The sequence below is a fragment of the Punica granatum genome, chromosome 2 (genome assembly GCF_007655135.1).
Source record: "Punica granatum isolate Tunisia-2019 chromosome 2, ASM765513v2, whole genome shotgun sequence".
In the NCBI taxonomy this organism is placed as follows: domain Eukaryota; kingdom Viridiplantae; phylum Streptophyta; class Magnoliopsida; order Myrtales; family Lythraceae; genus Punica; species Punica granatum.
In genome coordinates this window covers 7,373,476-7,445,564 of record NC_045128.1, presented here as the reverse complement: position 1 = coordinate 7,445,564, position 72,089 = coordinate 7,373,476, and the positions used below count along the sequence as shown (strand labels likewise).

General features: G+C 35.2%; 4 protein-coding genes across 8 annotated transcripts; 1 reads left to right on the top strand and 3 right to left on the bottom strand.

The window, feature by feature from the left end:
• Positions 1-7,737: 7,737 nt before the first annotated feature.
• LOC116194308 (GDSL esterase/lipase At5g45670-like) lies at positions 7,738-11,198 on the bottom strand. Its single transcript, XM_031523091.1, has 6 exons — positions 10,865-11,198; positions 10,360-10,549; positions 9,959-10,083; positions 8,861-9,106; positions 8,456-8,690; positions 7,738-8,173 (listed from the first exon to the last, which is right to left on the bottom strand). The coding sequence occupies exons 1-6, from the start codon at positions 11,009-11,011 to the stop codon at positions 7,953-7,955; spliced, it is 1,164 nt and encodes a 387-aa protein (XP_031378951.1). The 5' UTR covers positions 11,012-11,198; the 3' UTR covers positions 7,738-7,952.
• A 10,667-nt stretch (positions 11,199-21,865) lies between these two features.
• LOC116195927 (villin-4-like) lies at positions 21,866-31,048 on the top strand. Of its 4 annotated transcripts, none has more exons than XR_004154734.1 (25): positions 21,866-22,136; positions 23,524-23,646; positions 23,740-23,839; positions 24,364-24,432; positions 24,784-25,020; positions 25,149-25,326; positions 25,767-25,899; positions 26,015-26,177; positions 26,298-26,445; positions 26,530-26,630; positions 26,853-27,008; positions 27,092-27,160; positions 27,262-27,330; positions 27,427-27,564; positions 27,666-27,794; positions 27,927-28,074; positions 28,184-28,194; positions 28,289-28,429; positions 28,557-28,682; positions 28,989-29,054; positions 29,196-29,526; positions 29,700-29,911; positions 30,011-30,208; positions 30,344-30,433; positions 30,582-31,048. XR_004154734.1 is itself a non-coding variant. In XM_031525357.1 (24 exons), the coding sequence occupies exons 2-23, from the start codon at positions 23,591-23,593 to the stop codon at positions 30,122-30,124; spliced, it is 2,895 nt and encodes a 964-aa protein (XP_031381217.1). In that variant the 5' UTR covers positions 21,866-22,136; positions 23,524-23,590; the 3' UTR covers positions 30,582-31,048. The 4 variants fall into 4 exon arrangements, 1 of the variants encoding a protein (XP_031381217.1); XR_004154735.1 differs by having other exon boundaries at positions 30,344-30,455; XR_004154733.1 differs by lacking the exon at positions 30,344-30,433.
• A 379-nt stretch (positions 31,049-31,427) lies between these two features.
• LOC116195928 lies at positions 31,428-34,020 on the bottom strand. Of its 2 annotated transcripts, XM_031525359.1 has the most exons (4): positions 33,469-34,020; positions 32,836-33,119; positions 32,363-32,390; positions 31,428-32,111 (listed from the first exon to the last, which is right to left on the bottom strand). In XM_031525359.1, exons 2-4 carry the CDS (start codon positions 32,850-32,852, stop codon positions 31,644-31,646), a joined length of 513 nt encoding a protein of 170 aa, XP_031381219.1. In that variant the 5' UTR covers positions 32,853-33,119; positions 33,469-34,020; the 3' UTR covers positions 31,428-31,643. The 2 variants fall into 2 exon arrangements, with proteins under 2 accessions (XP_031381219.1, XP_031381218.1); XM_031525358.1 differs by lacking the exon at positions 32,363-32,390.
• A 13,517-nt stretch (positions 34,021-47,537) lies between these two features.
• On the bottom strand, positions 47,538-56,156 carry LOC116195393 (plasma membrane ATPase 4-like). The gene is made up of 16 exons (XM_031524556.1): positions 56,100-56,156; positions 52,369-52,488; positions 51,827-52,063; positions 50,954-51,715; positions 50,629-50,751; positions 50,445-50,549; positions 50,193-50,337; positions 49,934-50,098; positions 49,465-49,703; positions 49,337-49,369; positions 49,123-49,204; positions 48,854-49,014; positions 48,595-48,768; positions 48,323-48,505; positions 48,060-48,241; positions 47,538-47,925 (listed from the first exon to the last, which is right to left on the bottom strand). The coding sequence occupies exons 1-16, from the start codon at positions 56,154-56,156 to the stop codon at positions 47,829-47,831; spliced, it is 2,865 nt and encodes a 954-aa protein (XP_031380416.1). The 3' UTR covers positions 47,538-47,828.
• Between the last annotated feature and the right edge of the window lie 15,933 nt (positions 56,157-72,089).

The window sequence follows — 72,089 nt, the reverse complement described above, 5'->3', positions numbered from 1 at the left end:
GAAAATAATTTCACCAAAAAAAATATAAAGAATGATAAACAAATATTTATCTTCTTAAGAAAGTAACATGCTTGGCATGTTGAATTAATACTGAATATTAAGTGATAATATATAAATATATAACTATAAATTAGAAAATTGTCACTTGTAAATTATAATATAGAATTTAGAGAGAGAAGATTGGTGAGAATGGAGAGGATTGTGTGAGGATCTTCTCGATTGGATCACGTAATGGGACTGAGAACTACGAATGCTCGAGCTTGTAATCTTCGATTCATTGATCTAATGGAATCTTTCTGCTTTGTCAGTGAATGTTTCCCTTGGTTTACAAGGTTTTACCACGTATATCTAGTGTTTTTTCTTCCCTCTTTTTGGTCTAAATTTCTCGATATCAACATTCTTCACAACATAATTGGTGACGGTTCCAAAATGAAGCTTTTTTTAAAACAATATTATACTATATCTCACCCATACTTCGTGCAGGATTACTTAAATATTAGTTTATTTTATGTACATTTTAAAAATTAACTAATGCATTATTTGATATTTCTCATAGAAAATACAGTCCATATCTATATAAAATTATATAAGCTAAAACAACTCATAGAGTGAGCCACATAAGATGTAGATGGCTTAGGCTTGAGTGACTTTTGAAATTTCAGTCAATCATAATACAACAAATGGCATGTTATAATCTCGCCACTTCACTCATGGAACTCCAAAAGTCTCTTCATTTATAGAAGTTGAAGAGTCTTTTGTATATATGTTTATATATTTATAAAAAAAACTCGCCGCTTGTAAAACAATAACAATATAAAACATATTTTATCCTATGGACCGAGGATCTCCTATTATTAGGAAGTACGAAAATGTATATCCAATATTCTGTAAATTCCAGATAAACAAAGAAACTTAACTAAAATCGCAAATCAAAAAAATTAAAATAAAACTAACATCCTCATGGACAAGGTTAGTCACAAATAAATTTTTGTGTTACCTGTATGCCCCTTCCAATAATGGTTGCTTCTTTTTTATATGGCTAAAAACTCTAGCCAGCAGATATAAGCGGTCCTTTTATCTAGTTAATAATAATTGAAAACATGAATGGATTTTTGTAGAATATTAAACAGTATTTTTGTGATATATAAATGGTGAGAGAGAGAGAGAGAGAGAGAGAGAGAGAGAGAGAGAGAGAGAGAGAGAGGAGGTGAGAGAAGTTAATTGTGGAGTAGTGAAATAGGTTTCTAAAAAAAAATTATCAAAATAGAGTGTAGCTCCAGTGGCGCATGACCTAGAAGTCGTAAGTTCGATACCTAGTGGAACTACGTCATGCCCCTTTATTAGTTATTAAGGATTTCACTTTCATTATACTAGGCGTTGGATCTCTTTTATAACTGAAAAAAAATACAATTACTAATTTATCCTTCTTCTAATTTAAATATTTTAAATTTATAATTTTTATTTTTATACTGAGCATTTTTTGGAAAAGGAAAACTACCCCAACCTCCGTGTCCCTTTTGTAATATGTAAATATAAATATAGATGATATATACATATATAACTATGGAATTAAATAAGCTCTTTGGAAGTTCTTACAAAGTCAACAAGAGGTGTACTTCTTCGTTTTGGGTCCATCCAAGTCTAATATATATAACGGAGGTGGACCGAATCGTATTGTGTAGTTTTTGTGATTTGAGACAAGGAAATAGAATTAGATCAGCCCAGACCAGAGGTATTTTTTTGGGGAATACATTATAATATGATGTCGAATGCCACGTTATAGAAATATCATTGTTAATTACTCATCATCATGTAAAATATTATAAAATATCTTTTTCTGATTATAAAAGATGTTGATAGTCCTAACCGGGAAAATAAAATAAGAAATAGAGGGGCATCCGAAATTTTGCCAAATCGAACTCAAAAACTATTGATCTCGTACCAAGAGTAGAGTGGTGTCACTGCAAACTGTTTTCGGCCAAAATTTAATGGATTCAAAGTTGACTAATTAACTGGAATAAATCAATGGGGAGACGCTGCCGTGAAGATTATCTTATTGTTAATTTAATTATCTAACTCCAAGAATATCACCTGTAATTCCATGGAAAACCCATCTAGTTTCATATATTAAAAACTCCAGCCAAACTAAGTAATATATATGAAGGAAGCACTAAAAAAGGTGACATATATAAAAAAAAATATGTACAATCAGGAGATAAATTGTTGGAATAGAGAGATTTATACCAACAAATTTATGAACAATTAGTATACATATATGCTTTCCTAATGGGTTTTAGTGAGAAGTATACATTGATATCTATTGGGACAGATTTTTCGAGACTATACCAACAGTCAAAATCTTTTGGAAAATATTTTTATAAACAAGATTTTTCCCAACATTTATTCACTGAAGGTAAAAAAGCCTTGAAAATCTATTCAAACGGGCATCAATATATATTTGTCATTAATAAAAGTCTCATTAGTAAAAGTCCTTCCAATATATTTTGGCTGTTAATATAACTTGAAATTCTAACCTAACATACATCAATATATAATTCTCTATATAAGCCATTAGTAGAGTATACATGTATACTGATGATTCATAGATATATTGGCATAGATCTCTCTCTTTCAGTAGTCTATTTTTCGGTGATATAGATTTCCACCGGTATATGTCATTCCTTTTTCATTGGTATATGGCTTTTTTTAAGTGAAAGTTGGGAGGATCCTAGGAAATGATTTTCATATATAGTAGAGCCTCAACTGGCCAACATTATTACCCAAAAAGTCAGTCCGACCCAACCATTCACGGCCCTATCGCAGCCCTCGTCAATACCGGGCTAGTGCAATGCAATAGTACTACACGGTCCTCCCTTTCCTTCTCACATTTGCTTTTTCTTGGATCTACGGGTCATTCCTTATTGTTAATAAGAAGATAGACAGGGTAATATGGACTTGATATACCTTCATTTACAGCATCTTTGCCTAAGTAATCTAACCAGCAATAGTAGCCCCTCTGGCCTCAATGTAGTTTTTTTCTTTTTCTTTTTCTTTCTGCCCGCAGGTCTCGAATGAGGGTTCTCCACCATAAAATTGACAACAGATAATTCTCTACCGAACCACAAAAAGAACTCTCAAGATGAGGGACTTATTTATATTAAAATTGAATTACGAGGGGCTTAATTTAACAAATTTCAGAGCTGTGTCTCTAATTTGTTACTTTTTTGAATTTTACGGAAGAGTATTCTAACACCACTAGTTTCTTTTACATTGGCCACAAAATTCCCCTGGTTCATTAAGTGCAACGGGACCAACTCCTTCCACGATAATAATGAAAAGGTGATCTTTAGTTTTAAATGACATACCTTACAGTGAAAGTCCTCTAAGTTTACCTTTTTGTCGAAAGAGTTTTATAAGTTTCAATTTAGCTAAATCAATCCAAAAACATTTTGACCGTTGCACACTTTTAATCCAAACCATTACTGAGTGTTAACGGGTGATGATGTCAACATTAATGGCGTGAAATTTTCTTTTAACTGCAATTGAAATTGTGCGGACCCGAATTTCGTCTCGTCGGGACCCGCCTGCATCGCACTGCTTAAGAGTATCCACCTTCCCGTGGGGGCGCGTGACGGACACGCGTGAGAAAGAGTCGCCACTACCTGTTTACGACCCGATGGTCGATGGCCGGTGAGTTTTCCGGGTCTAGGGGTAAGGATACACCTAGTATGTTAAGGCTTATGGTCTTGCAGAATCCGAAGTTCCGAATTCGGGAGTTCTGTTACATGCGGGCCTATATCCCGCACGCCTTACTCTAGTTTGTCTAGGGTTTGCCCTTTTTATTCATTTACCGCTTGATTTAAGTTTTGCTCATCTTGCACATTTTGACACCGTAAATTCGTAAAACGATTGGCTCAGTTTAAGAGACCTAAAGAAAAGCGAATCCTCAAGTCAGGGGATCTGTCCACTGTCCTTACACCTCGGCTAACTAGATCGTGATGGCTGGTTCACCGTGTGGACCGGGCCTGTCACTCGTGTGGTCCCGCTCGTCTAGGGGACTCGTAAACCGACTCAATCGATTCCGAATCTCAGACTCCACGCTTGCCGACCAGGATCATTTCATAAATAAATACCTCACAATGTACTCTCAATTATTAAATAAAAATTAAAATAAATGGATCTCGATCGACTCACGTTCGGCCAATATTTTGCTCATGCTCACCGTGTGTTTTAAACGACCGAAACCGAAATTAAAAGTGACGCGAGCTTGTAAGAGCTGGAGATCGGGTCTGACCGACCCAACCGATTTCAAAAAGACAGGATGGTCCTCAATATAGCCGTGGGACCGGTCAAGCTCCCGGGTGATTGTCTAACCTCATTTCACGTGTCCTAACCCGATTCATCATCCGCATGGATACTAAATGAGTCGAGACAGTGACTCAAGACAAGACCTTATATCGCACTCGGGTTACGCGCACTCAGGAGAAAAGAAATAAAATAAAATAAAAAAGAAGGCAGCCTGTAGGAGAAGAAGTGGAAAGAAAATAAAAGAAAATGTTTGGTCAACTGGGAAGCAAGAGGAATAAAAAAATAAAAATTGAAAGCCAACTGCACCTGAAAAAAAAAATGGAGCGGACCCCTCTGTCAAATAATTTTTTTCTGTTTTTCTTTTACATTATTTTTTTAATTTACTCGTGCGGGCGTTTATCGATCGAAATTCAATTTTTCAAATTCGGTCAGCATCTCGAAATGAAATTGAGAAATTTAGAAATTGAGAAATTGAGAAACTCCAAAACTAATTGGTTCTATGACAATTTCAAATTGCATCGATGGAGGTCGAATCTCGATAAAAATCGACATCAAACCTCTAACACGCATCGATCATAATTGCTTGATTATTTTCGAAATTTAATCTTTAAAATCAAATGTCCGAAAAATATTTCAGGCTCCCTGTTGTGTTCAGAAAAAATTCGAGACTCGATATTATACAGAGAAATATTTTCTGGCCCCGAATATTGTCTTGAATTTTGAAAATGAAAATCAATGCACATAAGACCTGAAATTCTCGTATTTTCAATCGGATATCAGTAAAGTGATCCGGAAGCACCATCGAGTTCAGAAAAATTCAGGGATCAATGTTGTGCAGGAAAATATTTTTCGGTGAAAATTGAAGTTGATGCACGTGAAATCCGAAAACGTCCCGTAGAGTATTTTTCTGAAAAATGTAAAATTGGCATTAAATTAGGAAGATCTCTCATTTTCAAAAGTCGTGAATGCTCGAGCAATTGACAGAAATGATAATTTTGTCCCTCCTCCCGATGATCATGGTAGGTTGTCGGCTTTGAATTTTTTATTGCACTATGATCCTCTGTGCCTTGTTCCTGGGATGTGTGTTTGGCCCATGTTGGCCCGACTGTGAATAGTAGCCCAAGCTCTTTTGTGCCTTCTTCTGTCATTCTGGTCTGGTCATGGTCAAGGTTATTGTTGTTGTCCCCTACGGGACCTAGTGGAACAGATTGGGGTACTGACAAAAATGCTTATGTGAAATATATAAAAATTAATGGAAGTCCGATAAGTCCACATCATCACCCGTGACTGAGGGTTAACTGGGATGATCGAGATGTAAGTTAACTACATGAAATATTTATTAACATGACCAATTTTTTAAGGTTAAAATTAAAAGGAATAAATAAGGATTTATCAATAACCCAAATGCCCCTAATTCCCAAATTTTCAATTCTCTACCACTGCACCTCTGTTGAACTCTGAGCAGTCCTTTGTCACCACCGTCGCCACTTGACCTGTGACGAAACAAAACGATTTCTATCGTTGTTCTCGAGGCGTAGATGTCACACATGACCCTAGCATGGCCAAACCTAATCGGTGAGAGATCTGACCCTAGTCATCATCGGTTAACATCCATAAAAGTATATAACATATTAAATGTTTAAGACATATTTAACCAAATTGAAACTTATAGGATTCAATTTAAAAATTTTTGCAAACTTCTTGGACTTTTGTTGGTTTTTATATATTCCACGTACGTGTTTTAATTACAACTAGAAAAGAGTTTGACAACATTAATATCCACGTCATCACCTGTTAACACTTAATAACGGTTTGAAATAAAAATGTACGAACTAGATGTTTGAGGACTAATTTAGGCAAAATGAAATTTATAGAACTCGATCAACAAAAATGATAAACTTGTAGGACCTCCGCTGTAATTCTCTTTATTAGATAACCATGAACAATATATATATATATATATATATATATATATATATACTCGGACACACCAATTCTAATTTGTTCCACTTATAAGCCATGCTATACGGGGTGCCTTTCTAGTATATCTTAAATCACCTTGAGATTATAATGCCAAGTTGTTATCAAATTAGAATGAATTTTAACCCATAATTTTCAGATTAGTGTATAATTTTTTTTTACCATAAACAGTATACAGACTAAGAAAATTATATTTTCATTCTACGTTGATGTCTATATGTTAATTGCAACATATGTATATATGTAATGGAATTCCTCATATGTTCCTACTGCTAAAAGTATTTATGTTATCAAGCCTATTGAAAAATAAAACAATTTACTCCCTTTAAGAATCCGTACATCTTATCTTTCCCCTTTCTTTCACAGATACGATTAGTCATCATAATCAACTTAAAACGTTATCATCAAATCAAAACTGAAAAGAAAATTCAATTAGCTATCCAAAATTTGCCAAAATGGTAACTATTTCCAATAATTCTTTTATTTTCTACATATGTTTCACATAATCAAAATATTTTTTTTATTCTCTACGATAATATTAAAATATTTTTTGTCATTTATATATAATTCCTAATAAATATTTTTCAACTTTCATATCATGTTGAGAAAAGCTCCAAAGCAAGTGCCTTCACTTTCATTGCTTGTTCTTTCTCCCACCAAAATGGTAAAAGGATTGTTACTTTTGCCTTTATTGTACATTGCGTTATTTTGGGTATAACATGTTTGAAAGAAACTTTTTTTTATTAATTGATAAAATAATGATTTTTGAAGGAACGTGAAGAGCTAAGCGTTGAAACACTCAAATTTCAAAAGAGAATAAATGGTGGAACGTAGTAAAGTGCAGACTCAAGCTATGAGAAAAAAAAAAGAACAAATAGCGAAACTGTTGAAGCCATTATATATTTATAGACAGTAATGTGTAAAGTACTCCTTATGGAAATAAAAAATTTTTAAAAAGGGGTAAAATGAACTTTACGCATAGGAACAGAATCTAGGACAAAGATATGAAATAAAGTGAATGAATGAGCATATAAGTTTTGAAATCAGGCCTTTTTGATTCCATATCGACGTAACACTGCACCGATAACCTTCCTTTCTATAATTTTACTTCAACATCTTTGCAATGCATCCCAAATCCCGAGCAAATTTTCAAAAGAATAGGGGCATTCCCTGCTCAAGCAGTCGCTACAATTGCGATTAAAAGAGGAATCTCAACCAATTCAGTTCACCGAACTAATTAGGCAGACTCAGGCTTGGGAACGGCCGACCTAGGATGAATCAAGCAGGGATGGTCCATGTCCTTTTTAAGTACGTAGAGATGTCAATATCCTTTAGAAACTCGAAAAGATCCTACTGTTGCATTTCTTGCAAGGGTACGGAGAAAAGGGCCTGAAGAGTGTGCTTGCTTTGAACAAGTTGCGAGACATATTTATCAACCGACTCGGAGACTTTTGCAAAATCAAACCTCAATATATAGAAACTTCAATGTATAGAATGCGAATTGATCCACATTTCATGGCACATTGAAGTATCCATCCATATATATTATAGCTGTCTATCCATAGAGGATAGCTCCAGCAGACAACACGAACCGGCCTATTCTTGTCCCCAAATGACTTTATTCTTCCCGCTTATTCTAACGTTTGATAGAGCCCCAAAAACAATTATTTTAGCTGTGTGAGATCGTAAATGTCATAAGGAGAAGCATCGATAGATAACTCCTTTCTGTATGCTCTTCCAGCAACGATGACATTCACCACATCTGTTGTATGGAATCCATCATAGAATGCGTACTCTGTTCTGTTAGCGCAAGGAATGCTCCCCGGCACGCAAGTGCCCTCTCCTGGTACCATCCGGCAGCAGGGGTCCGTGCTATCCAGATGGTCTGCGAAATCAAACAGCAGAACAAATGATCACTCTGTTAGTGATTTATGTAATCAGCCAATTGTTTTCAAGTTAATTAGTAAATAAGTTGGTTCCAGCATGATAATTGATGACTTGGAATGAATGTGAAATCTCGAAGTAACAGCGACCAAGTGATCTAAAAGCTTCCAGATAATATTTCAAATTCCATGTACTATTACAATCACGGAATGAAGAGTATTGACTAGAATGTTCCTTAAAAAGTCATCCCAGCTTGGTTGGGGTTACAAGAATTGCCGCATACCTGCTGTAGCATTGATCGTAATCGAGATTCCAGAGGTATTTATGTAAGTGAACTTAGCTCCAGTCAATTGGCTGTTCAAGTTATCAATGAGCGGCAGAAGTTTTTTGTTAAGCAGCCCAGCCGCAGCTTCCACCGCAGTAGAGTTGGCTCCAAATCTTGCAATCATTTCTGGGACTTCCCCTATCAACCCAATACCGAATATGGCCACCTTCCTTGCTCCATAGGAATATAGAGTCTGATACATTCAGCGGAGACCAATCCATATCATTTAGCAATGAAAAGTAATAGATATACACGGAAAAAGAAATCATCATTTACATAAGAAAAGAAACGAAAGGGGCTGATTTGATCTCGTTTGCCAAGACTATTGCCTTACTAATGAATCACATCCTTCAGTTTGTTCACCTCGAGTTGCTTGGAGAACTGCTTCGCAAGCACATCTGCAAACTGCCGAGGACTGTACACCTTGCTAGAGTTATAATAACTGGGCATAAAATAGTTATTTATATAATCATCATTTCCCGTTATGATCGTGTATATGCATTTCCCGAGGTACTCTTTGGCTGCAGATTCATCCTTGAGGACCCGAACGATTTTTGACACCGTGGTTAAGTGGTTCTCTAGCTGCTCATTCATGCTTATTATATCACCCTGTTAATAAAAGTTTCAAAGAAGAAATATCAGTACCAATGATATTGCTTTATCAACTGAACTAGGCAAATCTTGCCCAGCAATTTATCCAATCCCGAGGAAAAACTTTTCTCAGCCTCCTCAGAGCCATTGAATCAATATAAGGGCCTTCTAAGTGATGATTTGATGGTTCTGAGGGGGTTAAGATGAATGGCTCGTCTTGGATGATTTCCTAAAATACCAATTTTAATGGGGAAGTGTTTTTGTAAGGTTTGCTTCTTTTTTTTTTTTTTCGCTGACTAAGAATGTAAGGTTTGCTTCTTGGCTATGTGGCTATGCGGCTTGTGGCATTTTGTTTTCTGTTGTTCCTTTAACTTTGCTTGGGCTTGGGGGGAATATTTGGGCTTGTGAAGGCTTCTTGCTGAGAAGTCTGTGTTTTGTTTGGGCTGAAGTTTGACATCTATTATTGATAAAAGAATTAAAATTGAAAAAATAATCAAAAAATCAAAATTAATTAAGCGAGTGTAGAGCAATATTGCACGCATTCATCTGGCAACCATGATATTCCCTATTCAAATACTCATTGTGCAACTACCCGAGCCTATTTATCAGCTATTAAAATTTCTATTTAATAGTAATAGGTTCATGAGCTTCTCTTGTAATCGGAAAAAAAAATTAAGAAAAAGGCAAATAGAAAAAGTAAATAACACTATAGTAGCAATTAATAATGGCATGATAATGATAGTAATAATCCATAAGTATCTATAAACTCATCGACAACTGCAGTAAACAATGTTCTGTGTGTGTGTGTGTGTATATTTGTACCGTAAGAGCGAAAAATGTTAGGCTTGAGCTGTGTCATATATACTATACCAGATGTGTTCCAGTTTCATTGAGAATCCCCGACGCAGCCGATGCATAATCCACTCCTTTCAGTACGTCTTTCCCGGTTAAATTTGCAAAAGGTGGAATGAAGTCCTCAAAACCCAAAAGTTGAGCTGCACATATCCGTAAATTTTGTTCATCTGTCGATCGGCCATTATTTTAAGAAATTCCGAAACAGATTTGAATGTGCAACTCTTTAATTTAATGGATTTCACACCGATTCATCAAATCCAAGCCAACTAAGTTAGCTAATCGTGATGTCGTAAGCATGTTTAGCCAAGATGAAATCATTAATCATATGTGAAGAACCATCAAGAAAAATTGTATAGTAATCGACTAGATTCGTTGTACCCCATATATGAATATAAGCTAATTGCGATAAAAGAGACCTATAATATCAACAATAAGGCGATCATTGGTGAACCGTCCGGTGGGACCTTCAGGGAAGTCCACCCCATAAGGAGGGTAGTTCGATTTTGCTAGGGTAAGGCGATAGTTGTTGTTGCCATTATCAGCAAGTGAGTCTCCGAAGATGAAGTAGCAAGGGACTTGTGGTTCTTCTTCTCTAACATCAAAAATCTGAAGATTTTGCATCAAGAATAGAACGGAGATTAGAGGCATTAATTCTCAGTATATGGTCTAAAGTAAGTAATTGAAGACTGAATCTTAACGAGAGAAATTTATCTCAGTGGAAACTCGTCAATGCGAACATAATTAAAAGAAAATTATAATAGGCAATAAGAATGTCGGTGTAAGTGTAATTCTTTCGAGCCGAGCCGAGTCCTGTGAAGCTCGCAAGCTCCACATGACTGGGAAAACTTGATCCGATATCTTGGACTGAGCTCGATGAACATTTCCACTTCAAGCACGTGGACCGTGAACCAGAGAGATCACCTTTAGAGGGTTATAATCGGAGAGCAATCCTTGGAGCTGAACAAACAAAATGCCACATGAAAGCAAGCCAACCAGACAATAAACACTCCATTGCAGGGCTCGGACAATAATATCGAACGGTGAAGCTGTCTCTGTCGGCAAAGGCATGGCAGGGCAGACCCAAGACTGCTCAGAAGGCAAGAAAAACAATAGCGGGAGACGTCGCTCGTAAGGATGGGAAGGTTTTGACGCCGACACAGGTTGATGAGGCTTGACAAGCTAGATAAAGTAAGGGAAACAAATAGAGCTCACAAGCAGAGAGCATACACGGAGGAGTAATTTATCGCTCGTAAGTCTAGGAAGGGCTTTGAATGGTTGATAAGTGAGATATGCAAAGATAAAAGTAGGTACGTGAATAATTGAATGCGCCCTAATTAAATAAAAATGAAAGTCGAGTCCGATTCTCAATAGTGAGACGTCCCATACGTACCTTTTTTAATTTTTTATTTATATATCTCTATTTTAGTTATTAGAATTTATATTTCATTTTACTTGACTCATGACCTCCTTTGTAATCGAAAAAGAAAATTCAGGTTACGTAAATTACAACTTATGAGAACCATGGGTCTAGGCCCCGTTTCTCTACCGAAAAACTTGTAATAATCATGCATTATTGCACAAACTATGACTATTTTGAAAATGAAACGGCTTTAGCACTTGCACATTAAACGCGTTAGATTTTATGAAAGAAGGAAAGGTGTTCGTGTTTCGGTTGGCAGGGATGGAAGGACACTGATAAAGAACTGACATGAACAGACGTAATTTATGGGATATCCAGGACATGGTCGGACGAAATAAAATTAAACCAAAAAAAAAGTTTTACTCACCAAAAAATAAAAAACAAAAAGAAAACATTTTCTTTTTATTTTTTATAATAAAAAAGTCCATAACTGATAAACCTAATAAAGAAATAAAAAATTTAATAAAGAGACATAGTCTCACCTGGAAATTCGAATCTGAAACATTATCGACAAAAAATACGTCACTGCACTATATCTCTTTCTTAAAAAAAGAAAAATTTTCTTATATAACCTGTGTTTAAATCTAACATATTTTGTCCGTAATAAACTGTAATGAATTGAATTTGTGTACGGCTTTGGGTGAAAATTTAATGGATTCATTTGTAGTCGTCTGAGTGGTCTGATAATCGATTTGCACGACCCATCAGCTACGCTGTACCTGGTGTAATAATTGACTTTACGTCTTCTTTTATTTGGCAAGTCGCTTTCCAAATGTTTGAGCAAAAAAAAAAAAATTCTCATATGTTAGGGGGGTTAACAACCTCAAATAGTGAAATCACTTTATGAGATATAAAAATCCAATCATGGGCAATAATAGTTTTTTTTCTTTTTCGATGCAATAATAGTTTTTTCCTAAGCGTCAACGGGAAGATTTAAGATACAATCCCTTTTTTTCTGGTCACAAGAAAGTTTCATGATTATAATATAATAAAATAGAAATTTTGAAAGCTACTAAATTGGAATGAAAAATCTCGTTATTAGGATTAAACTTGCAATCTCTTGATTAACAATGAAAGACGCGAGTTACTATATTATACCCTTTTTTTCTCATGATACAATCACTGTTAAAATAATTGTATCATACAATTGCAATTTGTATCAAAGTAAGTTACTTCTCAAATCAATCTGCCTTTGTTTTGGGGAGGAAGATTTCTGATAATGGGACTTCTTGCTCAAGAATTAGTGAAGAAATTATCAGGGGAAATATATATCTTGTCGGTGTTCTGTTAATGTTGATTTGATGAAAGGTTTTGATTCCTTGATTTGGGATTTTATGACTGTACTCGTGGCAACGGGTTTTCCTGCAAGATTTGTGGGGTGAATAAAAAGGATATGCGCATCACTTCTTCCTACTTTTCGATCTAAATTAGTGGGTCACTTGTTGGATATTTTCATAGAGCAAAGGACAGGGAAACCCCTGAGTAAAATATCTTTTGGCTGTTATGAGTAAAGCACAAAATCTTAAATTATATCTTGCTTATATGGACTTGAACTCAACTTTTAATTTAAAAAGTCAAGCTGATAAGTTGTGAGATCCAATCTCATATAGATCACTCTATTTTTTTTATGCTTTCGATGTGGGATTAACTTTTCCCAATTAATTTTTATATTCCCAACACCCGCCTTCACGTGGCACCGTGTGGTCTTTCTTATGATTTGCCTACACGGGCTACGTGAACCTTAACTATCGGCCCTCAAGAACTTACCATCGAACCGGTCTCTCATCTCTTCCAGACTCGGGCCTTAACTGCCTCAAGATGGGCTACTTCTTCCACACTCAGGCGAGGGGGATCAATTACTATGAGCCGGGCTTCTACTTTCGGTCTCAGACTTCACTGGAGTGGTGTGGGCTCTTGTGCATATGCGCTCTCAGGATCATTACCATGGGCTTTGATACCATCTTAAATTTTCATTTGGGCTTACATGGATTTGGACTCAACTTTCAACTTAAAAACTCGAGCTGATAAGTGGCGGTACTCAAGCCATATATTAACCCATGGATTTTCCTTTTCTTTTTCGATGTGGGATTTATCCCATTTTACTCCTCAACACAAATTATCCAAAAAAACAGTAAAGTTACTTCAATTGTAACAAATTACTTGAATTTTAACTAAGTTACTGACAAACTGAAGTAAATCACATAGATTTCCAAACAAATTTTATTGATTTCGTAGTAAAATGCACAAATTTCAAGTTTATTTTACAATTATGACTTTAAGCGATATACTATTTCTTAATTAGATTTTTACTAATTTAATTGCTTGTATAACACAGCCCGTTTTAGTGATGAACCATAGAATTTCCCGAGCATCAACGACTCAAAGGAAGTAGTGTGTTGACGGGGTTTAATTGCCAAATTTTTAAAGTTTTGGGAGCACATTGCAACTCACCCTAAATCCCATGGTGGAAATGCAAACTCGCTGGGCTTCGATGACATCACGCAGGCCCCTTTTTTCCCAAAATAGGCCCAAACTGGCCCAGCCCGATTAAAGGTATGAATATATCCCTAACATGCCTGCTTAATTTCTCCCAACTTGTCTAGGTTAGGTCCAGCCCACTCAACCTAGACAATTTTACTACATCCTCCACTGCGCGAAACTGCATATGGACCCATTATCGAGCAGCGGCAGCCACCCGGATGATTGGAACATCGGAAAGTATTAGAGATATTAAGTTAAGTTGAGTTGAGTTGAATTTTAATTTTAATTGGTTTGTAATGATTGTGATGTTGAATTATAAGAAAAGTATAAAAAAGTAATGAATAGTTGAAAAAAATAATGATTGTATTGTTGAATTGTGAAAAAAATAATGAATAATTGAGAGAATTTATTATTAAAAATTGAATTGAATGGTTAAAAAAATTGAAGAAAAATAAAAAAGTAATAATTGTGTTATTGACTTTTATTGTGTAGCGAGTAAAGTTAAAGTTAGAGTTAAAATCATAAAATCGGATTGGAAAATCAAACGGAAATACGTTTCGTTAGGAAATAGAATATTCTAGAATAAGATCATATCGATCTATTAGTTTAGTTGATATTTCCAGGATTTTCAATATCCGATTTGATGTTCTGTTGATATTTGGATATCATTTATTTCCTAGTTTCGTTACTTCACTAGCCTATAGATAGGCAAGCTATTTTATGTATTCCATTGAGAATAAGAACTCACGTGGTTTGATGTATGACCACCACGCTCCGATATCTTTAATGTCTCTCTCTTATATTTGACTAGCTTTTTTTGCCCGTGCAATGCACGGGTATTAGTTAGAGTGATTACTTTTATATAGATTTATAAAAACTTTGACATCAATATTGAAATGCTCATTAAGTTATACATATTCATAAATTGAAATCATTCAAGTATTAGTGCATACAGTAACAAATTAAGGATAATTGAAAATGAATTCTAATACCAAATTTAGATTAAAAAAATGATAGTACTTAGAAAAATATTACATTTTCTTAAATATCAAATTTTAAAAAATTGCAATAGATAACTTTCATGTATTTTGTAAGAAAAAAAGTGCATATCCATGGATTTTTTTTTGTGGGGGGTGGGGAGTGGAAGGGGGACGAGAGTTGGACTCAACAAAAATTACGAAATTTCTATTAGATTGTATCGAGTTTACCAATTTTTCAATAAAATTATCCTATTTCGCCCCCATTGACTTTATAATATAAAGTTCCTTTAAACTTCGGCCCCCTTGGATAAAATTCCTAGATCCGTCCCATATCATCTATTGTCGTAAATTCTTCTTGGAAATTATTATTTTAATATTCTTTTAAATAGATTAATCTTTTACTTTTTCAACAGTGTTCAATATTTAAATATGCTTATTGCATATCAGTAATTTTTTTAAATTATTAATTATGTCGAATTTTTTTTATAAATATATTATTTTAAGAAATTTTATTTTTCTAAATAAATTTTGAGATTACATTTTTTAAATCAAGAATGTGCTTCTCTATATATACATTTAATGATTTATTTCCTAATTTAATTCTAATTGTATAGACACTTACAACTGTGTAGTTTATCTAAACATTTACTTTTATAATCTTAGACTACATATAAAATTACATTTTTAACTCTATTTATTATGGGGATACGACTTTATATATTTGTATTCCTAATTGTATATACGTTCACAATTGTTCAACTAGACATTTAGTTTTATAACCTTATACTATATATAAAATTACATTTCTAACCATATTTATTATGGAAGATACAACTTTATATATTTATATAGATTTTTTGATGGTATCATAGCGCAAGTTCGATACGCCGCAAGCGTTTGCCCCCATTTAATTGATTTCATTCGATGAGTCTTCAAAACTAATTCAACCCACGCATGAGGGGGAGTATTGAGTAATAAATATATAAACTACACTATATCTAACAAGATTGACCTTATAGATTGGACGTGTGATATTTTCTCACTATATAGATCTGAGCTCATATACACTTAAAAGGTCAAACTGTTAAGTAATTGTATCCAAGACTTATATATATCCATGGTTTTCTCCTTGATTTTTCAATGTGGGATAATAACTCTTAACATGATATAAACTCCCAATATATGCTCTCACGTAGCGATATATGATCTTTTCTCACTTGTCATCACATGCCACGTGCTCGTAAATATCCGTCCTCAATAACTGACCGGTAGCTGAACTACTTTTCTATGCTCGAGTGAGAAGGGACTGATATGAGGCGCACTTTTCGGCTGCTCTCAAATTTTGGGCCTGGTGTGGTGTGAGCCCGCATGGACACACAGAAGTATAACTCATTCTGATACTATGTAAAATTTCACTAAACCTATATGCGATTGGGTTCATCTCCAATCCAAAAACTTGACCTGGTAGGTTATGAATCCAATCTTATATAATCTCATACTTTTTATTATTATTTTTCCGTGTGAAATTAACTTCAAGAGAAATGTCACCTACTTGAGCAGATGTTCTACTTGAATGTCGTCTAATGAAGTGTGATGCCTAACTAGCATGATTGGGATTCTTAATGCTAAATCCGCACTTCAGGAAGTATAACAAGTTCAGAAACAACACAAATTATTACTGTATATGAAGAACAAAAAGTGAAAAAAGCAAAAGAAACGGGGTTAAAGTTGGCTTAGTGATCGAAAAATGCAAATCCATTAGTGATAGAATTAGAGACACAATGTAATCATACAAGAAAATACTCCCTATTTGATTCCTTGTTCGGCCTGTGAGATCGGATTTAATTGTTTCGTTGGGTTGCATGATGCTTATAAATCACGTGGATCAAGAAGATTAGTCTTTGAATTGAAAAAAGGGTTGGCATTCTATATTGGAATTAAAGGAGCTAATATAAGTTAGAGAAGTGAAAATAATTGAGGTTAACTAATATAGTGTTGATTGAGTGGTAAAGTAGTTTCAACTCTCGTAAGGAAGAGAACACAAGTTCTAATCCCACGTAGTGCATTTGTTGGGAGCATAAATAACATTTACTGCTCAATCTTTTAAAATTGTGAGAGTAATGTCTGACATAATTTTTATGATTGAAACAAAAAAGTATTTGAGTTTAGTGACAAAACCCTTATTTCAGTAAAGTAAAACATTTCCGCGCGTCATAGAGTTCATGGCAGTAGTCGCTTGAAGACGGTAAATTTCTTCACTGAGGACACGCGTAGTAACTCCTCCATTAATGAGTGATTTTTGTTTGGTTTCCAAATCGATTTTAACTTTAATTTTAACTCTACTCCACTTAACTCCACTTATTTCAATTCAACAATACAATCAATATTTTTTCTCAACTATTTATTACTTTTTCCATAATTCAACAACACAATCATTATTTTCTCTCAAACTAATCATTACTTTCTCTCAATTATTCATTACTTTTTTCAAAATTCAACAACACAATCAATACATTCTCTCAACTATTCATTACTTTTTCACACACTTTCTCATAATTCAATAACACAATCATTACAACTCAACTAAAATCAAAACTCAACTCTACTTAACTTTAAAATCAAACACAATATAAGAATCTTCAACTTTGCCGCTATATATTGATTGAACGATGAGCGGTCCTCGTTTTTGGTGGATGTGAGACTCGAGTAGGGTACGCGAGGCTCACTTGTAGTCTTGTCCTAAACCCCATGCAAGTATAGAACTGGATATACCCTTTTTCTCCACGCCACGATTCCGAAGAGAGAACTAACTCGGAAAAATAGGAAGGATCTTATACGCTGTAGAACGTCCCCTCATCCAATTGCTAATGAAATGTCAATTAATGAACACATACAGTGGATTGCCTTAGGGCTTAAGCTATTTTATTGAAAACTGACAAATAAGAAGATATCAAAACTTTCGGTGTTGGCGGCGTTTGGAAATTTTGTACTGCTAAAAGTTGAATACATAATATAATCTAATTACTTGGTATTATATACACATGTATTTATAATATGAAAAGATCAGATTCAATAATTGCTCTCTTCATGGCCGTCGACTCCTAACCATGAGCTGGAGAACAAAGAATATTCCCTCAAGAAAGAGTTGGGGCCCCTCAAACACCAAAATATAGATAGATAGGTGGAAATTAAAAAATCAACAGAGAAAAGGATTGCAGATTATTAAGAAAAATAGTCGAGAAAGGGATATAATGCATTAACACATACTCTTACCCGATGAACAAAAAATTCTAGATTTGATTCTCGCTAATGAGATTATTTGTACTCTATTATAATTTTCTATGTCTATATCCTAAATTTATGAGTTTCCCTTATAACCGAAAAAAAATAGTCAAATACTTGAGCCTTCTTTTTTTGCTCAGTTAAATACTTGAGCCTTAATAGTAAGTAACTTGCTAAGGCACCACTTAAGCAACAAGATTGAGGTTAAAAACTATATTTATGTTTTTCTTGAGGTGTTTTTTTTTTTGTGCAAATTTAGAAAATCAAAGCTATGACCTTCCAAAGTGCTTGTAGCGTTGCTGTAACTTTACTTGAAGACAACTTTCAACCGGGAATATTATATTAAAAATGTGGGTGCATACGTACGCAACTTTCTTATCAAAGTTTAGTTTACCCTCCACGGAACCATACATTGTCATACCGAGTCACTCACACTCACCCCCTAATCCACGTAGACTGTTGAGTTCTATCGATACAGGTGGACAGACGAGGCCATTTATGCATGGAGAGATTTTTGCACCTTATACTAAAGGCCGTTTGTACTAGATGGGCCTACTTTTGAATAGTTTTTCGGTGTAACAGCTTGTTTGGATATAATGAGGGTGGAGGGGGAGGGGAAGGGAAGGATAAGGACGGGTAGGGAATGGAGGGGTAGGAAAGTATAATGAATCTCATGTTTCGATATAAAAATTATAATGTGAGTGGAGAAGGGTGGGATAAGATAATTCACCCCATGTTTAGATAGAAAATTAAAACGGCTGGATAGAAATGAGTTACTTAGGTAAAAGTACATATGTATCCTTATCTTTTTATAAGATTAGTGAAAAGATATGGATAAACTAGTTCATATTTTAAAAACCCTATCCATCCCTTTAACTAACCCCTCCTCTCCCCTTAAAATAAATACCCATAATAATCCAATCCCTCTCCACCCCTCCTAATTCCTCCCAATCCCTCAATCCAAACATAGCAAAGGTTTTTGAAAAAAATCACCGAAAAAAAAAACTAATGGCTTTTGAAAAATTGAACGCAAGATCCTGATATGGAATGAAATTATATATTTTTAGATATTCTTCTACCAAGAATAGAAAAATGAAAATTAGAGATGTGGGCCCACGGTGGGAGTTCATGGGATGGCATGAATAATGGCCGGTGACCGACTTCTTTTTTCCATTTCCTCTTCTGGTTCTCTTTTTTTTGGTGTGTACCTTGATATACAGAATTCCAATGGAGTCTGACTAATCAAGTCGAAAGATCGAGTATTGAAAGTTATTTTTCCTACTAACAAATACGCTTCTCGAGATTCGAATTTGTATTTTCCTCTTTAAGGGAGTGAGTTGTTCTGTTTATTTTTATTAGCCTCTTCTGTTTCTCCTTAAACAGAGCAGAAGTCAGCCCCCATCACCCTCTACTCATGGTCTCCCTCAAACCCCATCCTCCTCCGCTTTTAGTTTATTTTATTTCTTTTTTCTTTACTGAAGGTCATTTTATTTCTGGGTGAAAAAGATCATTTTATTTTATTTTTTTTGTTTTATTTTATTATTGCTATGATCATACATGCAAAATTAACATAAAAATAAAGAGAAAACGTGAAGGTATAAACTCTACCATTTTTTTATTATTTGAATGTGCATGTAAATTATGAGACTTTAAAAGATTGAGAATAAAAGCTTTTTTCCTTCATATATTTTATTTCATTATTGCTATGATCATGCATCTGCAAAATTAATTTGGAAATAGATAAGAAAGTAGCATAAAAAAATGAAAAGTCTTTAGAGAATCTGGGTACAAGCTCTAGCAACACTTATTTATTTGACTGTGCTTCTAAATAATTTTCAAAAGAATTCAAAAAAGTTCCAAACAATTAAAATATGAATTCAGATTTTTTTAGACAAAAGAACAAAACATTACTAAGAAGTATTGTAAGTTTTAATTGAATTTAAATTAAAAATTGTTGCAAATAATTGGAAATTAAAATATGATTTTCAGATTTTTTGTTTAAGACAAAGACAAACATTTCTAGTTATTATTTCTTAATACTATACACTAGAAGTTTATAAAGTTTAGTCCCTGGTGATGATTTTTCGAAAATCCTATATAGATGTGATCAATTAACAATTTGCAATAAAATTATGTATATGCCGACATCAAATTAATACTTATTTTTGTTATTTATAATAACTACTCTCATGAAAACCATTTATTGTACTCAAATCAATTTTACTGAAGATTAAAAATTATAAATTTGGTGCAGAATCTCACTTGGAACTGCAACTTATAATTTTGAAGCCTCCATTAGCAGCCGGGTCTGAACAATAAAAGCTACAATAATTTGAGACATAAGTTATTGCAATTTGCTTAGTTATTTCTCTTCTTTTTTTTCCCTTTTTCTTTTTATTTTAATTTTTCATCATTGGGGTCGAGCTTTTACTGTTGTTAATAACTTTTCCTACAATCAATGACTCCAACCACAGTAATTATTCCTTTCATTTCACCCTTCCAATTGTAATATTGTAATATATATGGAATTTCGCATACGCAAGAAAAGAAGAAAGTGAATGGAATCCAAAAATATGAACTGGAAAAAGTCAAAATGGGGGGACAAATAATTCCAAGGGGAGAAGAAGGAAAAATTGTCAAAAGCATTTCTATTGTTTGACCCACACTGGAATTCAGGGATGCCCTCCTCAATTGGACAAATTACATGCCTTTATGGAAATTACAGCTGTTTGACATATATTTTTTTTAAATGTATATAATAAAACCAATTCTACTCTCTCTCTCTAACTATATATATATATATATATATATACTTCCGGTATCGTAATCTTGCTTTTATGTAGCAAGTTTGTTGCTCAATTTGCAGATGTTTCATCTTGAATAATTCTATTTGCTATGAAAGTGGAGTTATGAGAGCTCATTAATTGTGTATTGTAGGAGCCCATCCTAGGACTCTCCGAATCTCTGCATGCATCACTTCCATTGATCATATGACACGTTGAATGGTGTAGTCGAAGTTTGTGTTCTTATTGTTTATGAGCAAAAGTGACGAGATTGGAGTCTTTAAAGTTAAAACAGTCTTGAGATTAATACTAGTGTCCTTAGCTAACGTACTGGTTAGATTGTGCGTTGCAGGTGACCATAATATTCTGATATATATAATTTTGGTATTAGAATTTCATGCTTATAATTCAATATGTTTCTAAATATTATATAAGAATACTCTTTCAATAAGTATGTGGATCATACGATTTTTTGTTTATTTTTAGTAAACTCCAAAAACAAAAAAAGGAAAATTATAATAGAAAGGTACAAAATATTTTTTTTCAACGTTTACCCTGTCAATAGGAAGTTCAATGGCTCCCAAATAATTCAGTACTAGTTGAGTCATCCATTAAGAGACATAATTCTCTCAATTATAGGTTTTCTCTATCGGCACAACATGAAAATAATTTAGCCCAATCAAAAGAGGAAAAAGGAAAAAGAATTTAGGAAACATTATTCGGGTAAAGGAGAAAGATTACGTAATTTAGGCTCTAAATTCGTTTCCAACCAGCAAAGAAATTGTCTAAAAATTCAAGAAAGGAAATTAAGATTTTATCAGTAAAAATTAAGATTAATCAATTAAATTAACGTAAAATTTTTTACGGTTCTGTCTGTGTGTGTGTGTGGTCTTTTGTTTGCCGTTAGTGATAAGCACGCCTGGCATTTCATCATTCCCTCCAACCCCCCCTTCTTCTCTCTCTCTCTCTCTCTCTCTCTCTCTCTCTCTTTCTGCTTTTTAACTTTTCTTCTTCTTCTTCGTCTCTCTCTCTCTCTCTCTCTCTCTGTCTCTGTGTCTGTAAAAAGAATTGAATTGCTAGCTATTCGGGATTCTTTCCTCTTTCTGTCTCTAGACCCGACTTTCCTTTCCTCTCCGTCTACCCTTTTTCTCCGCTCAACTTTCTGTCAAGCAAAAATCCACCCCCCGAATTCGATTGGATTCTCTTCATCAGCTCAGCAAGCTCAAGATTGGATCTTTCAACTTCCAGTAAGCTGATTCCTCTGTTGGGTCCCTTTTTTTTTGTCTGACCCATCTGCCTCTTCTTGCTGAATTGCCTATCTGTTCCGTTGTCCTCTGTTGTTCTTTGTCTGTTTGACTGGTTTGGTGAATTTGATGCTCGTCTTCACTGAATCCGAGAAGACATGCCATGCCCAATTGGGTGTTGTTCTGTTTTATGGGGAGCAGGAAAAATCTTTAATTTTTAATGGTTTTTTGTCGAGATGAGTGAGATTAGTTTTCTATTCTGGATTTTTGTGCTGTTCCTGAGCTGGCATGCATGCGCGCACCAGCGTAGTGTTCATTATCTGAGGAGGATTTCTTTGTTGGGGAAGACTGAGAAATCTGCGCAGGTCATGAGATCAGTTTTTTAAGTTCATGGTGATTGATGTTATGCTCTCTTCTGGCTTCGTTGTTTCTCCGAACTGAAATCTCGGTAGCAGATATGCCCGGCATTGTGTCTACTTTTACGAATGCTTCACAAATTTCTTACTAGTTCAGTTGATGCTTCGATCAGGTTCGTACAATGCCATTAGTTGTGCAATGCAAGAATTGGAAAATGATGCTTTGTGAGTGTTTGGGATATTCTGGAAAAAAAAAATTACGAATTTTTTCTTCAGATTTTATTGGAAGATGAGGTTTTTTTTAGCAAATGGAAAAGTTTAGTTTAGTTTTTTTTTTTGGGGACAATTTTACTAAAACATTTAATGATTGGATAATGGGGGCTCGTGAGAGTAGCAGATCTGAATTTGTGGAAGTTCAGTTGAAAGTAGAGTTTACTCATACTTTCAAGCATTTTGAGCTAAAGATTCTGCTTCTCTTTGAACTTGCTTGTTGTATGAAGTTTCCACAGTTTTGTCTACGTGTGGTTTCAAATCTTTGTCATTGAATTGCCTAGCAGACCAGCAGCTCTGAATCGGGAATTCCCTATTTAAATGCCTCAGTTTTGTTTGTTCTGATAAGCTCTGTTTTCCCTTCATGTTTGGATATTCCCACTTTGTGTTTTGGCTGAAAATGATAATCACTTAGAACCTAGTGGCTTTAAATTACTTTCTGTATCTGCATAATGAGCAAAAGTGTTGCCAGGTGGATTATCACAATGTGCTTTTGTTTCTGGATGTTTCATTTGTTTATATTCATTTGACTGACTTGGGAAGTAGTATAGTTCGACATTTTGGATTCCGTGACTTCGTATTGTCTTATGCATGTAGAAAAAAAATGTCAAGTATGGGTGAAAACAAAATTTCTGATTGAGTGTTGAGGAAAATGTAGGAGTTCAGATTTAATTTTTCTCATTTTTTGGAAAAGGACTTCTGGTTACAGGCTTCTCTTTATCATATTCGCCGTTCTTTATGGTGCCAAATATGATATGCTACAGGTGATATTCCTCTTTCTCGAAGTGAAACTCGCAGAGACTGAGAAAGACAACTTCAAAATAAATCAGTATGGCAGTTTCCATGAGAGACTTGGATCCAGCTTTTCAAGGGGCTGGACAGAAGGCGTATCCTTTCTCTAATATCTTCGAGATGCATGTCTATATGTGTTAGTTAACATATCGAGCATTACTATTTTATCTCCTTGACTCTTGCATTAGTGGAATTGAGATATGGCGCATTGAAAACTTCCACCCGGTTCCTGTTCCCAAGTCTTCTCATGGGAAATTTTTCACAGGCGATTCATATGTTATTTTGGTGGTATGTTGTTGACTTGAGCACTTTATGCTGCTGAATATATCATTTTCCTGGTGTCAAAGACTTGTAATACTGTAGGAATAGAAGATGGTTCCATTCAGTTCTCAGTTAGATTTTTTGTGTTATTGGCCCTCCTTTAAATATCCAAAAAATAAGCTATGCAACGCTGAAAAATTTTGCTTAACTATTTATAAAAATAAGTAATAACAGTAATTTGCAGGACATACATCTTATTCTAAATTTTCATCTCTCAAAAGAATTGACTCTTTCCCATGGAATAGTAGCTTCATTCCAAGGATGTTTTAATGTTTGGCAAAAGAGAGCAAACATGCTTTCAGGCTTTAAATTTTGGTGCTAATGGAATTAATCGCAATCTGCTTATATTCAGTTAATAAAGAGAGTATTTATAGAAAAGCAACCTTGGATGCTCAATTTTGCTGTTATCATATGTATGTATATACACATTATTTTGAATGAGTAAAATGTTGCACGCTCATTGGTTTTACGTATTGTTATCCCACTTGCAGACAGCTGCACTAAAGAATGGCGCCTTGCGTCATGATATTCACTATTGGCTCGGAAAGGACACTTCACAGGTAAGTCGATACAGCTATTTACTTTTAATTATATTAGGCTGGAATTAGTCAATATGTTAACTCACTTGCCAACTGATTTTAAAGCATAAACCAGTAGTTGGAGCTGCTGTGTTTATATTTGTTGGAATAAGTCCCTTCATGTAGCTAGTAAAATAGATTATGCACATCGGAGACTTTAAATGAAATCAGGATGCAAATTACAGAGCCTTGAGACTTGAACTCAAAAACCGTTTCTGTGAGAATGCATCCAATTACGAGCAAATGCTTGTAAAATTTAAGCTGGTAGATAAAGGCGTAGTTTGATGTGTTGTATTTTGTATCTGATGCTATTGCGACTTTTTGTTTAAATAGGATGAAGCTGGAACTGCAGCTATCAAAACAGTTGAACTAGATGCAGCCCTAGGAGGACGTGCTGTACAATATAGGGAAGTACAGGGTCATGAGACCGAGAAGTTCTTGTCCTATTTTAAGCCATGTATAATACCCCAAGAAGGCGGTATTGCATCCGGTTTCAAACACGCCGAGGCCGAAGAGCACAAGATACGATTGTTTGTTTGCAGAGGAAAGCATGTTGTCCATGTGAAAGAGGCAAGTCTTCCATTTAGCTGAACTTTGTGATTGTGGAATATCTCTTTACTGCTTGTACAGAATGTCTTGTTTACACGATAAGTTTCTTTTGCATGGTCATCTCACTGCATGCTTTGTTTGCATGATAGGTTCCGTTTGCGCGATCTTCTCTCAATCACGACGATATTTTTATTCTGGACACAAAATTGAAGATATTTCAATTTAATGGGTCAAATTCGTCCATTCAAGAAAGAGCCAAAGCACTGGAGGTTGTTCAGTACATTAAAGATACTTATCACGATGGGAAATGTGATGTAGCCGCAATTGGTGAGTGAATTCGTAAGTACAAGCACTTCTATTTCTGGCACACCATGCAGGCTAATTCATGTGAAAATTTAAGTTGGTCAAATGGAGTATAGTCAGGCTCAACCAGTAAAATTTGAATTGTGTGTAAGACATAGGAGGTTGGTTAAGAAATGTATAATACATACAAGGGAGTTCAAGGACTCGAATCTGGAGCCTTGTGTTGCCATAGTAAACCACTCGTAGATCATGCGGTCTAACATTTTAAGCTCGTAGAGTGACGCTGTTAAGTTGCGATGTCTCGGGTAACAAAAATCGTATGCATCTGATATATTTCTAGTGCCATAGTAAACCACTTGTGAACCATGCGGTCTGAAATTTTAAGCTTGTAGAGTGACACTATTAAGTTGCGACGTCTTGGTAGCAAAAATTTTATGAATCTGATATATTTGTTTCTAATATAGAGGATGGGAAACTAATGGCTGATGCTGAAACTGGAGAGTTCTGGGCCTTTTTTGGTGGCTTCGCTCCTCTTCCAAGAAAAGCAGTCGGAGAAGACGATAAGACCATTGATTCTTATGCTACCAAGCTGCTTTGGTAAACTCGATAGTCTTTTTCCATTTCAATTGCCCTGAAATTTCCTAGTATGAACACACCAGTTAAGTTAAAAATTAAATTGAATAATGTTCTGACTGGAACTTTATATTTTAAGTGTGGAGAAGGGGAAGGCAGAACCTGTGGAGGCTGAAGCATTAACAAGGGAGTTGCTAAATACGAACAAATGTTATCTTCTTGATTGTGGGTTAGAAGTGTTCGTGTGGATGGGGAGAACCACCTCCCTCGAGGACAGGAAGTGTGCCAGTGCCGCTGCCGAAGTAATTTAATTTTAACTTGCAGAGAGAGTGCCTATATATGCGTGTGCACGTATATCTCTGAATGATCTTTACCTGATGATGTTCAATTTTTGACGACTTTTTATGTTCACGATCAAACAGGAGTTGCTTCGTACTCCTGATCACCCACAATCACATATAATCCGTGTCATTGAAGGATTTGAGACGGTGGTCTTCCGGTCAAAGTTTGCCTCGTGGCCCCAAACGGCTGATGTGGCTGTTTCTGAGGATGGAAGAGGCAAAGTTGCAGGTTCAAAGTATTTTTATTTCTTCGATTATATCTTTAGTATCAAACCTATTCTGAGCTGAGCGTCCTCTCGTGCTATGCTTGTAGCGCTTCTGAAACGTCAAGGAGTCAATGTTAAAGGTCTGATGAAGGCTGCTCCTGTTAAAGAAGAACCTCAACCGTACATTGACTGCACTGGAAATCTTCAGGTGCTTCATATTGATTTATTCTTGTTCAGATATTATGCATAAATTTATCTGCATTTCTTCGCAAGCATGAATAACTGAATGATAAGCCCAATATGTGAAAATTTCATATTAGCTACCTATTTTAAAAGTTACAAGTTAGCAGATGGAGGGAATCTTACATAAAACTACGCATAATTCAGCTCTGAGCTAATTTTGCTAAGAAGGATACGATCATTGCCACAGGTTTGGCGAGTAAATGGGCAGGAGAAGATTCTACTTCCATCCTCTGATCAGTCAAAGTTCTATAGTGGAGACTGCTACATCTTTCAGTATTCTTACCCAGGAGAAGATAAAGAGGAATACCTCATAGGCACATGGTTCGGGAAGAAAAGTGTTGAGGTTAAAAATTTCTATAACAGCGTGAATACTTTTGAATCTTTTTCTCCCACCTTTTCATATCTTACTCTGTTGTTATAATACAGGAAGATAGAACTTCTGCTGTTTCACAAGCTAATAAGATGATCGAGGCTTTGAAATACCTTCCTGCTCAGGTAGATTCCCTTTTCACTGCTTTCTTTATCCACATGGAGCCTTTATTTACCTTCAGTGAGTCACTAATTTTAACAAAAATCAAACTGTTGTTCATTCATAGGCTCGAATATACGAAGGGAAGGAACCCATACAGTTCTTTGCCATCTTCCAAAGCTTCATCACTTTCAAGGTTAGCTAAGCTGATGAATTCTTATTTAATCACTCTCTGTGTCAGTTATGTAAGTTTCTTGGGACACGGAAATGTGATATTTCCATAATATTTCAGGGAGGACTTAGTGATGGATATAAGAGTTATGTTGCTGAGAAGGAAATTCCTGATGAGACTTATAAGGAGGACGGCAATGCCTTATTTAGAATCCAGGGAACTGGTCCTGACAATATGCAAGCAATTCAAGTTGAAGCAGTACGTTTTACTTTCTCCCCCTTTTATTTTTGGGACAGCAGTCAATTTTAAATTTTTGTTATTGACATGGTCGATTTGTGTCTGCATGCTCTAATTTGTAGGTTGCATCATCTTTGAATTCCTCGTACTGTTACATACTACATGCTGGGGCCACCGTATTCACATGGTCTGGGAACCTGACAACTTCCGAGGATCAGGAACTCCTTGAGAGGCAGCTCGATGTCATAAAGGTCCAATGAATATTTAGAAAGGAGATATTCTTTCATTTTATATACATACTGGGAAAGTTGGTGGTTAAATTAATATGCCAGGAGCACTCTTGTGCAAGTCCCTTTCCCTGACCTGGTCTCCACTCTGTGCAGCCAAATGTCCAATGTAAAACACAAAAGGAAGGTGCCGAGTCGGAACATTTTTGGGAGTTGTTAGGAGGAAAATCCGAATACCCATCTCAAAAGATTGCACGAGATGCTGAAAGTGATCCTCACCTGTTTTCTTGCACTTTCTCAAAAGGTATCTCTTCCTTCTTCCTGGTAAATTCTCTCCTGTTTCTCACATTTCGATCTTTCGAAGAGTAATCCGTGTACTCACTGGTCCTTTTTCTCTTCCCATGTTTTGTCAGGAATTTTAAAGGTATGGGCAATGTTTACTTTTCCTTGGAAGTGCATTTGAGCATTTTTTTTTTTAACTTCTTTGGGCTTTCACCAAACTGAAAATCTTATTGCAGGTGACGGAAATATACAACTTCACACAGGATGATTTGATGACTGAAGACATATTTATCCTCGATTGCCACACCGAGATATTCGTATGGGTTGGTCAACAAGTTGACTCCAAGTTGAGAGCCCATGCTTTGACTATCGGGGAGGTAGAGCTTCCATTTTTTTTTTCCTTCTCTTTTTAAATCATATAAGCTTTTGCTTATCACTCTTGAATGACCTTATGAAGACTTGGGATTTGCACAATCAGTAACTATTTCTCATTGATTTCTTCAGAAATTTCTTGAGCGTGACTTTCTCTTGGAGAATCTGTCCAGGGAAGCTCCAATATATGTGGTATCTGAAGGAAGCGAGCCCCCATTTTTCACACGCTTCTTTACATGGGACTCCGCAAAATCTGCAGTAAGTAGCTTTAAAGTTGTCGGACTGAAAAATGAAAATGGGAACTGTGAAACTGGAAGTCCCAGTTTTCTGTTGATTTTTCCTTTAAAACGATGATGGAAATGATGAAATCATAATACCAGATCATATTTTACGGACATATTAATCATGGAATGTCCTATAAAGTATAATCTAATCTCTCTCTCTCTCTCTCTCTCTCTGTTTTTTGGGTTCCGTAGAGTCTCAACTCTATATTTTGTGTAAATGAGAACGAAAACTGGAGAACTAGAGAAACATGGTTTCTAATTGATATATTTTTTTCCACAGATGCATGGTAACTCATTCCAGAGGAAACTTACCATAGTGAAGCACGGTGGTACTCCATCTGTAGATGTAAGTCTTCTGTTTCGTTTATATTGTAGGTCATTATGTTTTTATTTTTGTTAGAATTGTGATAAAGGGATAATTTCTTTGATGATCTCTATATGTTTTCTTAATTAAATGTCAAATTTCTTATGTGTTTCTGATGATCAGAAACCTAAACGAAGAACGTCTGTTTCATATGGAGGAAGATCGAGCATGCCTGACAAATCTTCTCAGCGATCAAGAAGCATGTCTTTTAGCCCTGACCGAGTTCGCGTGAGGGGGAGATCTCCAGCTTTCAACGCACTTGCTGCCACTTTTGAGAACCCAAATGCGAGAAACCTCTCCACTCCGCCCCCAGTTGTGAGGAAGCCCTACCCAAAATCTGTGACCCCTGACTCAGCAAAATCGGCTTCCAAATCTTCGTCTATTTCTGCTCTCAGTGCCACTTTTGAGAAATCTCCCCCAGTACGAGAAGTTATCATACCCAAATCTATTAAAGGTACACATCGGAATTCCATTTTAATTATCATACCCCGATCTATTGAAGGTACGCATCTATTAAAGGTGCACATCCGAGATTCGAGAAGTATAAATTTCATATATAAATATTTTAGAATGTCTGGCATATGCATATATAAACGTACATCCAATAATCAAAATCCATGCGTGCAGTGAGTCCAAAGAGTCTAGAGGTGCCTAAATCAACCCCAGACTCGAACTCCAAAGAGAATTCCATGAGCAATCGTATAGGGTCCCTGACTATTGAGGAGGATGTCAAAGAGGGTGAAGCTGAGGACGAGGAAGGGCTCACCTTGCACCCCTACGAACATCTTAAAACGACATCAACCAATCCTGTGACAGACATAGATGTCACCAAGAGAGAGGTAATTTCATAGCTAGTTTGTGATCTATTCTATTTTCTGGTCGGATCGATTTTTTCCCCCTTAACTATGGTATAACGTGATTCTGCATTTTGCTTGCAGACTTATCTTTCATCAGCAGAGTTCAGGGAGAAGTTCGGAATGACGAAAGAGGCTTTCTATAAGCTGCCGAAATGGAGACAGAACAAGCTTAAGATGGCACTTCTGTTGTTTTGAGTATATTTCGATAGCTACAAGTTTTTTCCATCTTCAGCTTTCTGCCAATATTATTGCATGTGCAAGAGGCTTTCTTGCAAATAGGTGCGTACTCTTTCTTGCATATCATCCCGATAGAGCATTTGGCTCTCAAGAATTTTCTCGTCTCCATTCTATGGGAAAACTGAACTCTCGGGAGAACATCTTTATTGACGTCTTCCTGCTTTTTGAGTTGCGCAGGCTGCAGAAAACAGTTTTATGGGACAAATAATTAGTTTCTCTTATTAGACTGACACAGAAAATTCAGATATGTAAGTTCACAGTCAAAAGGTTCGTGCCAGACAAAGAACTGGTAAAGAGAACTGTTTATAGAAAAGATTTTGACCAAAAATCGAAACGCGAAAATTCTCTAGAATAAATGAGCCTGGCAGATTTTTCTGTAAAGAGACTGATCGATTTGCTCTGTTTATTGCTGCAGTTGGGGAATTTGGGATCTCCTGAGTTGAAGGGACAGACAAGCTTTGATCTTTTAGATGCTCCTGCCCCGAAGGAAAATATTTTTTCTCCTATAATCGATAAACAAAAGCGGATCTTTTTTCCCGTCTCTTGGAACTGGTATTGTTTGAGAGTCTAGAATTTATTTCCTTCATTTTTTTCGGATCATTGAGTTAGCTGCTTGGTTGGGTTTATTCTTTCGTTTCTGAGGTGTGTTGTTGTGAGGTTGCAGTTTTGATCTTCTTCGGATTTTCTTTTTTCCGGCTTTCTTTTTTCCCATTTCGAGAAATTTGATTCCTTGTAACTTTAGTAGGAAGCGCGGGGCTACAAGTTCGATTGTATTTTTATCGTCATGAAGACGGAAGTTGTGTATAAGATGGGGTAAGAGAATCAGCACACTTGTTATATCTGCTTTGGTAACGATAAAAAAGGTGTGATTTTATTTTAGTATTTTTTTTGCATATTTTTGCGCCTTTGAGGCCAATGTTTGGTGCAATGAGATAGGCCGATTTCCACCTCTGAACGAATAGCGCAACAGTTCGTATTCGGAGTTTCTGCAAGCTTTCATTATGCAGAATCTCGTCCATCTGCTCCAGCCATTGAATCTGCAGGCACACCCTCGGTTTACATTTCTTGTGTTAATGTATAGTATCCTCAGAAAAAAATGTAAGCAAGCGTTGTCTAATGATGTTCGATCTCCTGTTCTCGGTCGGCATCAATCCACATTCTGATCATTCCGAGCGAATGATCTACTGGTACGGAGAGGTAAAGCAACTTTACTTGCATCTGAATCAACTTTATTTGATGTTAAAAGGAGGTAATGCGTGTGTGAATATGAGACAATGCAGCAATAAATATAACATCAGAATGAACCGGCCTTGCAGAGAATCTATTTACAATGAAAACTCTGAATTACGATGATCCTCAACTGTAGAATCAGTAGGAGCTGAATCGGGAGTTCGGAACTTTTAATCGTCGAGCGCGTGTTTAATATTCTTCTCTAGAAAATCTTGAATGGGGCTACATCTGATCTTCCTCTGAAACCTCAAACCTGAAAAAGCCATTGTGGCCGTTTTCTTTCCCGATCAGATGTCTCCGTCGAGCCGCTGTTGTCAGGAGCAGGACCGCCTCGATCAGACTCGATCGAAAGCAAAGGAACAAACTTCTTTTCTGCCTCAGCCTTTGGCTTCCTCTTGCTCGTTTTCCCTCCTAAACTCAGAGTGAGCTCAACTTCATGCTCCTCCATGGAGCAGCCAACTTCATTGTTCGTCCCACGGCTCGTGTCGGTTGAGATGTCTCCCTTGATAGGCCCTCCGAGATCGAAATTTCTCGGGCTCGGCGGGTCGTTTCTCGGGCTTGGGAAGGCTTGGTTGGGCCAACTGATGGAGTTCATGTTGGTCACTGAAGAAGTTGTAGTCGGCAGCGGGGCCCAAATTCTGCTTTGTTCAAATTGCTTCTTGACCTCATCCATTAGCATCTTCTGAACATTATATAGCCTATGGAGTTCTCTGACCTGCAATACGGCGCCGTTTGTCGCTTAGTAACCAATTTATGCATTCGCTTAAAAAGAAAATAAATAAAAATAAAAAATAAGGTCTGACAAATTTATTCAGATGCTGCAATTTCTACGTATCCGACTCAAAACTTTTAAGCTAATAAACTGTAAAAAAGTCATTTTTATTACTCAGATATGCAGTTCTTTCAATTCAGTTCTTCGATACGGTGTATAGAAGAAGAACATGAAAAACGAGCGAAGAAAATTACCGAAATAACTTGCAAGCTTTCCCGTTTGCTGCAAAAACGGTCCCAAAATCCATAAATTAAGATTTAGTAAGACAAAAGTCGTGAAAATTTAAATTCAGATGATGGGATAGACATAAATCATCTAGTGATGGCCATTAGGTTGCAACTAACTTACAAGACGAGAATTCTCCAGTTCTCTTTTCTGATTTTCCGGAAAACAATGAAACAAAAAAAAACGAAAACAGTGAAATCTCCATGTAAAATTATTAGAGTTGGCGCCCCAAATTGTTGGCACAAATATAGAAGAAAGAATCTCGTAGAATAAGAAAAACAAAAATTACTGTATGAAGCATATGATGTGCAAAATCCCGATATAATAAATCGCAAAATTCCGTAGTACTCCACGTAAAATCTATAATAAGGAAACCGGATCCTCGGGAAATCAGGAAAACCGAGATGTATGGTTTGTTCTTCACAGTTTTCTGTTCATTTACCTGTTGTTTGAAAACATCTTCTTGCATCTGCATTGTCTTCTTGATGTATTCTATGTTCCGAATCTCTTCGTTTCTATCCATCATGCCGTCTTCTCGTTCTTGTTCCCAGAACCCGCAGAGTCCTCTCTTCTCTGTTCTTCTCTCTGCTCTCAGATTGCTGCTTCTCAACTTTTCCGTATCATTCACAATGCGAAAAGATGTAGTGTTCGTTTTGCTGCTGCTGCTGCTGCTTATTGGTGAACTGGCCAGCAGATTGATTGCATATTCAAATCTGGTTCCCATATCTGAAACAGATCAAGACGTCAGTCAGAATCAACGGAACACTTCAAGGTAGTCAGTTGTTTAATGAAGAGCATGCGGGATCGAATTTCGACATGTGAGCAAAGAAGGCAATTCTGCGGGATTCAGCCCCCATCCAATACAGTGAAATGTTTCCAGTTTTTCGTTCACTCTTCTCGGGAAACAGAGAAAACACACCAAGACTGTGCCCCTTTTTCTATCCAAACAGGACAGGCTTATTTGATTTCCCTTTTCTTGGAAAACAAGATTATCAAAAAAACCGACCTCCGGAAGTGAACTGAAGGGCATTTCGGGAAACTCTCCCTCTTTCGATTTTGCATTTGATCTTATTACCTGCAGAAGTAGAAGTTGAACGGGTGGATGGGATTGTCGGTATGGAAGCTCATTGAACATCTTCTTCCTCTTTACTCATGCCAATCTCATCATCCTCCATAAGCAGAAAACTTCTTCTTCTTGCTGATGAGAAACGCAGCCCCAGCAAACAGACGAAACCGAACCGACCAATCACCAACTCATCACGGGACCATAAATAGTCTTCCGGCGGACCGATCGAAGGGGGAGAGGATTTAACAACTGGAGTTGGGTTGGACTTTGGGGAAGGGGAGAAGGGTTGCTGTGTTCTGTAACGGAGAACAGAACAGCAAATGGTGTGTGTCTCTCTCTTTGGGCAGGCCTAAGCTAAAGGGGATCTCAAAGATTGATTATAGTATGAAACGGTTTTCGCTTGGAGCAACAACAAAGGAAGTTTCTCTTAAAAATTGTTTTTTGGTTAATTAATTGTATAAAATTAAATTAAATCAAATCAAGGATGTGGTGTTATTGTGTTGATTAGTTTAGAGGGTTTGACAGGCTGTGATGGAGGAGGGAGGCAATGGAAAAATTCAAAAGCTGTTGGAGCGATGCAATGTGATATATATATATATATATATATATATATGCATAGATATGTAGCGCTTGTAAATCTTAAATTTAACTTTTAGTTTGAATCTCGGGATTTATATAATACAGTCGTACTCTTCGAAAATCGCTTATCTACTGATAACAGGATCTATGACGTATAATTCTAAAAGTTATCACATTTCATACGATGTCTCATTGTTAAGAACTGAAAGAGATTTAAAAGTGACCATATGGTCTCTGACTAGATAATGATAACTGTTAGCATAGGCGCCTTGGAAGGAATGATCGATTGTAGTAGAAGGGGCTATACACTTTCGATGTATGAAATATGTATTCACGCTTGTACAAAAATGAAGGTAAGTAGTATGGAATGTTGTTCAAGTCATGTGAGATTATCGAGCCCCGCACATTCTCGTAAATTCTAGTAGTGGTTGGTCGAATCAAGTGAAAAGGTCAAGTCCAACTCCCGACACATAATTAAGGTTGCGTATTATATACCAAGACTCGAATGTAAGAAAGGTGACCGTGTTGAATAATATCTCCCCATCAAGCAAAGTGTGGCCTTTGGAGTGTAATGTAATGTATGCAGATGATGACCCTTACATCATCATTGAGGGGATTGAAAGATCGGTGGACGGGCCACAAAGCCAAATAGATTAAAAAGCCTATGCTCATGTTGGGTTGTCAACTATATATTCCAGACAAGTCACCCACGGCCACATATCCATCAAGAAATTGGGGTAAGTGCATCATAAAAGGCTGCTGTTTGTTCAATGTTTCTTGCCCTAAAACAGCACTGCCTTTGCCTTTTCCATTCATTTCTTTTCGATTCTAGAAAAGATTGCGGAGTTTAGTACAAAAATAAAAGAATCAAATAAGAGAATATTAAAAATTTTAGTGGTGAAAATTGAATATGAAATCTATTAATTTCAAGTCGGTTATTTGTGCCATTTACTAATTTTTTTTCCTTCTCTTTCTCTTTATTTCTTCTTTTCTATTTTGTGAAATCTTTCTTCTTCCGTTAAGTTTTATATGCAAATTTTATGGTTCCGGGGAAGCCTGTCGCCCCGTGGGTCCAAGTCCGACTGATTAAACACATTAATGGGACCATCGGACGGTTCCGGGAAATTCTCCCCCGTTCCCGAACCATAGGAAATCTCTGATTTCTAATACTAGTTTTCCGGAAAATATTCAAGATTCCTTTTTATAATGTCCGCACGCACAACAAATAAGCCACATCTACCCACCCCCTGCTATGTTGGAGATCTTGCCCTCCAGATTTGACTGCAGCGGTTCCCTTCCGTTTGAGCACAAAAATTGATGCGAAAAGAGCTGTCCTATAGCATTCACCAAGTGCTCGATTCACATTTTCCATATGGAGTATGCACTATGAATTTTATCCGTATCGATTTCGGACTCTTAATCTAAAGAAACTTCTTCCTATTTAAATTCATTTCAGATAGTAAAATATAACCAAAGAACAAAAGACCACAAATTGAACCCGAACTCTTTCTAGCAGTACTCGAATAATAAACTTCTCATAAGATTATGAAAAGTGTATATTATGTTGAGAATCTTAACAGCAATTGCTTCACATTAGTTTTTGATGAATTATGGAAAGGGAAACTTCGCACACACATCACTTTCCTCCAAAAGCCAAAGGGCCAAGAAAAAAATCCAAATAAAAATTCAAAAATCCAAAATTTATTTTCTTATTCTTCTCTTGCATGAGGAAAAAGATATATTAAAAAAAACAATAATGGAAAATAATATATGCAAACTCGAGGCCAGTTCAGATCCGGGAAAATCCACACCGCTTACATCCACATGCTCAGGGAGGTATTATTATAGACTATGATTGCTTTTTTGGATATTCTAATGTTCGTAACGTGGGCATGCCTTTGCCTTGTCTTCTACTTGTTTTGTTGTCCCCATGGAATAAAACTCTCCACTTCATACATACATACATAAATATAATATATGCGTATGCACGGTATACTGGATATATGTCTTATATGTTCAATCGTAATTTCATTTCATGGGATATCGGGGTCCTTTACTCTTTTTCGCACGCACCGTACTCGTGGTACATGTGCCACCTTTACGCGTATCTGCACCAGACCACCTTCCATTAGGCAGTCGGGCAGTCATGCCATTGACAAAGGATCATGCATATGACTAAAAAGGCATCAATAAGGTAAAAGATTAATCTTTTACTTAAAAATTTCAAAAAATTTTATTGTAAAAGATAGTTATCTATCGTGAAAAATTTATCAATATACATGAATTTGCACGGGAGGAGGAGCAAACAAAGGCACCTCCCCCTTTTGAGAATCCTATATATGACCCGGTTCCTACTATAAATAGTCGAATGAGAAGAGAATAATGGATCGTGTCTCGTGAGAAGCATGGAATCATATAGGCCAATGATGTTTGTTTCTGCTGTGAAGCAACTTTCAGAAGCATTGGATCAATCAATGAGATGAGAAAAGACTTTCAACGGTAGAATCTATTGTGAAGGGGACCACGATTACTTAACTTTCCTATCATCATCCATCCCATAAAATATCTCCGTTTTGTCATGGATCATAATGCACGGGGGACGCTCTAATAGGTCGATGATGTTATAAGGTAGCTGATGACATTTATTTGAAAGATTATCATCAATCGGAATTATTCCGTGGACCCAGAAGATATGTACGAGACATTGACAAGATGTATATAGTGATACTAAATAATAAATCATGCATCCATCTTACAAAATTGATCTTCTAGAGCAATTTACAACGGTCATTTCGCGATCTTACGCAGTATATTTGACTGTAGATTCCAAATGTCGTACGTTATGAAACACCAAACAATCTGTAAATGGTACCGTTACTCGATATTTAAATAATCCAACAATTGTAAGTTAACGGGGTCTAGGTTAGGACCCGTAATGACACAAAATTAGAGAGAAAAGGCCGAATTATCCGACACAACTTGCACCGTTAGTCTCAAATTCGATTGGCATCCAATTTGACTACGCTTTCACGGTCACAAATGAAGCAATACACACATACTAATTAAATTTAAGATGAATGCCAAACATCAACATGAGTTGATTAAATTGATTTGCCACCTCATGTCCTGAAATAAAGTCTTGAGTTTGGATTATGTGATTGAAAATAATTCTATAAGAAAAACTACCTTTAGCAACCCAGCTCGAACTATGGTTTAAAACATAATTAGAATTTGAAAGAATTTTTTCTTTTAATGAGCCAACCTAGCTTGAATCTGAATTCGTCAAACCCGTTTAGATTTTCAGTATCATACGGTGCAAACCTTAAATAAATAAATAAATACACACACCCAAATTAAACACACAAGACTGCTTGTATTCAATATGTGTATTCTATTTTTGCATAATCCTTAAGGCACGTCCACGTGGAGTAGTAATGGTCATGGAGTGCTGAGGAGAAAAATCCACGGGGCATGTACAAAATTGCACGGATTGATCAAGGCACATCAAGTTTGCCGACCATGCACTACTATTAATGCTGGTAAAAAAATATTGCCCTCTCTCTTCCCCTGAGCTGTCGCCTTCACAGATCCAACAAAGCTTGGGAGAGCCAGAGGTCTTGATTCATAACTTCATCTGATGAGACAGTTATAAATTATTTATTTAAGAATTTCTGGGTTGCACTTTTTTTTTTATGAAAAAAGGTTTATTATAAGAAAACGCCTGTTGATAAGTCCGTAGAGCCTGCCAATTTCGCCATATCCGGTTCTTTTTTATATTGAAATCCTCGAATTCATTAAAATTAGATAATGATTTCTATGTAATCTGTGACATCGCTACTTATCTTTTCACTAGGGCGGTGAGATACGTTTCGGATGGTCTATAGCAAGGTTTCCTGTTCCCACATCCAACGATCTTGGAATTTCAAAATCATTTAGTCCTGTAGTCGTAAAATTAATGTTCGTTGATGATATCCATATAATTTTTTTTCCCTTTTCTTTTTCACTCGTTTTCCGCTCGTATCTTGCGTTCTTTTTTTTTTTTTTTTTTTTGGGGTAATCTTCCTCCTCCGTGTTTTCCGTGGCAGATGATTTGGAGAGACCCACAAGAAGCTGGTATTCAGATTCTAGAGTCTATACGATAGAGGAGTCGCGTGGAGTACGTACGTACATGAAGTAATTAGGTTCACAAAGCTAGAGTTCAATCACTTGAAAGGATTATAATAAGATCACTATGCCCGCATTTTTTCTTAAATCATGATTCACGGGGCAATTTCATTTCATTGCATTTCTGTTGATCCATATCAGATATGACTTACACTTTATCGTCGTGATATATTGGAAAACGTCACTGTTTGTCTCGGTATTGGTCATCTATGAGAAGAAGGATGGTGAGGGCGAGAGAAGAATGGAAATGCTTGGAAAACGTTTGCTTTGCTTTTCTCTTTTGACTTACGAGAGTTGCTTGTGAACCTATTAAGAGATAAGGGAATGCCAAATAAAAAAGAATACGAGAAATTCTACTTATTATAAGGTTCTAATTTAGAACTTTTCAATTACAAGTCAAGAATAAATATCGGTACACTGAATTCTTTCTTATGAAAAAATAGAATGTGTCATTAACTATTATGAAGTCTCACGTCATCCATTTTGGTTGCGAAATATCACTTCCACAAAAAGAAAGAGAAGAAGAGAGAATAATGACTGGCATCTTTTGAAAATTGATGACGATTGGGATTTGGGATAGAGCACGCGTTGTAGGCTATCCAAGACACAAGCCGTAACTCAAGGTGGGACCTTCCTTTGCCTTTTCTTAATCTGTGTTTTTTCTTTTTTCTTCTTTTTCTTTTTCTTTTTGAAAATTAATGCAGTATATAAATTATCACGTGATAATTTATAGATTCGAGATTTGATTCTTGTTATGGGACTATCCATACTCTTTCATTAAGTCATTTATTGTTTCGTACAAAACTCATGATTCTCCCCTATAATCGAAAGAATCATTTATTTTTCTCCTCAAACTCACTTAATTGTCTTCCTTATAAATTGTTTTCAATTTATTCTTTTCGATTTTAGTTTCCGCTGGACCCAGAGAAAACACTTACAGGAGAAGCCATCCTGATTCGGTCGTAAATAGATTAAAGTTAAGTTTGAAAAGCAATGTAATTATTTTAATGTCTTATATAGGCTATGTTTTCTAAATGAAATTGGTCGATTTTCCTCCTAATTAAAGAAGATACATTCCAAATCAGTGTTTTCAGCCAAAATAGAAAAAAACTAGGTCAACATATAACTGCAGAGCCGCATCATTACACAAGAGGTCGAATCCATGCCGAATGGATTAATAACAAGAAGCAGCCAAAGAGTTTCGCAGAGAAAACAGATAACAGAATGATGGCCACAAGTCAAAAAGATCCTAATAAATAAAACCCTTGATTGAGACATTATTTGCCTCGGCATATGGACATTATACGAAGAAAGGAAAAACTAATAACTAGTACCAGCATGTCATTTTTGCGGTTATAAAATGACCGATCACTTCATGATAAGGGCTTTACTAATAAAAGCTTCATGCATCGAGAAAAACCGTACTACTGACTGTATTTATAATTAGACATAGATATAACACAATTGGTAACGAAGTTTGGAACTTCCCTTTTGAGGTCATTGTGAATGTTTAATAAAAGAGACATCAGCCATGCGCGTGCTGCTTTGTTTTGTTTCTCTAATTAGCTAAATGATGCTTGAACCAAAAAATATACTTTATAAATCCATAAGATTGCATCGGGTAGGAAAAGGGACAAGAAGATGAAAGCTAAACTTTAGCAAATATAAAACTAATGCCATGAAAAAGAGGACTAATATTATAGTAATGTCTTTTTCTGATAAGTAATATTATAGTAATGTCGCTTGGTTAAGATTAGGCTGAAGCTAAATGTGGGCCCAACTGGAAAAATAAATCAATCAAATTGAATTAGGTTGTCTCCCCTGCTGATTGGAGGCTTATTCTATAAAGCCAATTGCAGCCACAAGAAGTGGTATTATGATCTTTTTAGTTGGGGATGGTCACATTCTCAGAATCTTGATAAGGCATGGGGCCCACGTGTGAAATGTGTAGCTGAAGTTGATAATATATATATATATATATACATTTACACTTATTTATATTGTTTGATGAAGAGGGACTTGATGAATGGCAAGCTGACAAGTGTCAATCGCCTAACGACGGAGCAATGTTTAGGTATTACGGGGTCCAGATCCAAGTGGAGAGGATCTAATGGTCACACTGTGATTTTGACATGATTGTCATTTATTTAAGGATTAATCACAAAAAATCACGACTTTTACACTTTTTTTATGAATCTAAAACTATCTTTTAAAAATTATCCAAAAAAATACAGTCTTTTATTTTAGTCTCAAATTTAGTAGTATGTTAAATTTTTTGTCAATTTTAAAGATAGTTTCACTTGTCATCACCTTATTGGATGAGTGGGTCCCACTTATTTTTATTTAATAAAAAAATTGAAAACTAAAAGAAAAAAGGGAAGGGTCAGCTAAGGCCTAAAGGAGGAGGGGGTCGGCGGCGGTATGGGATCCTTCGATTCCGGCGGTGGTGGCCTCGATTGCGGCCACCACCGCCACAATCGAGGTCGGCGACGACCCCTGCTATTGTCGCCGACCCTGATTGAGGTGGTGGTGGTTGCAATCATGGGCACCACCGTCGGCTCCCTCCTCATTCAAGCCTCAGCTCGTCAGTCGATTTTTTTTTTAATTTCAGCAATTTTTTAATTAAATAAAAAAGTGGAACTCACTCATCCAATAGTGTGATGACATGTGGCACTAATGTTTAAAATTGATGAAAAAGTTAACGTCGTGTTAGATTTGAGACTAAAATGAAATGTCTTGTTTTTCTAGATATTTTTTGAAAGATCAAGCTAGAATCAGAAAAAAATGTGAAAAGGTTGTGTTTTTTTTAGCTATTAACCTTTTATTTAATTTAAGTAGTTAAGCTGGTACAGTAATTAATTGGGCTTTGGTATAGTATTTAACTGCAAGTATAGTTTAAGGTTAGATTCAATGCCCTTTTTTTCCGAGCATTCGGAAAAGCTCATATGATCCTTATAGTAATGCAGATAGTCTTATTACTAAGAAATTGAATCAGGACCTCATGATTCTAAATCCAGGGTGAGTGCCATGCATTGAACTTATTTCTTTTATACCACGTTTTTGTGACGAGTCTACACCACTAAACACTATGTACATGCTTCACCAAAGAATCGAGTCCACTGTAAGTTAAATCCTAAAATCATTCAAGACAAATGATTTAGGACATCCAGCTCTTAATTGATAATAATAACAATGAAAAAGTTGTTATTGATGTTCATACATTTGTTCTTAATAATAACAACAACAAGAGCAACAGCATTTTAATTATCAGAAATATTTCGAGATGTGTGTGTGCATGTAGATGCACTATGATCAACTTTTAACGGGATGAAGCAAGTGATCTATATCTATATTATCACACAAGTCAAATTCTTCGACAACTAGAAAGAGCATGGATTTTGAGGTCCCTAATTAGTGAAGGAACCTATTTTTTATTTTCCTTTAATTTATTAATTTGATGAGTGTTATTAGAGGAACGTCTTAAGGGGATATATGTATATTGAAATTCAAATGGCATATGGGATCGTTCACGTGCATCAGATTTGCTTCTGCTATACTAAAGAATAAAAAGTAAAACGTTGGAAAACAGTAGGCATGAAACATACAAATATTACAATTTCTTTTAACTTGATTAGCTGTTAGATTTTCTTAGAAATTGGAAAAATGTTTACAATTTTTTGTAACAATTAATTTTTATTGGACCAACTGCATTATCTTTTCATAATTAATAAACTCTTGAGTTCTCAAGTTATTTGCAATGTACCCTTCATACCTCATCATATAATAGTAATAAATATTTCGTTTTGGACCAAACTACCACGTTATTCAAAAAAAAAAAAAAGCCCTAATCGTGCAGATCCTATGTGCCACATGCACCTTGCCTTGATACCACCACCACCCAAAACTAAGTTAATATGGATAATGTTCTCGCAAGCATAACATCTTCCAATAGCGTACATGATTTGGAAATTACGTGACTGGATTAACCTCTATTGCTCTGGTCGACCGCATCAATGCCCCTCCATCCCCAATTATCACGGGTACAATTTTACCCCTCTTAATGCTTCTATTTTTAGATCGCCATCTTCAACATCGACATATTTCACCGAAAGAGAACATTATTAGATAAAATCGGATCCAAAGTTTCAGGAGAACAGTACTTAAACTAACCCTGTCCATCCAATCCCCTAACCTGAGACCTGAGTTTGGTCTCCCAAGGAACCAGCAGATCCCATTATTTTAACTTTGACACCTTAAAATTCAATATGGCACATGACTTTCCTCGCCCAAGATCTACATTGAAATTGCTGATTTGAGTTGCTAACGTCTTGCATACATGCAGGTGTATATGTATATGTCTAGATTTTGTGAACAGATCTGCTGATGAGGACAATGAAGAGTTTGACTCCCCTAATATCATGATCCAATATAAGATAAATAATTCTTCTTTACTAATTTAGAAATGACATTGTAATTCTTTTATCGGACTTAAATTGAATCAGTTCTCGATTAACTTCGAGTTGCAATTATCAAGGACATGGCAACAGATATCAGTAACATTTTATGTCAAAGCTTCACCAAGACCAGCATGCTTATTAAAATTGAGAGTTTAAGTAGATTCCGTAGGAGCATCAACTCAAATAATAAACTCAACTCGTAAACTCGCAGAGTTTACAAATCATACAACTCTAGGTATCAAAAAAATATATTCACTATAGTTATACGCATGTATATATATTTTACAAAAAAAGATAACATTGTAAGCACTTAAACTCCGAACAACCTAAATTTCAAGTCCATATACGTACACGATAAAGTCCTAACTCGACATCAATTGAACTTACACAAACCAAATAAATGAGAAGAAATCAAAACAATGAAGAATGGAGAAGGCGCACGAAGAATTAAACTGAAGAAAAATGTTTACTACCATATGTGATACTGTTATTTTTTAATTGTAAAATGTTGTCTGTGTTTATGGAATTGCTTTGTGTATTGTCATTTAATTATCGAGGTTTGCTTCATCTTCCCCTCTAGAAAATAAACTCAGTTGACTCGCAGAGTTTACCAAATCCCAAGTGTTTACCGAGTTATTTTCACTTTGAAGTTTGATTAATATCGTTTGCATCTGGAAGACTTTTAAACTTTTACAAGTTTAAGAATTAAATATTCTAAATTTAAGTTTTGATAACCGTGAAAGCTGGATTATTTATTTAAAAGAAAAAATAATGGAAGCTGGATTGGAAGTCTAGACTTATCCAGCATCACATAATGATAATCGGAACCTTTTATATATCCAAATGTACAAGAAAGATCACATGATATACATCCAATCGGAAAGGAAAGATTCTTCCAAAGAATCATTCTTAAACCTCAACTCCCGCGCTTCTGACAGCTCAGTCCCCACATTCAATGCATCAGATTCCGAGTACGACCTTCTCCTATATCCAAATAAGTTTGGTAGCACCTTAATTTAAAGTAATTCAATACTTATTTTTTTAATTAAAATCTTGAATTCGAATATTGTGAATGGAGAAAATTCATATTGGGAGAGATTTACTCTTTTAGTGAACCAACTCGATTCAAACTGGATTAATCATGGCATGTGGAATTTCTGAATATTATGGTACAACCAAAAAAATAAATTTGATCACGTGAATTGCTTGAACCGTTCGACGCTTATTCTTTTCTAAGTAAGATCTTGCATAGAAAAGATTCATGATTGCAGGGTTTTTTTGGGTGAATGATTGAAGGATTTTTATTCCTTAATCGGCTGACCTCACTCGAATTAAATTAATCGAGACCTTATACACGCCAAAAATATGATTTTCTTTTCGGTGAAAAAAATGGTTCTAACCCAAACAAATAAACATTTCATAAATATTATTTGCATATCTGTATTATAAATATATTTTGCCGAAACGTTATGTATGGGATATCCTTCGGATCTCCAAACTGCAACTCCACCATAGTCCAACACATTTAAAACGAAATTACAGTATAAGACAACTCAACTTTCACAGCATGGCTTATCCAAAAGAAAAATTTACAGCATGAAGTGTTAACTACACTTGATAACCAATTCCAGTCGAAGATTTCCAGGTTTCATAATTACCATCATCAATATAACATATGCTATGCTGCTCTATGGAATGGATTCATTTCTCTCGCCACAGAGTGCATCTTGAACCGTTTCTATCTTATGAATATTGAGAGAAGCATGATGTAAATCAGGTGAGCCTTCACTGAAGTGAAAGTAGTTCTTAGTAATTTGCAAGTTATGCCCTCGAAAGAAGATTCAATTTAATCACCCAAATAATATAAATTGTTTGGATAATTTTATAATACAAATTCAAAGTTTCGTGCACATATATGAAGCTTCCTGCCATAATTATTAAAAATAAAATAAAAAAGAAAAAGAATCACAGATTGGATTATTTTCAAGGACAGAAGGAATCTCTCTAATTTTGGTCCAGAAGAGATTGGAGAGCTAGGGCTTCTCTATCTCTTCTCTTCTTCCCTGGATCCAATGCATTCCCTCATCATTAATTAACAATGATATCCTTAAATCGCACGTTGTTAAATATATATATATATATAGGTGTATATCCATTTAAATTATTCTTTTTGGCGCAACCCACTCTATTATTGTTCTTTTTGTCAATGTTTGCTGCTCCATTGCCCATGTGTGCCTTCCCATATTCTAAACTGGCCGTAGGCATGCGTTGTACGAGAATGAACGTGAATCTTTTATATTTTATTATATAAAATATTATCATAAGTTGTTAAAAGTAATAATTTAAATCAATAACAGTGAACTATATAACTATTATATATATAGAGTAATAATAATATTATTATTTTACAAATAAGATAATGAAAAATTATTACATTATTACAAATAAAAGAGGTAAAAAATTTAAAAACTCATATGTCCGGCAATTTGAATAGAGATTATGCATAAAAAAATTCCAACCACGTTACGTTGTGGTAATACATCGTGTTTTATATTAATTACATACATAAATTGGGAAATCAAAATATTTTATAAAAGTTTACATGTTAGAAAAGTAAAAAGTTAAACAACTCACATTTATGTCTAATAGTAGACGTACCAAAATAAGGTTGTGTGTTTACGAAAATTAAAGAACTTGCATCTAGTGGTGGTAATATTTTTTCATAGCAAAATTGGTACGCCTACTACTTATGTATAAATAACACTTCATATCTATATCTATTAAAGAATATATTATTTGATTTGCTTTTAAAAAAAATATATAATCTTACTTGATTTGTTTTATCAAGATTTTTCCGAACAATATTTTTAATATAAAAAATAAAAATTGAGAAAATAATTAATGTTCCCATAAATCTATATATATTTCTATATGTTTTAAAAAATTTAAGTTCGTCTTCTAAAAAATAGTTCAAAACTTTGAGAAAATAACAACAATTTCATAAATAATATTTATATGTTTTAAAAGCTTTTAAAAATAAAAATCGAAAAATTCATTTTACAAAATAAATCTAAAAAAATCGAGAAAAATAACCGATCGCACAAATCTATATTATATGTTTTTTAAAAAATAAATTTTAAAATTAAGAAAATATTTTTCAAAAAAAGATTAAAAAAAATAATGACTGGTCCCATAAATCTACATCTATATATTTTTAAAAAAATTAAACTTTCATTTTAAAAGAAAAAAATTCAAAAATTTGAGAAAATTCCATTAAGCTATTTGGACGTTTTGAAACTTTCTGACCGGACCATCATAGCTATATATAAAATATTATATATATATATATAAACCTGCTCCATGTTTGCCTTCCCTATTCTAAATTTGAGTTTTTTTGGGGTAAAATTTGAGTTTTTTTTCGATAAAATCGTAGGTATTTTAATCAATAACTATTTTTGTTTGAATGTCAGCTTGACCCTGACCACCAAATATAATAATAATCTCAAATTTTATTAAACCTTTGGCATTGCAAGTTTGCAACTCTACCTATTATGACACAATTTGTCATTCTACCATATCCTCATGATTTATTTTTAGTTTTAGTTGAGTTCAAAAGAACTCTTTAGTTTTTTTTTTTATTCTTTTTACTTCACGTACTGCGGCACCAGATATTTTGACCAAATCTCTCGATCATGTTATAGATAAATAAGACACATAACATACGTGCGACTGAACACATAGTAGCATGATCAGATATATATATATATATATACTGCAGTTACCTGCACCTAGAATTAATAACTTTCAGTAACTTCTCGAGGCGTAAATACATCGAGTACGAGGATGAACGTGATGAAGAAGTACAGTGACACAAATAACATAAGGGACCTACACAGTGACATAAGAGCAGAAAATCTGGATAATTCAATATTATACATTAGTTGGATCAGAAAGGACAAGTAAACAGATAAAAAGATGGAGCAAACTTCTTGATCTAAAGCGGAAAGGCAATTATTACACGTTGGGTTTCGACATTAGATTATGTTATAAACTAAAATGTCATATTGTTGGGATAGTGACGGCCATGTGCACCCGTTTGCCCCTTTGTCCTTACCAGCATAATATATAGACGTATACCTATAACATTATATATATACGTACATAAATATTCTTATCCATATATACATGATGTAAGAGCTGCTGACTCCATCATCAGAAAAGAATAAGTTTGAGATGAATATCTTTGATTTGAGGACGTCTGGCATGATTGAGTTAAATGGAACAAGTGGGCGAGCAGTGATCCTCGAGTGGATTTCCCTCTCTAGTCTATCCTCTTGAACAATTGGCTTTCGGGTTTGTGCGTGAAAGAGCTCCAAGATTTGCATCTAGAGCACGATGTCCGTGTCCCCTAGTTGCTGCACTCTTGATTTCTTGCATATCGAAAGCAGGAATTCTTCCCTATAGAGCTCAGCTCTTGTTGAGGGGGGAAGAATCGTTCGGATGCAGTGGAGGTGTGGCCGGTGGAGCCGATGGGAGAATGGTTGGACGATTGAGAGAATTCGTTAGGGAGAGAGTCATATTCTAGACAAGGGCTTGGTCCATGGGCCTCTTGTAGGAGAGAGTTTGATTGTGTAAAAGTCTCCTAGAAAGTGAAGTGCTTTAGATATTTATAGCCTTCCCTCTCGAGGTGTGGTTTTAGTCGGTCAGTCCCGTAAAATAGTACTCGAGTGGTCATTTATTAGTATCGTTGAGCAGTGTCCACATCACTTCCCAAACTCCGTCGTGAACTTCATTCGCCAATACTCACGTTTCTATCACATAGGGGCCCGTAATTCTTACAACAGCAAACCTCGTCGAATCGTTTCGCCCATCAAGATGGCATGTGATCAAGATATATAACTCGAAGGAAGTTGGACTGCATATATAAAAGTGCAGCAACTGCGACGACAATGGAATTCCCAGAAATTATGCCAAGGGAAACGTTATGGAAATTTAGAACATTAGGGAGACAGTGCTCCACCACAAACTTTTATCTAATAAGCTAGCTAAAGGGAGACAGGATGAGGGACAGATCCATCTCATCTTCTCCGCTATTCTAAGTCGCCAACATCGGAGCCTTAAGGCTTCTTCCTCTTCTCCTTTCTCGGGGCGATATTTCACGAGAGTATCTCACACTGTGTAGTGCTGCTGGATTGTATCAATGTCCAATCCCTTCAGCTTCACAACTGACTCGACATGTCCCTTCAGCGTATGCAGCTCCCGAAGCCTGCAAAATCACCAATAAATTCGACCCGAGTCAATCCATGAGCCATGAGATCGATAATGAAAACAAAATAATTCGTTTGCAATGAAGGAATGAGGCCTTAGGACCAATGATAGAGGAGGAAACTGTCAAGATACCTCGCGACTTCAGCTCGTCTCTTGGCCTGCTCGGCGATCTCCGACAGCTCCCTATAACTGCTCTTGTCGTTGAAGAGTGCAGAGGCTTCTGGTGGCTGAAGCCCATGAAGGGTTCTCTGTGCGAGGGCCCACTGAGCTTCCCTTTCCTCCTTACCATAGTCTTTCTTGGTCGTGAAGGCAGTCTACCATTCATAAAATTACTCGACCTTAGAATTACGAGAAGCATGTAGCCGGTATTTTACCCAAAATATGCATATGCGTACCTTGTTCTCGAGTAAGTTGAGCCAAGCCTTTCCACTTAGAATGTATCTGATAGCAAACTTGATGAGATCCAATGGAAGGTAGAAGACGATGCTATAGAGCCAGATCACACCTGCCCATCCCCAACCGCACCCTTTGATCTCCGCAAATCCCCAGTTCGCATATACCGCTATCACCGTTGCAATCTTCAAACCCCGAAATAATTAAATCAGATAATCTCGCATGTTTTGACTATTGTCATATCTAGAGTGGATATGATTCAAGAGACTCGTACCAGTTGTGCAATAATGAAGGCAGTGACTAAAAGCAGACCCGGGCGTTCAACAAATGACCAGCTTCTGGATCGGGTGACAAAGATCAAAGCTTGACTCACGATACTCACTTGTAGGTACAGAGCGGCCATCATTTCTTCCCGATTATCTCTCAGTGATCTCACATGGAATTTTTCCTAAATTCAGTTGGATTATGGATAATGAGGAATAATTAAAGTTAAATGGGATCAAGGAGAGTGCAAGGTAGTGATTGTTTCTTACGGAAAAGAAGTCGGTTGATTTCATTGCCCAGAAGAAAACAACAGTCATCAAGGCCAAGTAACCTCCGAGCACAATCCCAGTCGCAAAGATCTCCTTCAGTTTCCAGCTATCTGGCATTGGAGATGGCTTCACACGATCCTTTGAGATAGTCATAATCGTACCTTGAAAATTTCAATAAGCTATGGCGTTACTCTTGTCCAAAATTTGAAGTGCCAAGAACGAACAAAATAAATCCCTACAAAGGCACATTGCAAGAAAAGCTTTCTTACCATCATTCAGTATGGCAATGATCAGAACCATGAAAGGAGAGAAGTCGAACTTCCATATAAGAGCAATGAGCATGAAACCGAACTGGAAAATTTCAAAGCGCAAATGAAGGATTATCAATGGTTAAAAAAAGTTATTTCTTAGGAAAAAGTATTTTCCAAAGTGAAAATGATCCTCGCGAAACAGATCAAGAGAGCTTCTTGTATTGCTACTTACCACAATACGGATAGTGATGGAGACAGCATATATCTGCAAATAATATATCGGCAATCCATAAAATCTCCAAAGGGTTAAAAAAAAGTTTTAAAAGGATTGAGGAATTCATAAGAGAGTATACAACTCACAGTATAATTCTTCATTCTCTGGAATATTGCCCGGCTAGTTAGCACTGCACTAATGATGACGCTCAGACCAGGCTCGGTAAGAACAATGTCAGAAGCACTCCGAGCAGCATCAGTAGCATCAGCAACGGCAATTCCAATGTCGGCCTTCTTCAGAGCAGGGGCATCGTTAACTCCATCCCCTGTCATTCCACATATGTGCTTCCTTTCCTGCAGTTTCTTCACAATCTCGTACTTGTGCTCTGTGAATAGGGAAATAAGAGTAAGGCTTCATTTGTTTCATGCTAGTCACTCTACATGGAATTATCCAGTGATTATTTCTCCGAATATCCAGAGTCAACAGAAACCATTTCCCATCAGTTAAGAAAACTCGGTTCCAAAATCCCAAAAATGACTCACAAGAATGAGAGTGGGTGCTAATTTCATGCTGGAGGAAAAACCAATGTTAGAACGAAAATACGAAAATACGAACCTGGGAAAACTCCAGCGAACCCATCAGCCTTCTCGATTAGTTCCTCCACAGGAAGTGCTGCAATGCTTGCATCCTTGTCTTGTCCAAGTAAGGAAGCAGAAGGATACATATTAGTTCCCATACCAAGTCTCCTTCCCGTCTCCTTAGCAATGGCAAGTTGATCACCTAAAGATTTCAAAACGAAAGCACAACTAAATAATTCATTCATGATAAAAGTGGTGTATGTAGAGGTAATGGAAACGAATTATCTATTAATTACCCGTTATCATCTTAACATTCACCCCGAGATTGAGCGCTCTGCGAATGGTTTCTGCACTGTCGTGCCTTGGAGGGTCAAAGAGAGAAAGAAGGCCCACAAACTGCCAGGGGGCCCCGGAGCTTTCTTTTGTTTTCTCCGGCACTTCCTATAAAATATATCCATACACAGCAGGAAATTCTTATAATCTGGGCATGATCTAACCAAGTAGAATGAGCAATAGAATGCAGATGCTAATCAATAAAATTGACAAACCTGTCTAGCAACTGCCAACGACCGCAACCCACGTTCGGCAAACTTATCGATGATAGCATGGACCTTCTTCCTCATATCCTCTCGAGCATTGCAAAGATTCAAAATCTGTAGTAACACAGATACATTTATGTTCATATACCACGTTCATGTTAAATGCAAAAGAAGCTGTTGGGTGATGATTTACTTGCTCAGGGGCCCCTTTGCTTGCTCGATGCCAGGTCCCATTGGACTCAATGTAAGTCAAAGCAGTTCTCTTGTCCACGGGATTGAATGGAAAGAAATGCACCTCTCTGATTCCAGCTCGTGCCTGATATATATATGAAACTTACAATTAACCAGTTAATACTTCGCGCATTTAATCATAGCAACTTGGAAGTTATCATCCAATCATCATAAATATGTACTAGAGTCTAGTAATTCTTAGTGAAGAGCATTTTCTTCTGATAAAAACATGCTTTTGCAGACAAAAAGAAGTTGCCCAAATAAAATTTATGAAGGGATTTAATTACCTCTCTAGGATCAGCGAGCATTCCAACAATGGCTGCATCAATAGCGTCCTGGTTCTCTGTCCTAGAAGCCCGAGCAGCGAGGAGGATCACACCCTCCTTGTCCACATCTTTCACGAAAACTTCGATCAAGTTCTTATCGACGCTCAACTTGTTGAGTGTCAGAGTCCCCGTCTTATCACTGCAGAGGACGTCCATTCCTGCCATCTCCTCAATTGCAGTCATTCTCTTTGTGATTGCCCCCTGCTGGGACAGCCTGTGGGAACCGATTGCCATTGTCACGGACAAGACCGTGGGCATAGCAATGGGGATACCTCCGATCAAGAGCACCAAGAGGTTGTTAATCCCGTCCCGATACTTCCGGTGCTGAATCGGATACATGACAATGATCTCGATCAACATCCCAACTGCAATGGAGCAGATGCAGAAGTTCCCAATTGCAGTTAGGACCTTCTGGAAGTGCCCGACTTGGTTTGTGCTGTCGACAAGGTGTGCTGCCTTCCCGAAGAAGGTGTGGACCCCGGTGGCAATCACAATTGCCTCAATCTCGCCCTGCTTGCAGGTTGAGCCCGAGAAGACTTCATCATGGGGGTTCTTTGTCACTGGGAGGGATTCACCAGTGAGAGCAGATTGATCAACCTTCAGGGGGTCACCCTCGAGGAGACGAGCATCTGCTGGAATGATGTCTCCAAGCTTGATACTAATGATATCTCCGGGAACCAAGACGGCTGCCTCACGTTCACTCCACTTCCCATCCCTCAGAACCTATCATACAAAAGGTGATGAGCAAACCTGCCTTCTTTCTCTACGTTCAGGATCATCACATATGGTAGGGTCAACTCATTGATGTTTTTCTCATAAGCATTATGTTTTTACCTTCGTTTTAGGAGCAAGATTGGCCATCAGGGCTGCAGCGGCATTACCGGCATTGTTCTCCTCGATGAAGGAGATGGTAGAGTTGATAACGAGCAAGCACATGATACCCACAAAATCCTGCCAATCAGGAGGCTTCCCATCGCCATTTGCAAGCGCGATAGCCATGATGGCTGCAGCTTCCATGACCCATGACAAGGGATTCCACATGAACCCAAGGAACTTGAGTATCTTACTTTCCTATTTATCCAACACAAAGCAAGCAAACTTCATCAAAGGAAAGAACTGTGAACTGTCGCGGGGTTCTTGCTCGTATCGTTTTCAAGAAATGTGTAAAATGGATTGGGAAACAGGTCAGGATTTAGCATATTGGGTCATGAATCTACTACATCAACAAGTGCGACCACATGTCCCATGTGATCCATCTTATAAGTCTCTTCATGCTGTTTCATATACCTGAATTTAGTCTAACTTGATGAGCTTTATCTACTTACAGTAATTTTATGATGAAAATTCGGGCTAGGTAGATATGACGCGAAGAATACCTTTTTCTCCTCCAACTTGTTGTACCCAAAGATTTGGAGCCGCTGATCCCCTTCTTCAGTGGTCAAACCTTCTTTGGAAGATTTAAGCTGCTCGAACACTTCCTCGATCGGAATCTTTTCCTGTTAAAATTGTAGAATATACATTTAGAATAAAATGAAGGCATACAAAGTGTTTCAGAAAATCGCTCGTGCCAATTAAATTTTGAACTAGTAAACTTATTATTAGCTTCTCTATTTTACTCATTTCTTATTAATCTCGACTAAGTTATGTGTGGTGTAGTGCTCGTTCGATCTTTTCAAAAGCATAGTGATGATCATGCTTGTTCCATGAAGGAAAATTCCAATGGAAACAGAAGAACTTGAAAATCATTCTTGGGCATCTTTTAATGATTCTATAAACAGAGTATTGGTATAACTGTTTTCGTAATGTGGTTTAGCAGTTGTTCTCAGAAATTATTCGTAAAATTTTCATTTCAGATACAATTTTCAGGAGACATTGTTTGTGTTCTCTATAACAAAACGTCGATTTAGGCAACACCATCTCCTTTACTGCATTCAGCAACCATCACAGGCAACTGCGGTCGCTGATTGCTTGTCGATATCGCCTTCCAGCCATCAATGTTGATTTCAAAAGATATTACCAACGATATTTGCCCGATGTATTATGTTGTAAATGAAAAACTTTGAGGCACGCAAAGCAATTTCCCGAACAGCCCCGAATTTCAAGAAAATACTAATCACAAATAAAAATATAGTTCCCAATAAAAAAGATGTACAAGTTGCTCTATTCATTTTAACAATAAAGTTGAAGAAACGAAATTAAAAGGAAAAAAAAAAGAAGATCAGTTTTATGTTTTTCTTTTCGGCAGCTTCTCAGTAAACTAGAGGCAGTCGATGAAATTTCACTTAGTGGTACGATTCACATGCTTAAAATGCAAACTTATCGGGCATGGAATTGGAACTCATCTCCAATAAAATTTTGATTTTTTGTCAACATTTTGTTTGATTTAATTTTACTAATGCAAAAGTTTCCCTTTGAAAATTCTTTTCTGAAGCAAAATAAGGGGCTGAAGTCTTTTGTCCTTCGAAATTTAACTCATGAACAGAAGTCCCAAACGGGACGTAACAGGTCACACGTAAGAGTTGATCGACACCAACCCCAAAATAACATAAAAGCAAAACAAAAATAATAATAATAATAATAAAATGTGATGTGGGCAGGTCAGGTGGGGCTACCCATCACCTTTCCGCCGAGTGAGTGGACCGTGTACGGCACGCGCCTCCATGTCGAGATTCCCGATAATCATGTCGGGGTACAAAAAGATTGTCTAAAAACTGCAGTTTGCCCCCTCCTTTATTTTGTTGTTACTACATTCAACTTTGGTCCCTAAATTTTATCCAGCTCAACATTCAACCCCGAACTTTATGATGCAAATTCATTTCCGTCCCTCACTCCCTCGGGGATTGGCAATTTTTCTCCCCCCGAATACAATGAAAAGGGCATTCTTCATAGAGCGCACTTCGCCCTTTAGATTGCCTAATTAGTCGTCCCCGGTCAAGAGCAAACATTATATTTTTTTTTTAAGTTGCCCCTGGCCAATTATTATTATTAACGAGGCAATGGTTACAGATATAGAACAATCGGCATCTCATGGTGGACAGCCCCAGCACAGAAGTGGCTCCCTCTCCACTAGTGGGTCAGAAATACCAGCAAATGGATGGAGCCCATGCAAACTACAACTATAAACTTTTTATACCTAATTCTGAGGATTGATCTGAGCTATGAGACACGATTTTTAAATCCTAAAACATTTGAGTCTGAATCAAGCTATCAAACCTCCTTTGTCCCTTTTAGACCATTTTTTTAATTAATGTGAGGTAATAAAAAGTGGCAAAGAGAATATTAAATAGAAATAAACAATGATCATAAAAATATAATTGAAAAAAATAATCAGAGATTTTGCCAAAAGGAACAGTTAGTGCAGTGGCCGTTTCACGGACTGAAAAAGGCCAAAAGTACCACGGAAAAGTACCCCCCCCTCACTACCATACAAAACAGCTCATACCAGACAATTAATTAATCAATTAATTAACCAAAAAAGATATATTTAAAAAAAAAAGAGGAAAACAGTGAGAAAATAAAAAATTATTGATAGTGAATTGGGAGCGTATTAAAAGTTTGAGAAAGATATATTAAGTTGAGAATAACCAATCTCTATCTTTCTCATGTTCGGATCCAACTGCAACTTTATAAGATATGCATATGATATGATCGCAAGTTGGTTGGACAGGAGATAAAGTGGATTTGCCAATAGCACATGAATTGGGAGAAGCTTTTCTTTTTGTCACTTTTCCACGGCACCACATTCACTCGATCAGGCCGAACTGAACCAACTGCAATATTTACGATTCTATTCTGGCTATGCCGGAACCGATGTAAAGTTGTCATGGGAAAGTTATGTTAAAAGGTTCATTAAGAGGGTGTTTCTCATGCAAGTTGGATGGGAGGAAAGTGACTGTTAAGTTCCGATAAAGTGGATGCATATTTCTGGTTTTTAAAGGAGGAATGCTCAAGTCCGAGACTCTTTTGCTCGTACTGGAGAAGACCGAGGTCGGTCCCGAATCTGGTTCCCATCCTAGGGTTTCCCATGTCACACACTATTAATCAGCAATCCCTCCTTTGTGGAAAAAATGAAAAGAGTGTGACATTTTTCTTTTCTACCTCTTTGGAAAAGTAAAGACATTGGCAAAAAGGGTCCACGGTAATCCCAACTAGAACTACCAACTATATGCGATTGCTAAACCTATACACTACTCATGATATTATTGCATAGGGCATTTAAAGTGGCCTATCAAAGAAAGGTATCAAAGTCGGAACGAAGCTATATCTTGGATGGTCGAGGATTAATTAATCGAAACGATGTAAAATTTAATTATCATGAAATTTAATTTTCTGAATGGTGCATGTAAATTGAAAATATGTATTAGTTAATGCAAAAAAAGAAAAAATATAAATGATCTTTTCCATTGGTTTCTTTTTTTTCCCCTAGTCAAATTGGGCATGATAATAAATCCTTTACGATATAAAAAGACAGCCTAAATCAATTGTCCAGATAAATATCTTTTAATTGCCATATTTGCTCGATTCTTCCCCTCCCCCCGAATCTCGACGGTTATTGTTGCAATGGAATCAAAATCTAACCGATTCACACGATCAGGAAACAAACACCATATCTAATCTACGAAAAATCGAACTCCAGAAACAAACATCATCACTAGCACTCTTATCTAATCTACGAAAAGTCGAACTCTAGAAGCAAACCTGCAAAAAATCGAACTCTAGAAGCAAACATCATCACCAGCACTCTAATCTAATCTAGGAAAACTCGTACTCTAGAAAAACTTAACGTACTACTCGGAAACCACAAATTAACATGAAATCAATCACAAGCATGGTTTTCCACAAATTTTTAACCGATTATTGCATAAAATCACACATGTCTCGAGAATCAGTAATCGACGCAGGCATTTCAAAAAGCATATGAACCCAAAAAAACCCAGCATAAACAAACACTGCCCGTGAAAGAATATTGATGATATATATATATTTATATAATAACAAAAATTAATAAAACCCATTAAATAATTCAAGCAAACAAAGGGATAGAATAAAAAGAGAGAAAGAGAGATGAGTTTCTTCTTCTTCTTTTTTGATGGGTGTGTGAAATTACCAGATCAACGGTCTCATTCTTGATGGCCTCCAAGTTGATGGCTTTGTCCCCTCCCATCCTCGCTCTCTCTATATAATTTCTTCAAAGATGAGACAATATCAAAGAGATCAGATTAGCAAGATTGGGCAGAGAGGCAGAGTGAAGAAGAATATAAAGGTTGCCCTTTGCGCTTGTTGGTGGGGTTTTAATGGCAGAGGGGAAGGTAATCAGAAGAAGAGGTAGCAGAGACAGGGAGTATCATCAATGGTGGCTGCTGCTGCTCAGTGAATGAAGGGCTTATAGAGAGAGAGACAGAGACCTTAGGCCACTAAAACGGGGTTTTTTTTTATATTTTTATTTTTGGCCATGTGAGAAAAAATGAGAGGGGGAGAGGGAGAAAGAAGAAATTGGGGGTTAGCGATGATGAGGTTTTTGTGTTGGTGGGTAAATCCCACTCTCTTGCGCCCTCCCGTTTTATACCCCTCTCACCCAAGTGGGCCTTCTCTCCCCACCTTCCTTAAGTGGACCCCCTCTTACATACACATATATTTACATATATATTTGTACAATGTATGTGTGACTACCAAAAAAAAGAATCACATGGACAAACGTGTATATATATTTGTACAATTTATGTTTCTATAATTTAGTCATTCGAAAATTGAAATATCTATGTGCATTACAAGCTTAGATGGGTCTGAAAAGACTGTAAATATCGGTCGTAATGTGTCCTCGGCCTCACGCGAAGAAATGGATGCTGGTTGATCATTTCGCGGAAAAAACGGCAAACCCAATTGATTAAAGAGAACAATTCAGAAGAAACTGAATCAAATGAGTAAGCGGGGTGAATTGATTAAGAATTCCGATAGGTCATGACTTATTTTCAACTTGCATCATATTAGTAAGATGTATCCTTAAACGTCGATATAATTATTTTCTTTTTTGTTACACTTTCATATAATTAAGGTGGTTGAGGGGTGAAAGTGAACCATGAAAGGCACTACTCTTTTTCTTCTTGGGTCAAAATTGAAAGCCACATTTTTAAAGTTGAAATATTAAATAATTTTTTTAGCATATTGTGAGTATTTTATGCCTAGACTACCAGAAGCACATGTGATTGGGTTTTAGTACGGCCATAGTTCATGGCGTTGAGTCCTACAATTTCGGGCTTTTGAAACTCGAGGGGTCACAATTGACTACTCGAAAGTCGAAAACCTTGGGAGACAAGGGGCCATATATACTACGAATCAGATCTCCTAATATGGGATATAGAAAATTTGCAGTACATAATAATATTATCACAAATATATACGATAGGTATCTACTTTATTAATTTCTTTTCTTTTTTGGATACAAACTATATAATTCATTTAGTTTCTTTCTTCGGTGGATTACATGTATGTAATTGCTTTAAATGGAGCTTTTAAATATAGACCATAAATAAACATTTAAGTGGAAATTAATTTATGTTTCAGCATCATTTTCATTGCCTTCATCCTTAATGCCGCCTCATATGTCATCGTTCTTCAAGACATAAAGCTTTTTTACTTGTGTAAATATATATATCGGCAATGACTCTCTGTTTTTTTTTTTTTGAATTTGCTGGAAAGTACAATAATTCGGGTCCTATAGAATTTATACCTTTTGGTGATAATAGAATCTATGTTTTTATGCATATATTATGATTAAATTCATTCTGTTGGACTGAAATTGTTTCATATGTTTCCTCATAGAGTAACTGTATATATTGTACTGTTCCACTAACAATTTTAATGTTCATCCCCTCTATTTCTCCATTCAATTTTCCACCACTTAATGATGTTTGATTAAGATTTGTCTTCTAATTTCTAAAAAATGTAAAATAATTTTCTATATTTCTTTCACTTTTTGGGATTCTCTTTGTGACCCCGGGGGGGGGGGGGGGGTGGTTGGTACAATTTCAATATGTTTCAAGGAAAAAAAAAAGACCCAAGATTTCTCCTTAAATTGTATTTTGTATTTTAGTCAATTATTACTTTAAAGAATTTACTAATCATAATTAGGTATCTAAAAGATGAAATTGGGTAGGGTTTTTGTTCAATGTAAATTATGTAATACTATACGGAAGGCCCGTGCATAAAGTTGTCGCATATATGTATTAAAAAAGATTGGATGCTAATTGTAGGGGTATATAGTGTTAGGAAAAATTCACAAGCTTATTTCGGACTCGGGCCATTTCACAATCCAAAAACTTAAGTCAATAGGTTGTTGTACCTTTGTCTCTTATAAATCCATTGATTTCCTCTCAACTTTTCCATGTGGGATTACTTCCAACACCCGCCCTCACCATTCTCCATATAGAAAAGAAACCGTTCCAACATATAGGTAGTATAAAATTTAATCGTGACGAATATTTGTCGATAAAGAAATTAATTTCTATCTCTTTTTTATTTTCAATTGTGACAATTTATTTTTCATTAATCATACTTTGATTAAAAAAATTTTATGTGTTTTATGAGACCAACTTTGATTACAATTTACTGACGTGGGTTGGTTCAAGCAGTTTTCGACATTTGTTCCGCTTAAGAAAAGGTTTCAAGTTCAAGTCTGTGTGAATGAAGAAAATCCACGCTGAAAGAGTTTTACTCCTTATTGGACCAACCCGGCTCGATTGGATTAGTCGGGATTCAATTGGGCTTCCGGATTCATGGTTCACACCCAAAAAAACTTTAAGGACAATTGCATAGTTTTTGGGAAGGGCTTTTTGTTTTGTTCTTATATAGATATTGAAGGCATATATCCATATTTTTAGTGTTTAAAACACTTTATATAATATACATGTGTGTGTATATATATATATATATATATAATTTTTTGACTTCTATAGCCGATAATTTTTGGAATTTCGTGGATAATTATTTTAGCTTTTATAATTTTATATAAATATGATGCGGGCAATCACTTGAATGGCCTTCCATTCTTCCCACTTCATAATTTTGAAAATTTTATACCAAAAGTATTTAGTAATACACACACTTAATTAAGAGAACGTCTTGAAAGACGTGATATCATCATAAAGATAATTCAATTAATGTTTCTTTTATCTATTGTTATTTGGGACAAATATTTGTGTCATAAATTAAGTAATATATAAAGGTCGTCATCGGAATATTTGAAATAATGTCGTACTATGTTGATTTTAGTCAACGGTCCAAAATTTTCGCTTCTCAAAAGAGATAATAATTGACCAACTCTTTTTGACTGCAATGTTTGAAAAGCTTAGATAGTTCAGGTTTCTCCGTTATTTTTGTTGATTTACAATGTGATTTCTTATCTGATGTGTAAAAGGAATTCCGTTTTTGAACATCCATCACGAAAAGCACATAAAAAAATGTGTAATGCACCTTTACTTTGGAAATGGGAATAGTAGAAAACTCACTTTCGGAACTTTTTTAAAAATTTTAGGTCAGTAAAATTCATGTTAGTAGACGGAAATCGAATGAAAGAAATTAAAGAAACAAATACTTTTTCCATTTACAAATAGTTTCGTTGTCCAGATTAATCAACAGTTATGTCCATCATCAGATGACCCAAATCTAGGATCACGAGCACTGAGAGCATGTCCAGGATTTTGAATCTGTGGATCTATTTCCATATACTGGTTGCATATATAGTGATTATTACTAACCTCATATTTTCGTCAAATAGTCACTTAATTGTAATTAATATTGAGTATTGACTTTAAGCTAATGGGCCCTCCAATAATAGAATGTCGTCCTCGTTTTTCATAATAATAGAGGCCTGGCCGGTGGCAATTCCTATTGATCCACAGGAGAGCACGTAATACAATGTCTTCTCAATCATCATTTATCTGAACATAATCTCATATATTACTTTCTAAAAACTAAGTGTCCTGAAATTTAAAAAAAAAAAAAGAAAAAAGAAAGAAAGAACGACAAAACTGCGTTCATGACATTTGGTGATGTTTGTTGAAACATATTTGATAGTTTCATAACCAAGGCACAAGAAACAATTGGTTTGATACAATGATAAAGTGGAACATCAGGTGATTTCCCGGATTGATTATAACTTTTTTTAACCCCGCCTTTTAGTTTGTTCCCTTGGGAAAAGGGAAAAGGAAAAACAGGCAAAAGATGGCTTTTCTTCTTTTTGTTTGAAACCAAGAGGTATTTAAATTTTATCCAAACTATTCGTCACGATTCACTTGAATACTTTACATGTCCTTTGGACAGGTAAGCTTCATCAAAGAAATTTTTTTTTTTTATGAAGGCTCCTACCATTCCGCCAGAGGAATGGTTCCACCCCTCCTCTCCACCGTTAGATTTGGCATTTTATTCTTAGCCAGTCATTTAGTTTACTTGTTCAATAGGTTGCTGGTTTTCTTTTTGTTGTTTTTCCTAAGTCACAGTCCATTATATAGTCATATGTAAGATCTGTTATCACATCTTTTACTTAGGTTATCAATAATCTTTTAATTTTCGATAACCTCAATTCGAAAGGTGATAATCATTCTAATTTGAACTAAATGATAACTTAGAAAACTGTCAATCTTTTACAACCTCAGTTTAATATGTGATAACAGCCCATAATTCAAATAAATTATCACGTTTTTGTACTACTATTAAAAAAAAAGAAAACTTTTAATTTTCGATAACCTTAGTTAAATATGTGGTGATCAGCTTTATTTGAAATTTTTTATCACATCTTTTACTACAGTTATCGAAAAACTTTCAAATTTCAATTAATTCAGTTTAACATGTGGTAACTGCCCCTATTTCAGCTAAGTTATCATATCTTGTGCTGGATTATTGAGAAATTTTCAATTTTCGATAATCTTAGTTCAACAAGTGATAACTGCAACTATTTTCCCTGTTTGAACTACGTCATTACATCTTATACTGGAGTTATCGAAAAATTTTCAATTTTCGATAATCTTAGTTCAACAAGTGATAATTGCAACTATTTTCCCTATTTGAACTACGTTATCATATCTTGCCCTATAATTCTTGAAAACTTTTGATTTTCCACAATATTAGCTCAACATGTGATAACAGCTCCTATTTTTGAACTAAGTTATCACATCTTATATTGGAGTAATAAAAAACTTTTCATTTTCGATAATCCTAGCTCACTATGTGATAACCACTGCTATGTCCTCTATTTGAACTAGGTTATTACATCTTGTACTAAAGTTACTAAAAAATTTTCAATTTTCAATTTTTCGATAATCTCGGTTCAACATGTAACAAGCTATGTCCCCTATTTTAACTAGGTTAACACATCTTGTACTAGAGTTATCGAAAAACTTTCAATTTCTAATAACTCAATTCAACATGTGATAACTGTTGATATTTCCCTTATTTGAAGTAAGTTACCACATCTTGTACTAGAGTTATCGAAAAATTTTCAATTTTCAATAACTTTAGCTCAACCTGTGATAACCATTGCTAATTTCCATACTTGAACTAGATTATCACATCTTGTACTAGAGTTATTGAAATCTTTTTAATTTTCGACAATCTCAGTTCAACATGTGATAATTGTCTCTAATTCATGTATCTGAACTAGGTTATCACATCTTATACTAGAGTTATCGAAAAACTCTCAATTTTTGATAACATCAGTTCAACATGTGATAATCGTCGCTATTTCTCCTGTCTGAGCTAGGTTATCACATCTTGTACTGGAGTTATCAAATTACTTTCAATTTTCGATAAGATTGGCTCAAAATGTGATAATCGTATTTCCCCTATTTGAACTAGGTTATCAAATGTTGTGCCAATGTTATTGGAAATCGTGTAATTTTTTATAGTCACAGTTCACAAGTAATAATTTGCTCAATTTGAACTAAGTTACCACATCGTGTATTGGGTTATTGAATTTTTTTTTTATTTTCGATAACACCAATTCAAATTGTGATAACTTGCCACAAACTACGTTACCACATCTTAAATAGGGGTTATCGAAAAAATTTTAATTTTCAATAACCGTTGTTCATAATCTGATAACTTGCCCAATTTGAACTGCGTTATCATATATTGTACTAGGGTTATCGAAAAACTTTTGATTCTGGATAACACTAGGACAAATTATGATAAGTTCACCTATTTTAACTAAGTTACTACATCTTGTATCAGTGTCATCGCAAATCTTTGGAATTGTGATTATACCATAAGAAAATTTGATAATCAAACCAATTTCAACTAAGTTACCACTTCTTATACCGGTGTCATGGAAAACAATTGATTTCTATAACACCAGTACAATAAGCAATAAATTTACTAATTTTAACTAAGTTACCACATCTTGTACTTATGTTATTAGAAAACTTTCCAGTTTCGATAATTTCAGTTCAAAAAATGATAACTTGACCAATTTGAAGTAATTTACCATTTCTTGTATTGTTGTTATTGGAAAGCTTTCATTTTTGCGATAACTCTAATGCAAAAGATGATCAGTTCATCAATTTTAACTAAATTATTGCATCTTGTATTGGTGTTATCGTACATTTTAACATTATGGTAACTGCTACTCGACATATGATAACCATATAACTTTCGATATCCTAATAGTTAAAACTTATTCGTGTTACATTTTTCTAGAATGCAACATAATAAATTTTTAATTTTACATTATTTATTTTTGTTATTCCTTTTTTAAAAAGCATTTTATTATTTTTTTTATGTCACTCTTTTTCATATTTTTATTCAAAAGCTAAAAAAAGACAATTTGTAGTTGACCGGGTGTACCCGGTCAAACGGTTACCACTCCTGGCGGAACCTTTCCGCTGATAGAATGGTAGAAGACTTCTTACTTCGATAACGATATTTTGTTTTCTGCAAGGTAACTGCAAAATTAGGGGAAAAACGAAGGAGTTCAAAATTATTTTTAGGATATATCTTTCTATTTTTTGGTTGAAATATGATGTTTTTCTTGCCTATCGGTTGAGACTTGGTTAGGAATTGTCGTTATTGTTGTAAAAGTGCTAAAATATAATTACTAAAATATGACTATTAATTTTAGAATAAATTAAAGTATTTGGATAATAATAATTTGAATTTGTTAAAATTAAAATAAGCAAATCAATTTTCATAAGCAATTATTAACCAAACTATATGATTTTGAAATAATTCATTAAACACGAATTCGACTTAAAAACTAGTAAAAAAAACACTTATTCAATATCCATCACACTCTCAAATGAAATCCGAGACTAATCTCCCCTTCAGATTTCGGCTTAGCCTAGCGACAAGGTACTTCTAATAAGAGCTTTGAGCTTTTAAATTGCAGGGAGAATTCCATTGCAGAGCAAAATAGTAATTAAAAGAGAGAAAATAGGGAAAAAGAATTACACGATTAGAGAAGCCGTTGGATCCAATTACAGGGTATTATTAATTCAACGAGAGGGGCCACATTGTGCGCAACTGATTAAGTCACAATTATGATATTGATAATATATACATACACCACACAAACTGTCAAGAGCAAATGTCTTTTTGTTTGTGTCAAATTGACAACCTTATCATGAGTCGCCCTCCTATGTTTCACTTTTCCTTATCTTAAGATCTCTATCTCCATTCATTCCTTGGAGCAATAAATCCAAAGATGGCTTCTACCCGAACTATTTACGATCCTCTCACTTTTAATCACCTATCGGTATCTGTCTCTCGTGCATTAGACTCGATAGACAAAGACAAGAGGCTGTTGGCATCCGCATGTGCGCCAATCCCATGGCTAGCGTCTTGCTTTCACCGTCCACCCAATCGGCCCCTTTGATGAGATTATATGCCCTGGACCAACCATTGCTTTCACCCAGCCTCTACACGTTGCGTTCGACCTCCCATCGGTGGCCTTCTATAAAGAATCTAGAAGTTTTAGGCTGAATCGATGACTCTTTACCTTTCACGGAATGAAAGGAATCGGAGGGGACATGGGCATCGCCACGGCCCTAGCTCATCGAATATATAGACATATCTAAGGGATATATATATATATATATATGAGAGGGGTGGCATAGTGAGGGATGATGGGATGATTTGGTTTTATTACAAACAGTAGATCCCACTATAGAGGAAAATCGATTTCTTATGTCAATTTTCCGATTTCCATTCATATAAAAAACTTAGAGAAAGTGTTGCGAACCAAAAGCATTCCGACTGTATCAAAGCGGTTGTATCATGGTAACGCATATTTTCATCCGATAATCAAGGTTTCAAACTTGATATTCGTGTGGGGCTACCTGTACCCCTTTAATAATTATTAAAATTTCAATTTTATTGTACTAAATTCACGAATTTCTCTTCTATCCAGAAGGAAAAAAAAAACGCTCCAACTGTTTTCTCTGATTGCCAATTAATTAATGGAAAATATCCTGCCCCGACCATTGGGCACCAGTTTAATTATACATACATATCCACCTATATGACAAACGTTTTTTTTTCCAATCCGTACACGCAACTTTAACGTTTGGGGTCAAAAAGAGTTCTAGTACACTGATGGAATTTGACTCACGCATCGGGCGAGAGTTAGGCGAAAAAAACGTCATAATTTATGTTCATTCCTGTATTAGATAGCATATTGTGAGCTTTGGTTTTTGAAGAAAAAGAAAAGAAATGAAAAATCATCCCTTATTCATACGAGAACAATCAAGTGCCGGCCCTCCGTAGTGTTCTTTGAAGGTCCAACACGATCCATGAGGATGTGACATAGTTAATTATGGTATAATAAATATCATTGATTCAATTGCAAGGATGTGCATTTGAGTTGGCTGGTTCCAATAATTTGTGGTGCCAGAATAATGTCGAATTTGATGTGCTTTTTAAGCTGTTAATTACCCGACAGATTTATCGGTCACGTAACGTTTTGGATTCTCCAATTAAATGGAAAAAAAAGGAAAAAAAGAAAAAAGAAACACCATCGATAGTGAAAGATAAGACAAGTAAGGGAGTGGGTACTGAGGGGTCGGATAAGGCAACGCCTTCCCAAATGAAATAAAAGGTCAAAGGGTATGGCATGTGAAGAATGTCCATTCCCAATTCAACCCGTATGTCCATGTGAGAATTCCACTGTTGAATAAAGACATATGAGATGACTGATCTTCACTTTCCGATAGGGTGATAGAATATTTCAGTCACAATCTTAAATGACAATCATGATTTTGAGATATCGATTAAAGGTAAGAAAACACCGAATCAGAATTGACAGAAGAATGATCTTGGAATGAGAAAAGCGATGCCGTCCCTTCGGATCATGCGTTATCAAACTGTTTTGGGAGCAGTTGAACATTCAGTTGATTTCAATTAGGTCATTTTTACTTCGAACGTCAAGAGATTGGTAAAAGCAAATGCTGTCGTATTTTCATTCATTCGTTATTTAGACTATTATGAGACAATGAGACCACGGGGAAGTCAGTCAGTAGATTTGGTTCTTCAACCAGGTCGCTTTACATCCAATATCAAGATGGGTGAAATAGAACAAATTTCTATACAAACTTATCGGAGCATGGATTTGGAAAGAGTGGTCCGTTCATTATCTTCTCTCTCGTTGCTGAAAGGACTGTTGCCCGATACTGTTTCTTAACCTCAAAGAACACAAAAAGTGGATGGCCATTGAAGTTTGGTCCAATCATCATAACTTGAAACATGGGAAGGACAGACAAGAAATGGTTGCTAATTTTCTTAGGGACCGTGTGGACCATCGATTGTGTCCATAAAGCAAAAGATACTCCTTACATACCTTTCCTGTACCCATAATGCAGGAATAAGGGAAAATACATATTTTCCTCCTCTTGCTCTATTATCAGGGCATAAAAGAAGAGGGAAAGGAAAGAAAAGAAAAATTCAACAGAAATTTACATATATTTAATTTTGTTTTCTTTATATATGTATTGATCATCTCACATACTTGTATTACCATTTTTTTTTCTCGTGGACAATGGAGATTTATGCACCTAATTAATAAAGAGACAAATGAAGAGAAATAAAGAGGACATAAAAAGTCTAGTTGAAGATTGTAAGTAATCGAATATAAAATTTCTTAATTTAGATGTATTTATCAGTCCATCATGCCCCTTTTTTTGTAATATGAAACATAGATGAAAATTTTTGATATATGTATAACTTTTCTCCTATTTTATATATTTTTTTTACCACTTTCTCTTATTTTATGTAGAAAATTGTCATCAATACAAAAGGTTTCAAAATAGGCATATTATTGATGATTATTATGTCTACTTATAGCCTCTCAATTTAGATACCGAAGAGGCTTATTTCAGAATCAAATCCCAGCATCATGGAGTATTATAGAATCCTCAATATATAAAATATTCTTCCTTTAAATTAATTAGATAGACAATACTTCTAAAATTTTGAATTCTTTATTTGGAAATCGCAGAAATATAATCTACCCCATTTATTTTATGCATGAATACTCCTTTTTTTAAAAATAATTTACTGTCAAAGTTTTATTTTATGATATTTATTATTTCTTCAATTTATGTCGACAAAAATAAAAGTTCTATCTATCTGCGGAAATATTCTCTTTCACGATTATTCCCATATAATGTTTTGACAGAACATTATTTTCGTAAACAACCAAAATATATCTTCATTTCCTTTTCAACCATCTCTGAGCTCAATTCTGTCTTGAAAAAAAAAAACACTCAATTATGTTGAGAGAAAACTGCCCTTTTTACATTGTAAACAAATACACAGCCAGCATAAAACCTTCTTCGCCCAATTTAATCAATTTTCGTTACTTATTGGTTGCCTCTGTAAGCAAGGCGTTAACTGGCATGTGTATAGAATTATTTCCCAAGACCGCACAAAAAGATACTTTTATGATAGAACAGATTTTCTTAGCATCTGAGCAAATCTCTTACTGATTTCCTAATGTGGTATCAATATCGAAATCTTATATGGCTAGAGCTCTGAGTATCCAATTTTGAATCCATTAAAATATATATAAATTTTGTATGACACTGTTCTAGATCGTCATAACAATGACATATATAAGGACTTTAATAGCATCAACGGACTCCAAAGAAGCCATAGCTGGGCTCGACGGTAGCGTTGTGGCCTCAAGAAAATGCTTGAAATGACTTCCTCATCAGACCTTCAGCTAATTTATTCGATGTGAAAGGTGTAAGAAGTGACCAATATCAGTAAGAAGAAACCATCTATATATATATATATAAATAAAAGGTTGTAACCCGCATAATAAATAGGGTTACAATAGTGATTTTCTATATAGTATAAGGCCATAAAAGTAAATCTATTGACTTCTTTCACAATAAATGCTTTCTCATTAATGAAATAAAATTATTAAAATAAATTATGTAAGAGATTAAAGAGATAATTTAAAATATATCAACTTATTGTAATATAAAAAAAATAAAAAAGAATGCAAAAGATTCACGAGATGATTGAAAATAATCCATATATCTTATATCATTTCTTATTATAATATATCAACATATGGCAATATAAAAAATAAAAAATAAATATTTGAAACAAGGGTGTCATAAAATTTCATATTTCAAAAATGTGTAATCAAGTTTGTGTAAGAATGCAATATAGAACGATTATTTAAATTTATAATGTATAATAATTGATACCGCTAATTGAAAATATTTATCGAAGCATTAAAAATTAGTGTAATTTTATTAATTTATTATCATATGAAACTTAAGATCAATATTAAAAATATTTTATTGTGCTAAGAGGCAAATATATATTTCAAAATTCAAACTAATTGTTGTGAGAAATGATATATATGTGTGTATATTAAAATGAACATATACATATACATATATTGAATGCAAATGATATAAAAATAAAAATAAAGCTTATAACTAAGGATCTCTTAAACAATGTTTTACAAAAAGATGAATCAAACCTTTATCCTAATTACAAAACTTAATACATGCAACAAATCTATATTAGCTGTTTATTTAAAAATACGACACATATCTATTGAAATAATTAGTTTTAAATTATTATTGTAATAATTTGCTTACCCTAATTTATAACATAAAAATTATTGAAGGTTATTATTCATAAATTGAAATTAATAATTATAAATTGTCATTACTATTAATAAGAAAACAAAATATGTACAAAAAAGATATATGAAAACGAATTCGTGTAACACACGAGACAAAAACGCTAGTATATACAAGTAAAATTGACTCCTACATCATTAAATGCTTCCTTATTAATAAAATAAAATTATTAAAATAATTTATTTAAAAGATTAATAGAGATGAGTTGAAATAATCCATATATTTTATATCATTTCTTATTATAATATATATGAACTTATTGTAATATAAAAATAACAATAAAATATTTGAAATAAAGATGTCATAAAACTTTACATTTGAAAAATAAGTATTCAAATTTGTGTAAACATGTAAGGTTTATTTAGGAATGAAATCAAATTAATTTAACTTCACTTTACTTTTCCCTCAATTCAATAACATAATAATTACTTTTTATCTTTTTTTTTCAAATTCTCTATCATACTTTTCTTATCTATTATTACAATTAATTTTTAATACTAAATTCTCTTAACTATTCAACATTTTTTTCTCAATTCAACAACACAATCATTACTTTTTTTGTCTTCTTCTTCAAATAAGTATTCTCTCACATACTTTTCACGACTACTTTTGTCTTCATCTCCTCAAATCAAATTAAATCAAATTTGACTTCGTTACCAAATATAACGGTAATATACAATGATTAAATAAATAGACAATGCATAGTAATTGAGTCCATTACTTGAAAATATTTATCGAACCATTCAAAATTAGTCTAACTTTATTAATTGATTATCGTATAAAACGTAAAATTAGCATTGAAAATATTTTACTATGTTAAGAAGTAATGTATATCTAAAAAATCAGACTACTTATTATAAGAAATGATATATATATATATATATATGTGTGTGTGTGTGTATATTAAAATGAACATGTATATTTATATATAATGCAAATGATATAAGACTACACATAAATTAATTGATTATATATATAGAATTTATAAAAAAAAATTACGTCCTATAAAAGAAAATTTTATGACATAGCGTAATGAACCTAGGCTCATAAATAAAATAAAAATAAAACTAAAAAATACGGATTTCCCAAACAATATTTTCAAAAGGACAAAACAAATTTTTATCCTAATTACAAAATTTAATATATGCGACAAATATATATTAACAATCAATTTAAAAATGACACATATTAATTGAAATAATTGATGCAATTATTATTATAATAATTAATTTACTCTAATTTATAACAAAAAAATATTGAAGATTATTATTTAAAAATTAAAAATTAAAAATTATTATTATTTTTAATAAGAGAATTGGTGTTTTAAAATGTAAATAATGACAATAGTAAATGATATAGAGATATATGAAAACAAATCCGTACATCGTACGAGACAAAAAAAACTAGTCTTATATATAAGGTTAAAGTCACATTGAAATGCCATTTTTGAACTCCTTAAGCCCATTGATGGTTCATGGTCACTTCTGAACTCCTTAAGCTCGTTGATGGCCCTAATGACGGAGGCCGAATTTGATGAGATCCAGCCTCTTTTAATTAAGTTGTGTTTTCCACACGAGATGAACCAACCAAACAAAGGAATGTCCCAAAACCCTTAGCTCTCTAATATTTATCAATTCCTGTTTCTGATCATTTTAATCTATATATGATATGATATGATATGACATATCCTATTTAATTATGCCGAATCAATATGCGGATCAATAAAAATTAGAGAAAAAAGAATCATCCCAATCAGATAGGAACGTGAACAATGATATGCTTATAAAATAATTCCCTTTTGTTTTTTCTAAATTTTAAGCTAATACTTCGTGGAAATATGGAAAAATAATTACAAAAATGAATGGCAAGATATGTACAGATGGAAACGGGTCTTAACTTGATAAATAACGTCATGCATTATGAAATATGGCATGATATTTCATTTATAAATTATCTGTAAGGAAAAAAAAAAGTGGCCTGATATTTTAGTAGTTTTCAAGCCGGGCCGAACACTGAGGATTAGATTCCGCAAAGCAGCCCAAGCACGGCCTGTTAAAAGCAATATAGTGAAAGATCATACACTCATTTTAGTGTCATTACAGTCGCATGTAAAGCCCAATGTTGAGCTATGGCTAGGGGCTACGGTGTTACGAACTTGGGCTCAGGAAGGGGCAAATGTCAGGCCCGATCCAAAGCCCAATATTGACCTTCTTTATTGAAAATTTACCCACACAGCATCAAAAGAGGTTGTCGTACAGTGACGCACACTCTCTCCATAGTAACCAAGAGATTCGGATTCGATATTCGATGAGACTACCAGTGCATCTTTATTAGTTATTCCGGATTTATATTTCATTGTACTAGACTCATGAGCATCCTTTATAACTAAAAAAAAAAAGAATTATCTGCACAATTTGTTTTCCACAAGATATCATGATAATACGGGTAAATTACACCGGTGGTCTAAAAATTTTTACAAATATTTCAATATGGTACAAAAAGTTTTTTTTGCTACTTGATGGTACAAAAAGTTTTTTTTGCTACTTGATGGTACAAAATATTTCAAAGTTGTTTCAATATAATTCAAACCGTTATCTTGCCATTGACGTCGTCAAACCGACAATGATGGTGCACAATCGGTTTTTGTGGGACATTACATGATGGTGCAAAATGTTTTGAAGTTGTAACTTAATAGTACAAAATGTTTTACGCAAGTTACATGATGGTGCAAAATTTACAGTCTTGTAAATGACGGCTTAACGGTATTAATGGCGAGATGACGGTTTGTACTATACTGAAACAACTTTGAAACATTTTGTACCATCAAGTAGCAAAAAAAACTTTTTGTACCACATTGAAACATTTGTAAAACTTTTTGGACCACTAGTGCAATTTACCCTGATAATACAGTCCAATAGTAAGTCTCTATATAGCGATGAAATCTCTCACCTCGTCCTCTTTCTATCATTTTAGTTTGGGAAAATTCTAAGACATATCACAGTTTGAAGACGAGTATCACAGTGCATCATATTTCGAAAAATTAATATGGTGTATCAAGAAAATTTTGAAAATTTTCACCATTCATCATATCGTTACTCTTCCGTCCAAAATGAGATTGAATGGTGATGTTACAACATTTTCAGGGATATTATTGCACAAAATAAAACTTAAAAGATTTAAACGAAGTAAAGTGAAAAAAAGAAAACGAAGGGGCTGATCGGGGCCCTTCGCCGGCCACCCAGCACCCCCACCGGCAATCGACCCCCCGATTGGGGTTATTGGTTGGTTCAGACCGGGCCATCAAATCGGGGGGTCGACTTCCAACGGGGGCGTCCCCAACCCCCCGATTGGGGTCGACGGCCTGGTCTAAGCCGACCAGCGACCCAAATCGGGGGGTTGACTCCCATTGGGGGCGCCCTTGACCCCCCTAATTTGAGGGATCCCAGCCGCTGGGATCCCCCAAATTAGGGGAGTTGGGGACGCCCTCGCTGAGAGTCGACCCCCCGATTGGGGTCGTCGGCCGGTTTAGACTAGGTCAGCGAACTAATCTGGGGGGGGGGGGGGGTCGATTGCCGGTGGGGGTCCCTAATCAGCCCCTTCGTTTTCTTTTCTCTTTTTTACATTTTTCTTTTTATTTCGTTTAAATCCTTCAAGTTTTATTTTGTGCAATAATGTCCCTGAAAATATTGTAACGTCACAATTTAATCACATTTTGGACGGAAGAGTAACGATATGATGCATAGTGAAAATTTTCTTAATGCAGCATATTAATTTTTTGAAATATGATGCACTGTGATACTTGTTTTCAAACTGTAATGCACGGTATCATTTTTCCTTTTAGTTTTTAGTGATATAGTTGTAATATGAAACAGCGTTACAAGTTCGTTTAGGTAGAAGCTAAAACAATAGATAGAAATGTTGTAGGCTCGACATAAATGTTTTCTCATATA

What these genes read in the sequence shown, in the direction of transcription:
- LOC116194308 (XM_031523091.1), bottom strand. Translation starts at nt 11,011, where the DNA reads ATGCCTTTGCCGACAGAGACAGCTTCACCGTTCGATATTATTGTCCGA. An exon ending in CCTTATTGTTGATATTATAG is followed by an intron (nt 10,084 to 10,359) that starts GTCTCTTTTATC and finishes GGATATGTGCAG; the next exon opens with CTCAACTTTTGGGTTTTGAG. An exon ending in AGTTCTCCAAGCAACTCGAG is followed by an intron (nt 8,691 to 8,860) that starts GTGAACAAACTG and finishes TGAATGTATCAG; the next exon opens with ACTCTATATTCCTATGGAGC.
- LOC116195927 (XM_031525357.1), top strand. Translation starts at nt 23,591, where the DNA reads ATGGCAGTTTCCATGAGAGACTTGGATCCAGCTTTTCAAGGGGCTGGA. An exon ending in TATGCTACCAAGCTGCTTTG is followed by an intron (nt 25,900 to 26,014) that starts GTAAACTCGATA and finishes TTATATTTTAAG; the next exon opens with TGTGGAGAAGGGGAAGGCAG. An exon ending in TGGAAGAGGCAAAGTTGCAG is followed by an intron (nt 26,446 to 26,529) that starts GTTCAAAGTATT and finishes CTATGCTTGTAG; the next exon opens with CGCTTCTGAAACGTCAAGGA.
- LOC116195928 (XM_031525358.1), bottom strand. Translation starts at nt 33,117, where the DNA reads ATGGGAACCAGATTTGAATATGCAATCAATCTGCTGGCCAGTTCACCA. An exon ending in AAGATGTTTTCAAACAACAG is followed by an intron (nt 32,112 to 32,835) that starts GTAAATGAACAG and finishes GCCGTATTGCAG; the next exon opens with GTCAGAGAACTCCATAGGCT.
- LOC116195393 (XM_031524556.1), bottom strand. Translation starts at nt 56,156, where the DNA reads ATGGGAGGGGACAAAGCCATCAACTTGGAGGCCATCAAGAATGAGACC. An exon ending in ACAAGTTGGAGGAGAAAAAG is followed by an intron (nt 52,064 to 52,368) that starts GTATTCTTCGCG and finishes TTGGATAAATAG; the next exon opens with GAAAGTAAGATACTCAAGTT. An exon ending in GTTCGCTGGAGTTTTCCCAG is followed by an intron (nt 49,704 to 49,933) that starts GTTCGTATTTTC and finishes CCCTATTCACAG; the next exon opens with AGCACAAGTACGAGATTGTG.